Consider the following 72,089-nt stretch of genomic DNA (forward strand, 5'->3'; position numbering starts at 1 on the left):
GGAAGGGTTCGAAGGAACAAGTATAAAGGACATATGTACAATAACAAGGGAGGGGTGGAAATGAGAGGGAGGTTTGTTTGGCTGGATTGGGGGCAGCAGTGGGGAGAAAATGCAGACAACTGTAATTGAACAACAGTAAAGTAATTTTTAAAATAAATAAAAATAAATAAAGTAAAATTGAGTAGTGTGGGACCTGCCAAAAAAAAAGAAAGAAAGAAAGAGAAAAGAAAAGAAAAGAAGATTGCTGCAGACCAGTTCTGGAGCTCTGACGCAATAAATGAATAGCTCTTGTCTGGAACACCTTCTCATGGTTTCGTAGGCTACTTTCTGAAGAAAGGTGCTCCCCTGAGATCACTGCAGTTCTCCAGGGTTAGGAGTAGTGGGTGGAGGGTGAAGCTAGGCATTGGATGCTGGGCTTGCTAAAGATAATGGTGTAAGGTTATATTAAATCAGGTTAAAATAAGGTAATATATTTTCTCTCGTTTCCTCACTAACTGCCTCTGTTACAGCAGTAACATATACAACAAATACTTAAATACATCCAGAAAGGAACTCAAGCTTATTCCTCTAAGGCCATTGCAGAATCTGTCTTCCTGAGAGGTGCAGGGAGTACTCTGTCCTAAATTATGAGGTCAAAAACAAGAGGAGTCAAATTGGGTCTAGACTAATGATTTAGGAGACTCAGCTTCTCTTACAGATATAATTATGTTATTGCAGAAAACCTGTAAAGAAAAGATGGCTTCATAAATACATGGAGACAGCATATAGGGCCACATTTAAGTAGAATTGAGTTAAAACCAGTCATATAAAATTGACCTTTAGAATCCCAACCCATTAAAATAAAGAGATCTTAGAAGAATGTCAAACAGATGAGAGATTAAGAGACTGAGGCTTATGCCCTGGCCAGTGTGGCTCAAGTAGTTGGAGCATTGCCTTGTAGGTGAAAGGTTATGGGTTTGATTCCTGGTAAGAGCACATAAGTAGGTTGCAGGTTCGATCCCCAGTGTGGGTGCTTACAATCCCACACAGGAGACAACCAGATAATGTTTCTTGTTCACACTGAGTTTCTTTTTCTCTCTTCTCCTCTCTCTTCCTCTCTCTCTCTAAAAGCAATAAAAAATGTCCTTGGGTGAGTATTTAAAAAAAAAAGAAAGAAACTGAGGCTCATAAAATTAAGAGACCTTCCAAAGTTCATACCACTATCAGAGAAAAAGCAAAGTCAGGCCTCTGTATATATTTCATTTTTGTAATCATTTGCTTAATACTATTGTGAAACAGAAGTTCAATCCCTAAATTTAAGCATCAAAAGGTAAACTGCTTGAGTCTATGGGCTAGAGAGTTTTGAGACATGTCAAGGACACAGAGGGGCAATGGAAAAAGAGGTTACATATTTTCCTTTGTCATTATTCAACGAACTCTCCATTCCTCCATGGCCACTGCTTTTGGCAAGGCATGGCCTGTGGAAACATTTTTCCTGGATTCATCTATTCCCTGGAAAGGAAACTCAATCTGGCTTGAGAGAGAAATTTCCTCTCCAAGTAATGATAAATTGTCTAAATTGAAAGCTCACGCCATAAACAAATTTGAACAGTGTAGACATCTTACAAAATTACATTTTCATCTAGTGGATTTGAATGATGGTTTGAGAAAAAGAGAGGATAATATTTTAAACCCTGCTTCATATGACTTTCTTTCCACAGTACTGCTTTTAAGGTCCATACCCAGGGACTGACAACACAATCATAATGATTTTTTTCTTAATTTCTATATGCTCTATTTTTAGTGAAATACTGAATGTACTTTGAAGGTGACTACTGCTAGTATTGCATTTAAAAGGAAATAAAACAACCTGCAAATTTTGATGTTCATGTAGTTTTACTCAAACTAAATACAAACACACCTTTGAATGTGTTAAGAAACTGAACCACAGAAAATGTCCTTTGTGCCTTCCTATTTTTCTTTTGCACTTCACTGGAGCTAAATTTCTGACTTTCATAAAAACCACACAATCAGATCCCCTTAGTTTAAGATCACCAGAATATTATCTGTATAGTAGTCCTGTTGTATAGTTTAAAATAAGATGTAGTTGATTTAAACTGCTAGTCAAAAAACTCAAGAATCAATTTTTAATAAAAATATTCTTAATCTTTTACATAACTATAACTGGGCTCAAAACTATTTTTCTAGTATTGTCTCCCACTATCCCTCAACTGGCTTCCTCTATCACAGGAACTTCTAAAAGTTAAAAACCTTCCCTATCTATGGTCAGAGAAAGAGATATAACTGCAAATTAGTTAGACAAAACATTGCTGGATGTGAAGATGGAGAAAGGGGCCACAAGCCAAGGAATGCAGATGCCTCCTAGAAGCTAGAAAGGACAAGAAAATGGATTCTTCCTTAGATCTTAGCCTAGTGAGATTATTGTAGGACTTCTGCCTTTACTAAGATAATAAATTTCTGCTACTTTATGCTATAAACTTGTAGTCATTTGTTTAACTACAGCAAATAAGAAAGGTAATGCAAATATAAAATATGTTAAGTGACTCATGAGAGGGATCATACACAAGTATTCTCTAAATGTTTACTGAATATATGAGGTCTGTTCAGAAAAAGTCCAGCCATTATTAATTTAATGAGAACAGTTTGTATGACATAGATGTAACCTGGCAGCCAAGGAGAGTGAACTGGAATGTGCATGTGTGATCAATGATGACTTCACTGTAGTAGTCAGTGGGGGTGGTAGACACCATTGAGTGATGGTGTGTACTGTATGGCCCTCACATTCAAAACGTCCGAGTAAGTAGAGCAACAAATCTGCATTAAATTTTGCGTCAAGCTTGAACATTCCTCCACAAAAACTATTTGGATGGGTAACTGGTGACTGGCAGCTTCATCACGACAACATGCTCTCTTGTGGATCCCATCTCCTGAGGAGCTTTTCGCAAAACATCAAATCACCCAGGTGACTCACCCCCCCCCCCGGCCCCGCCCCGTACAGTCCTGATTTGGTGCCCTACAAATTCTGGCTTTTCCCAAAACTAAAATCACCTTGAAAAGGGAAGAGATTTCAGACTGTCAATGAGAGTCAGGAAAATACAACAGGGCACAGCTGATGGTGATTGGGAGAATTGTGTGAGGTCCCAAGGTGCCTACTTTTTATGGAACTGAGGCATCATTGTCCTATGTACAATGATTCTTCTTCAAATAATGTCCCTATGTTTCATATTATGTGGCTGGATACCCTGTGGACAGACCTTGTAGATGGTCATTCTATGGTGTAAGATATTAAAACTCATTGAGAGTTAAAAAATCTCTGGTTAAACACACCACCAATACAAAACTTAGCGTTTGACCACTTAGGGTGATCAAACACCAGGATTCCTGAACAGATGAAAGAAACTGGAACGGGGTTGGGGGGCGGGGATCTGGACATACCACTGCTGGCTTTGAAGATGAAGAAAGAGGGACACAAGGAATGCGGACAGCTTCCAGAAGCCAGGACCATCCTCTCAGCTGACAGCCTACAAGGAACTGAGGACATCAATGCAAGGAATGGAATTTGGTCAACCACTTGCATGAGCAAAACAACGACAAAAACCAGATTCTTCTCTAGATCCTTTAGAAGAAATACAGACATGAAGACATTTGGATTTCAGCCCATTGAGACCTGAGCTGGAATTCTGAGTGTTGGATAAACCACTGGTGTCGTTTTGAGCAGCTAACTTTGTGGTAAGTTGTTATAGCAGCAGTAGTAAACTAACGTAAGGCCTGTTTAACTTTTTCCTAAAAGACTCAAATATATTGATTTAAGAAGTATGTAATATGCTAAAGTAAATTTAGCTTTTTAAAGTCAGCAATTTTAAACAATGTTAGGGGCATAAATCAATGTCTCCTTTACATATGTACAATATTATTAAATTCCTAAAAACCTAAACGTCGCTGAAGGACTAAAAGAGGGTATAAGATGGCATTATATTTTTCATCTTTTTCATATTTAAAGGTAACTAAATATTCTAATTTCAATTTTTATTTTTGTTTCTCATCATTAATGCATGAATAAGTATAATTTGATTCTCTTTACTAATATTTTTAAGCCCACAGCCAAATCCTAAAGACTTTCTTTTTTCCATTTTATTTTTTCCATTACCATTTATGCCCCCATACCCTCTTCCACCCCCACCTCCACCCCTTCCCCCACCACAATCACCACTGTTGTCCTTGTCCCTGAGTTGTCTTTTCTGTTCTCTTTTGCTTGATTCCCTCCACCCCCTCGAGGGACTTTTTCTTAACATGTAGGCAGGAATATACAAATTCTAGATTTGCCCTGGCTGGCGTAGCTCAGTGGATTGAGCGCAGGCCTGCGAACCATACGATCCCCGTTCGATTCCCAGTCAGGGCACATGCCTGGGTTGCGGGCCAGTTCCCGGCAGGGGACTCACGAGAGGCAACCATACATTGATATTTCTCTCTCTCTCTCTCCTTCCTTTCCCCTCTAAAGATAAATAAATAAAATCTAGGAAAAAAAATAAAAAAAAAACAAATTCTAGGTTTAAAGCAATTAATGTGTTGAATTTACAGAGGTACAGCACTTAATCAAAGGCAAAATACACTATGCTCTGGTCATTATCTACTTTTGCACTGTCTCAGAATTGGTGTTCATTAGCTCTCAGAGAGTAAAGGCTATGTCTGCATAATTCACATTTCTATCAACACAGTCTAGCAGTATTGCTGGCCCCTAGCAGCTTTTATTAAATTAATGAGTGAAAAATATAGAGCAAATACAAAAAATGGAACACAAAGCTTCCTTGAAACCTCAGCTTCCTTGAAACCTCAGAAAGCCTGGACCTGGCCACCTGCTTTCCTGAACCAGCAGCGGTCAGCAAACCCCGACGCCTGGCCACACGCGTACCCCACCTACAGGGTGCCGCCCCACCCTAGGGACTCCTCCACCCGAAAATATCCTGCAGCACTCCCTCCACCCAAGGCGCGCGAAGGAGGAGCCTGGAGTGCGGAGGCTTCCGGACGCCACCCCGCGGCGCTTGTCCCTCCAACGCTGCAGAAGTCCGGGAAACCGCAGCCAGGAGAGATATGGCCTAACCATCGCCCTTTGACCCAAAGGCCTCCTCCCTCATGGCCCAGACCTGGGGCTGGCAAGTTCGCTACTCTCCTGCCAATCAGACACGGTTTTCCTCCTACAGGCCTAATGACCAATCACCGCACGCGGTACATTCTTCGGCTCTTCGGCCCTTCGGCTCTTCGGCCCTTCGGCCCTTCGGCTCGTCGGTGTTCGTTGATGTTGGGGCTTTAGGGCCTTTCCGGGCCTTCCTCTTGGAGCCAAAGCTTAGTTCTCGTTGGTTTAATTTTCCCTTTTTTTTCCCCAGGCACTTCCGGGTCCTGTGTCCTCCGGAAGCCCGCGAGTTCCGGAAGCCTGGGTAGCTCTGGTTCTGCTAGGAGAAGCCAAGCTTCCTAGAGAATGTTTCACAGAAAGTTCCTGGAGTAGGACGTGTAAGGTCAGTGTCCACCGGAGGAGTCGCAGTGCAACCCGAGGTTAGCCTTGCAGCTGGGAAGTCGTGTAATTTCACCGTCTTGTCTTGGTCGCCCTTAGCTTGATTCCCCCTGTCCTTTGGCTTCCTGACTTTCTGACTTCCTGGAGAAGGCAGATCAGAGTCGGAGTTTGGGAAAGGCAAGGAGCCAAACCTAAACTCCGGAAATTAGGCTTAGGGTCCCACCGATTAAAAAGAAAAAACGGGAAAAAAAAAACAAGACAAACCAGACTGAGCTCGGTGCATTGCACGAAGTGAGTTTCTAAAGATAAACTTAAATCTTTGCCCCGAGGTCGGCGGTTCCTGTAAGGTAACTAACTCTTTTGAAGGGCTTCATGATTATTTCACATCTTAGCACAGTGGTTCATGCATAGTGTTGTATTTGGTACAAAAAAAAAAATGCTGAAGTTTCTAACATATTTGGAAACCTATGTACTTGAAAGCAGTTTTAATTTACTTGTGGCGGAAGACTTACTGATAATTTTCCTAAAATTGCTTGCAATGAGTTCGTTATATTTATTGATTTCTGATAATAAATGTAAGAATCATTGCCATTTTTCCTCTGGGGACTGAAGTTAAAAGTTATTGTTTGTTCATTTCTTTAGGTACCATTTTCCAAAAATGAAACAATTTGTGGGAGAAAGGGCATTTCACAGAATGATACCAGTTGTTGAATGTTCAGATCTAACGTGTTCCATGATGGCCTTGGAAATAAATTTTTTGCCTTAACAGTTAAAATTGATTAAGGGGAGGTTGAGGCTTCATCCACACCACAGTGTAGTTTTAACACTTTCCCTTAATTTGTTACCATTAGTTAAATCTCAACAGTATAAGCTTGGGATAGCAAGTTTATAAACTTGACTTGACATTTTTCTCTTTCACTTGTATTCTCTCTGATCTGACCCATGTTATCAATTACTTTTATCCAGAAAGGTTAGAGTTGACCCATGTTATCAATTACTTTTATCCAGAAAGGTTAGAGTTGAATGCTCTTAAGCCAGAAGTAGATTTGAAAGAAGAGAGTGAATAGAATTATTTACAAAGTCAAAAAGAGAATTCTTCAGTTTTTTTTTTCTTTAAAGAAAAAACAGAAGCAAAATAAAAGTAACAGGACATTGTAGAGAGAATGTTACACTAAGTCAAGGACATTGACTTCCAGACCTGACTGGTGTTCCTCTGACCAACTCTACCCCTTGGCCTTATTCTCCTCATTTTCAGAAATTAGGGATAACACCGAACTTCTGGTTTTAAAACTGTTCTGTGGAACAGCTGTAGAAATTTCTTGGAACTTTGTAGGGGAAAGGTAAAGCAAACACACCCTCAATAACCATTTTATATATTTTGCTTGAAAAACAGGGTTTCTGTTAAGAAAATTAAGTTCATGTCTTAGACTAGATAACCTGTGTTTTCTTCTAGCATTTAAATTCTGTTTCTCAGTATAATTCATTTGTATTTAATATGTGTTTACTTATTAATATTTTGATAATTAAAGATAATGTTCACAGTTCATTACTAAAAACCATAAACATGTCCATATTCAATCTCATTTGTTTAATAGATACAGATTTTAAATTTAATTTTCTTTAGGATCAGAATCATAATTCTTTCTCCTCATACCCTTTTATTTTAGCCATACAATTTTTACTTATATTCAAAGGTTGCAATAACCTTTGAATGCAAAGATGGCAGGTATTTTCATTTGACATATATGGTAGGTGAACCTTACAGATGTTAGCAGTCTTGCCCAGCATCACCTTGCTAGTAAAGTTCTTAGTCCTGGCTGTATGTTTTCCTCACAGCATCACATGTACTTGGTTTCCATAGCACAAGGGAAATGTGTGCTATCCGCACTGTGTTTTTCTGGACAAAAGTTCTGCTCTGAATCACTTGCTCATTTTTTTCCCTCCCTTGATGATCTGGATTGGGGAATCTAAAAGCACACTGGGCATTCCTTGTATCTCTTTCTTGTGAAATGACAGCAGTTTCTAAATGTCTCGTACTCCTCTTCTGTTCCTTGAGACTGTGGAAGAACCCTCCAGGGAGCTTCTCTTGCTCCAGGTCTGTAATATTGGTGCTGCAAATGCTAGTGCTGTAATTCTTGTCCATGCAGCTGGAGGCTCAGAGAGGGAATATAAGCACCCTTTGTCCCTTCCATTGTGGAATGTTAATCACTTCTCCCCAGCCTTTCCCATCTACACAACTAAATGCCCTTCCTCTGTTTTTATTCTGTTCAATATTTTTTTTTTTATCAGAGCAACCCCTTCTTACCTGCCTGTCAGTAAGGTGAGATAAAACTTTACCCATGGGACTTTTCTGCTTACTTATTAAACATAAAAACCAAGAGATCTGGAGTAATTTTGTTTTGATGAGTTGGCATTGCCTCTGTGTTACATTTAGTATGCGTTCCTAATCATTAAATGAATGTTCACGCCTCATTTTTGCACCCACATATTTTCTTTGTACAGATTTGACAGTCTCAAAATGCTTCTCTAACCGCGTGCATAGAAGCAGTGAGAGGGAATGTGGATGACATGCGACATGGGCAACTTGACTGTGTTCCTGTCATCTCTTTCCTGGTCTGCAGTCTTGAGAGTGACTAGCAGTCTGGTCTTGAGGGGGAAAATCATGCTTTGAGCTCCGTAGTATTGAATTGGGTTCAAGCTTACCAAATATCTTTACTACTAACTTCCTTTTGTGTGTTCCACAATTTCTCTAGTGTTTACCAGAAATTTATTAATTGCCAGCTCAGTCTTAAACAGGTGAGTTACTGGTAATCTACTCAAGCCTTATTTTTGGTCTTCTTACATGGATGTGATAATACTTACTGTGTTATGCGAATTCAGTGAGATAAAGAATATGAAGCACATAATACTCGTCATACCATATTTGCTCCTCTTCCATTGCTAAGACCTCTGTTCTTGTGTAGATGTTTCTACATTCTCTCCATTGTCATAACATGTGCATTGAAATGCACGTTTCAGTAATTTTCACATTGTTTAGAAGTTTCTTCTTTGGCCATTAGATCCTAGAGCCTTTTTGTAAATGTATAAAGTACTTAAAGATGGTTGCTCATGGTTAACATGGCTCCTTTGTTCATCCTTGCATTGGCATTTTTGCTGTAGTTCATACCTATACTCTCAATCTCCTAGTACTCAGCCTCTCAAAACAGCCCCATCTGCATGTTCTGTGGTGTCATCCACAAGTGTCCATGTTCACCTTTCCTTTGTTGTTGATTTTGTTATGCCCATCACTACTTGGCAGTGTAATCCATTAGTTCACAATATGGCTCTGTTATTTCTACCTGTGTGATTTTACAGTAGTCAGCCTCAGTTTCCTTGTTTTGAAACAAATAATAAAAGAACCTTTTTCATCATATTGTACGGATGAAATGATTTACTATTTCATTTTGCAAAGGCACTTAGCTACAGCAGTCACTTGTTAGCACTCAATAACTGGTAAAGAAGTGGCGTGTGTTTACTGCAGCCATAAACTCATGAGCTGGTGGGGATTGTGTTCCATAAGCTTCACTGTTTTTCCATGAGGATTGTTTCTCTGTCTTCCATGTTCCATTCTGATTTCTCCACTTGCTCTAGTCTTTTCAGGCTCAAGTTCAACATTACCATATCTGCCTTTGGAAATGACTGTCTTTCATTCATTTTCTTCCTCTTCCAAGATTTCCAAAAATAATTTCTATAAGAATTTTAGATAAAAATTTTATAGTTGCTCACATTTTAAACTGCTGAAAAGTATAATGTAGTACGATGATGACTTGTCCAGAGTCACACAGCCTGTTGATGAACCTGGGCTGGAATATAGAACTGATCAGATTTGTCACCCCATATTCACTCATATCTGTGTTCTATTTCACAAGTTACTTTCTCTCTTCAAGACTCAGAAGTATCAGCTTTCTGAAAGAAAAGATTATGAACATCATACTCTTAAAAATGTCTTTTTGAAGATCACTCAAGATACTGGGAATTCTGTTTTAAGGTTTAGAAACTATTTTGCATTAGTTTTAAATACTTGAGTAAACATACTGAAAATGAAATAGGTTAGGTACTCAACTGTGTAATGGTAATTATTGAGATGGTAGTATTTGAGTTGAGTTCCCTCTTCTCTCCAAGTAAAATATGTCCCCTCTGCTAGGTCTGCTTACTTATCAGTATTCATCTTTTTGAGAAACTTAAGGTATTTTGAAGTTTTTCTTCAAATAAATTCTAGAAATATTCTGTTGTGTCCCCTCCCCCCAAAAGAAAAAAACTCTTGTTTGAAATTTGATAAAGATTGCATTTAGTAGCAATTTGAGATCTAGTGTCCATAACAGAATTTTTAAAATCCAGCTTGTCTTGTCTATGTCTAAAGGAGCACAATTGGGATAGTTATAAACTTGGTTTAGGTTTGATGAAAGAGAGCAACAAAGGAGTAGTGACAAGTCACTTAGCAAGTCTGTGGCAGAAGTGGGATTTGAACCTGCTGTCCTTGACTTGTAGGGCTGTTCGCAGTGTCAGAGGTCACAGTGTTCTAATGGTCTCAGCCATGGCTTTTACTCTCTCACTCACTTTGAGATGTGTTCTGGGAATCGGTATTCTGTTAAATCCCTCTTTGATGCATGTTCCATTTATTAGTATTGATTTCAATACAATGGACAGTAAATCTATGTGACCACATAGAAATAGTAGGTTGGAGTTTCAAAGCTTAAAATCTCCAGTTTGAGAACTTTATTCACATAAACTCATAATGTAAAATGTTAATTTAAAATTTTTTTTAACCTAAAAGGAAAAAATGATTAGGCGCACTCTCTATTTTGGTTACTGAAACCCTTAGGATGGTGTGGCAGCAACATTATCATACTAAAAATTAGTTGATTATTGTGAATCTTGAAGAGGATAGCCTGGAGTTGGTGGGTTGTGGCGGGTTAGGCATGGAGGGAATGGATGGGTTTGATACCTGAGAGGTTACTCAGGAATCCCACGGCACTGCTTGCAAAGTTTATAGAACTGTAAATTTCACTGTAGAATTTTTGTAGGCAGCATGCATCGACAAATATGCCTAATGGTAATACATCTAGTACTGAGTCTCAGAACAAGTCAATAATAATGTGTATATTGATAGCAGCAATGTAGGAGATGTTACTTGGTATTATAGCTAAAAATCCATGTCATCCCCTTAATCATAATTACATTAATATTGACAGGCCCTTGACAATACCCACATTATTATTGATAGATTTCTGTCAATAACGTGTCTTTAAATAAAATATATTCATTTATAATTTGTACGCAATAAAGGCACTGAAATACATCTTGAAACATTTCCCTCTTTAGTGAGATAGAACCATTTGTGTTGGTTTTAGAATGCAATAGAGATGATAAAGTTTTATTTTGAGGAATGAAGAGCGTAGAAGAAAAACATGAGTTATTTAAGGGATGAGGTCATTACGTATCACTGCTCTTAGTAAACAAATTTCAGGGGGGTGTTTTCTGTGAAGGAAAACAAGTCTGACATGTCTAGTGATAAAATGTCAGCAGAAGACTGTCGTAATAGTTTTTACTGCTAAATCATTTTGTCTTAAACATATTTATGTGACAAGTTCATCACGCTAACCCTAGTAGTTGGTGTACTTACCTGGTCTTGATTGGGCCTTAAGCATCATTTTCACATATCCTGTCCTTCACTAAACACTACTATAATTTAGTGCCAATTATACTTTTAATTATTTTTATAAAGCTTTTTGCTTTGTCATAAATGTTTTCCCCGGTGTTAGTCCTTTCAAATCTTAAGTTAGTATAGCTTGGGGAGGGTAGGGGTGATGGGATTCTGTATTAAAAGAAATGAAATTCCATGGCAAAAACGGGGCGGGGGGGGGAACATTGCTTGTTTTTGGCATTCTGGAGAATTCAATTTGGATTAAATCTGATGGTGTTTGTTTCGATCCAAAACAGTCCCGACTCTTAGAATAAAGATTAGTTTCTATTTTTTTTTAATATTTACGATGGAGCCTACTTTTGTGAGACTAGATACCAATCTACAAGAAACAGTGATGTGAGTAGTGTTAATGTTTACTTGAACTCTTGAAAGTAGACGTGGGCTGGCCAGGGGTGGGCGTGGACAGCAGTCAGTGCAGCAGCCTCGGGAAAGTATGGTTTACCAAACGACTTGGGGATCTTTGACTTGAAAATGTGTGCATACCACAATCTTCATGGTTCTTAATGAAGCAAGTTAAATTAATTGGACTTTTCCAGAAAGTTTTAAGTCCCTTGAATTGTCACAGGGGTTCTGTAACTGGTCTCCCTTTGTTCTGTCTTTTTTAACTACGCCATCAAATCGATCCTCTTGTTATGTCTCTTCCCCTTAATGATTATTCATGCCTACAGTGTCAATGCAATCTTTTTAAAACAGGTCTTTTTACACCAGGTTGACTGTTCATCCAGCCTCTCCTGCCAATCCGTTCTGCTGTGGTCACACAAGAAGGTCGTGTTGGATGCCATTTCCATGTCTCACAGACAGACCATGGCCAGGTCTCACGGCTTGCACGCTTCTGGGATTTGCACAGCCTGTTTCTTTGCTTTAAATACCATTTTTCTCTTTTCTGCTTGGGGAAGTTTTGTGTTTTCACATTTTGAGATTCATTCTTTGCTCAGACACCAATGACTAATCTTAATTACAGTGGCATCCTATTTCTTTAAAAATTTTTGAATGAAAATAAGTTAACCAAGAGAGAAATATTTGGGTCGAATCTCTGGTACCTAGGAGACTGTCTTGCATTTGGTAGGCACTCAGTAGCTCTTGGTTAAATTGAGTAGCCATTTGTCAGGTAATTAGAATTCATTAAAACACAACTGCTTAAATTATATGGAGGAGAACTTTATGTAATTTAAAGGCACTTACAACATTTTTTGTGTTCCACACCTTATGAACAAATATTGTACAGCCATGGAGGGTAGAAGTTTCATAATCGGATTAATTGAACTTGTAGTTATTTCACTTTCATCCATTTCTTCTGTGAGTATTCTCGAATATCTGCACCTGGCAGAGGGGGCGAGAGGAAAGGAGGAGGAATTCAATGTAGTGTGTTGGTAAAGAACAGAGGTTGGTTGTTCATCTTGTACCATACCCTGCGAAGCACCCTAGAGTCAGATATTGACAGTGTTCCATCCTGAGGTTTCTTTGCTTCCCTGTCACAGAAACAGCCATGTTGGTGGTCATTAACCTACCAGGAAGACTCATCCTCCATTGTCTCAGAATCCCCCAGTCTGGTCTCCTTCCAGACTAGATGATGTTTTAGAGTGTGATGAGACCACTGAGCTCTGCCTCCACCCCGTCCTGCCTGCCCACAAACATATGCACATACTGGAGCCATCGTGTTCACATCTGTCACAATTGTGTTTCGGTGGTGTTGTCTGTACTTCCTGGTTCAGTGAAGCATTTAGTATGGGTAATAATGAAGATTTCAGTCTTTTGAAATGAGATTTACCAAAACAAACTGAGTGTCTTTTTCTTATGCCTAGCCCCAGGCAAAGCAGAAATAATATAAAAAAAAACACTGTTTTCCCATTTCCTAACTGCTTTCATAACATTATTTGGTTTAATCTCAACAATTTTGTAAGGTGGCTGTTATTTCCAACCTTTTGAAGAATCTGAGGCTAATGACTTTTCTTAAGATCACATAGCAAGTAAATGACAAAGCTAGAACTTGAGCCCAGGTCTGATATGGTTTTAAATCTGCCTTTTTTATTTTGCCACAGACACCTAAATAGGCGTCGTTCTGCTTTCAACATGGGGTGTGCAATGCAGTGCCTGTTCTGTGCTTACAACGGAAGTAGGTCGCAAAAATAAGTATAGTGTTGCAAAATAAAACCTAAAACAAAAAAAATAGAGAAACAGATTATTCATCTGGAAGGGGGCTGAAGAGCAGTTTAATGATAGTCTGCTCGTCCAGTGAAGCGTCTGGGGGCCCAGCTGTTCTTAATCTGCAGGGAGGCCAGGCCTTCGAGTAAAGGGGGAAATGTTAAACTGTAACAGGAGGGATAAGAGAGAGTTTTGTAAAATATTGGGTTGGTTAGAGAGTGTGTTAGTCTCTATTTCTGACAGATATCAAAAATTCCTATCTTTACTAAATGTTCCTCAGTATGATTCCTCCAGAAGCAAGGGATTTCAAATAAATAACTCTTTTAGTAACCACTCCCTGTGACCAGTTTCTCACTAAACATAAGGAAGTTACCTGAGGGAGAGAGAGCTTTCCTCCCCATCCTGTTTCTATAGGTGTTCTCACGCTATTCAGCAGGCACATTGAGGAGCTACCAGATTATTCATTCCATTGCGTATTCATTCAACACATTTACTGAGCTGCTACTATGAGCCCATCTTCTGTGGTAAGGTAATAAGCTATTCATCGGCTACAATCCGAGCTGACTGTGCCTCTAGTTTTCAAAGATACATAAATTAGTAAAAATGGCTTCTGATGCAAGCCACATACTTTGTCCTCTGAAAAAAATCACCTGAAAAAAAAAAATAGCAGTCCTTCCAGTTTAACATGGGAATGGGGAAGAGGAAAGGGAACTGGACTTACTGTTGGTGTTCAGTATGGTCAGAGATTTTCAAGAGCACTTTGACAGTCAAAGAGTTTCCCTTACCTTGCTGATCAGAGAATATGAAATCTATATCGGACACTGTGTTACAGTAGACAAGTTACACTTGCCGTATCCCCACATATCATGAATGATTGTAGAATTTTGCATGGCAAAAACTGAGCTAGGTATCAGAGTCACTGTATCAGTGGCAGGTACTATGGGAAATAAATATAAGATAAGGCTTTTCCCTTAAGTAGTTTATAGTCAAGTTAGGAGATGATGTATTCATATGACTGAAATCATAGCGTAAGTGGTTGAGGGGTTAAGGGCTTGAGTGCCTGTCACACACCTGCTATCACATTTTAAAAATGGTGATAATGGGAGTTGGGGATAATTAAGAATTTTGTGGAGAATTTTGCAATAGAGTTGGAATGTGAAGGGCAGATAGTTCAGGGCATTGTGGGAAGTTGGTAGGTACATGGAAAAGACAGAGAGACAGGATTGAAATATGGTCTGCATGCAAGGCTCCACTGGGGAATGACAGTTACACAATTGTAGGGCAGGAGGAAGAACTGGGCCAGGGTGTTTCTGTACTTAAAGAAGTTTGTACTTTACCTGAGGGGTTAAATAAGAAAGCAATGATATGGTAAGTGTGGGGAACTAATTTTGTAGATTTTGGTTTGATTATGAGGTTTTTCAAATAATATTTTAGTTTTTTCTTAGTCACATAAATGATATAAGTTAGTTTGGGGAAATTTGTAAACTGTGGGAAAAGTGAAAAAAATCTTACTGGTGGTTTTGAAATTCTATGTATTGTCTCTGAGAACATGTGAAACCATCTACCTTTGTTGCTGTCCTATTTACTTGCTTCCTGCCTGCAGACTTGGTTGGGGGCCAGGATGAGTCTTTATCTGTGTATCCCAAGCACCTTGCAGGGCTAGGGTGTATTAATGTGCATAGAGTTCGTGGAAGCCATGAATGGTCTATAATTCCACAAGGATTACTTAATAGAAGAAAGGGAGCACCTGAGTCAGTGAAGTTTAAACAGTTTCTCTCTATATAAGGATGAGACCAAACCAGGAGTGAGTGGGTAGGCCAGCACACAACATTGAGCTGAATGGGTGCCAAATTCTTTATGCCAAAGTATTAGGTATTTATGAATTGTGGTTTGAAATGTACTAGCCCCATGATTGTCAATATCACCAGGGAACATGTTAGAGATGCAAATTCTTGGCTCCTAATTCCAGGCCTCCTGAATCAGAAACTCTGGAACTGAGGCACCACTATCAAACAAGTCCTCTTAATGAGTCTGATAAATGCTCAAATTTGAGAACTACTAGACCAGAAGAACAGGAGCCTACAGGACTCTGATGTTGAAGAGCACAGCGTAGAAAGATTGGAAGCCCAAAGATATGTGATATCAGTGAACATAATCAATGAAATGCCTTAGTAGCTGAAATAGGGAAACTATGAAAAGATTATATTGTTACCAAGAAACTTAAATGTGTTGTAAAATGGACAAGATCCATTTGTCTTGTGTGGATCACTGCTTTTCCAAGCTGAGCATTTAACTAGAATTAAAATAGTTTAGTCCAGTGAGAGGGACCCCGTGCTAAACCTCCCCATGCAGACTTTTTCTCCCATATATACAGAACTGCCTACTGAACTTATCCACTTAGCCATCTGTATCATAGAAGCCTCAGATCTCCAAAGCTACATGTATCTATTATCTTTCCTTTCAAACATATATCTGCATGTTTTTCATTTCAGAGAACTGGTACATTCTCTCAATTGCTGGTACGATCCACGCAATTACTCAAATCAGTGCTTCTTGGATTATTTCTCATGAGATCTTGTCAGTTCTACCACTTCCTAGCTTTCAGAGGTACCTATTTCCATCCTCACTGATACCTTTCCAATTTAGACCATCAGTAGTTACTCACTAGATCATTTTAACAATCATCTTTTTTTTAACAGACTTTTTTCATTTAATTATTTTTCAAGTACAGTTTTCTGTCTATTACTCCCATCCCATCCCACTCCCCCGGCATGTTCCCCACCTCCCTCCCATTTCCACCCTTCTTAGTTGTTGTCCGTGTATCCTTTATATTTGTTCCTCTAAATCCCTCCCCTATTTCCCCTGAAATTCCCTCACCTCTCCCCTCTGGTCACTGTCAGCCTGTTCTCTATTTCAGTGTCTTTGGTTATATTTTGCTTGCTTGTTTGTTTTGTTGTTTAGCTTCCTGTTAGAGGTGAGATCATATGGTATTTGTCCTTCAACACCTGGCTTATTTCACTCAGCATAATGCTTTCCAGTTCCATCCATGTTGTTGCAAAAGGTAGGAGCTCCTTTCTTTCTGCAGCATAAAATTCCATTGTGTATATGTACCATAGATTTTTGATCCATTCATTTACTGACGGGCACCTAGGTTGCTTCCAACTCTTGGCTATTGTAAATTGTGCTGCTATGAACATTGGGGTGCATATGTTCTTTGGGATTGGTGTTCTAGGGTTCTTAGGATACAGTCTCAGCAGTGGAATTGCTGGGTCAAAAGGCAGGTCCAGTTTTAGTTTTCTGAGAAAATTCCATACTGTTTTCCATAATGGTTGTATCAGTCTTCAGTCCCACCAACAGTGGACTAGAGTTCCCTTTTCCCACACCGTCTCCAACATTTGTTGTTTATTGCTTTGTTTATGATAGCCATTCTCACCAGTGTAAAGTGGTATCTCATTGTGGTTTTAATTTGCATCTCTCTGATAGCAAGCGATATTGAGTATCTCTTCATGTGCCTCTGGATCCTCTGTATGTCCACCTTGGAGAAGTGTCTGTTCAAGTCCTTTCCCCATATTTTAATTGGGTTAGTTGTCTTCTTAGAGCGAAATTGTGTGACTTCTTTGTATATTTTCAAGATTAAACCTTTGAGGTATCTTGGCAAATATGTTTTCTCATACACTTGGTTGTCTTTTTATTTTAATTGTTTTCTTTAGCCACACAGAAGCTTTTTATTTTGATGAGATCCCATTTGTTTATTCTTTCCTTTATAGTCCTTGCTCTAGGGGACATATCAGTAAAAATGTTGCTGCATGAAATATCTGAGATTTTTCTGCCAGTGTTCTTCTCTAGGACTTCAATGGTGTCACAGCTTATATTTAAGTCTTTTATCTACCTTCAATTTATTTTGGTGTATGGTGTAAGTCAGTGCTCAAGTTTAATTTTTTTGCACGTAGTTGTCCAGTTCTCCCAACACCATTTGTTGAAGAGGCTATCTTTACCCCATTTTATGTTACTGCCCCCTTTGTCGAATATTAATTGACTGTAGAGAGTTGGGTTTATTTCTGGGCTCTCTATTCTGTTCCATTGGTCTATGTGCCTGTTCTTATGCCAGTACCAGGCTGTTTTGATTACAGTGGCCTTGTAATACAGTTTAATATCAGGTATTGTGATCCCTCCTACTTTGTTCTGCTTTCTTAACATTGCAGCTGCTATTCGGGGTCTTTTATGGTTCCATATAAATTTTTGAAGTGTGTGTTCTATGTCTGTGAAATATGCTGTTGGTACTTTAATAGGTATTTCATTGAATCTGATTTGGGTAGTATGGACATTTTGATGATGTTAATTTTTCCAATCCATGAACACAGTATATGTTTCCATTTGTTTGTGTCTTCCTTGATTGCTTTCTTCAGTTTTGTGTAGTTTTCTGCATACAGGTCTTTTACCTCCTTGGTTAGGTTTATTCCCAGATATTTTATTTTTGTTTTTGCTATATCGAATGGGATTTTTTTCTTGATTTCTGCTTCTGCTGATTCATTGTTAGTATACAAAAATGCCTTTGATTTCTGGATATTGACTTTGTATCCCGCTGTTCTGCCAAATTCATTCATTAGTATGAGCAGTTTTTTGGTAAAGTCTATAGGATTTTCCATGTACACTATCATGTCATCTGCAAACAATGACAATTTTGTTTCCTCCTTTCCAGTTTGAATGCCTTTTATTTCCTTTTCTTGCCTAATCGCTGAGGCTAAAACTTCTAATACTATATTAAATAGAAGTGGTGAAAGTGGACAACCTTGCCTTGTGCCTGATCTTAGTGGAAAAGATTTTAGTTTTTGCCCATTGAGTATGATGTTGGCTGTAGGTCTTTCATATATGGCCTTTATTATATTGAGGAATGCTCCCTCTACTCCCACTTTGCTGAGTACCTTTATCATAAATGGGTGTTGAACCTTATCAAAAGCTTTTTCCGTATCTATTGATATGACCATGTGGTTTTTGTCTTTGCTTTTGTTTATGTGGTGTATTACATTTACTCATTTGCGGATATTGAACCGTCCTCACATCCCTGGGATGAATACCACTTGGTCGTGGTGTATGATCTTTTTGATGTATTGTTGGATGTGATTTGGCAATATTTTGTTGAGGATTTTAGCATCTATGTTCATCAGCGATATTGGCATGAAGTTTTCTATCTTTGTTATGTTATGTCTCTATTTGGTTTTGGAATTAGGATGATGCTGGCTTCATAAAAAGAGTTTGGGAGTTTCCCATCATTTTGGATTTTTTGGAATAGTCTGTGAAGAATAGGGGTTAGCTCTTCCTTAAATGCTTTGTAGAATTCTCCTGTGAAACCATATGATCCAGGGCTTTTGTGTGATGGGAGTTTTTTGATTACTGCTTCAATTTCATTTCCTGTTATTGGTCTGTTCAGGCTTTCTACTTCTTCTTCATTGAGTTTTGGAAGATTATATTTTTCTAGAAATTTGTCCATTTCACCTAGGTTTTCAAATTTCTTTGCATACAGTTCTACATAGTAATGCCCTACAATCCCTTCTATTTCTGTGGTATCAGTTGTAATCTCTTCTCTTTCATTTCTGATTGTGTTTATTTCAGTCCCCTCCCTTCTTTTCTTAATGAGCCTACTTAAAGGCTTGTCTATTTTGTTTATCTTTTCAAAAAAACAACTCTTGGATTCATTGATCCTTAGAATTGTGCTTTTAGTCTCTATATCATTTAATTCTGCTCTGATCTTGGTTATTTCCTTCCTTGTACTTGCTCTGGGCTGTCTTTGTTGTTGTTCTTCGAGTTCTTGCAGGCATCGGGTTAGGTTGTTTGTTTGAAATGTTTCTATTTTCCTTAGGTAAGCCTGTATTGCTATGAACTTCCCTCTCAGGACTGCCTTGGCCGTGTCCCATAAGTTTTGGGTTGTTGTAAGTTCATTTTCATTTGTTTCCAGAAACTTTTTGATTTCTTCCCTAATTTCATTCTTGACCCATTCGTTGTTTAATAGCAAACCAGTCAGTCTCCATGATTTTGGGTGTTTTGGGGTTTTTTCTTTGGGGTTAGTTTCTAATTTCAGTCCCTTGTGGTCAAAGAAAATGCTTGGTATGATTTCAGTTTTCTTGAATTTGTTGAGGCTCGGTTTGTGTCCTATCATGTGGTCTATCTTTGAAAATGTTCCATGTGCATTTGAAAAGAATGTGTATTAAGCTTCTTTGGGATGAAGGGCTCTATGCATATCAATCTAGTCCATTTCATCTAGGATGTTGTTTAGTGCCACTGTATCTTTGTTGATATTTTGTTTGGGAGATCTGTCCATTTTTGACAGTGGGGTGTTTAAAATCCCCTACTATAATGTTGTTGCTGTCAATATCGTTCTTGAAGTCCTCTAACATTTCTCTTATATTTTTGGGTACTCCTATGTTGGGTGCATATATATTTATGATGTTAATGTCTTCTTGGTGCATTCTTCCCTTGAGTATTATGAAGTAACCTTCTGGGTCTCTCTTTATGGACCTTTTTTTGAAGTTTATTTTGTCTGATATTAGAATTTCTACCTCGGCTTTTTTTTTCTTGACCATTTACTTGGAAAATTTGTTTCTAGCCCCTCACTTTCAGTCTGTGATGGTCTTTTGACCTGAGGTGGGTCTCCTGTAGGCAGCATATGCGTGAGTCATGCTTTCTTATCCATTCAGCTATTCTATGTCTTTTGATTGGAGCATTCAATCCATTTACATTTAAGGTTTTTATTGATAGGTACTTACTCATTGCCATTTTTGTACCACGGTTCCTCTCTGTCTCTCTCTTTTCCTTCCTTTTCTTAAAGCGGCCCTTTTAGCATTTCTTGTAGAGGTGGTTTGGTGGAGGCATATTCTTTTAGACTTCTTTTGTCTTGGAAGCTCTTTATTTGGCCTTCTATCTTGATTGAGAGCACTGCTGGGTAAAGTAGCCTTGGCTGTAGGCCTCTGGTTCTCATTACTTGAAATATTTCTTGTCATTCTCTTCTTGCTTGGAGTATTTCCATTGAGAAGTCAGTAGCTAACCTTATTGGGGCTCCCTTGTATGTTAATTCCTTTTTCTCCCATGTTGCCTTTAAGATTCTCTCTTTGTCTTGGAATTTTGCCATTTTAATGATGATGTGTCTTGAAGTGGCCCTCTTTGGGTTCCTCTTGAATGGGACTCTGTGATTCCTGGATTCGTGTAACTTTTCCCCTCATCACATTAGGAAAATTTTCCATCATTACTCTTTCAAATAGGTTTTCTATCCCTTGTTCTTCTTCTTCTCCTTCTGGTATTCCTATTATTCGGATATTATTATGTTTCATATTATCTTGCATTTCTCTTAGTCCATCTTCATTCTTTCTGAGCCTCTTTTCCCTTTCTTGCTCTTTCTGGATGATTCTTTCTACTGTGTCTTCCCACTCGCTGATCTGATCTTCTGCCTCATCAATCCTGCTTTTCATTCCTTCTACTGTGTTCTTCAGTTCAGAAATTGTATTCTTCATTTCCTCTTGTCCTTTGCTGATAGTTTCTATTTCCTTTTTCATTTTGATATAGTTTGCAGAGAGTTCATTGTAGCTCCCCTCTAGTTTCTGGTAGCTCGTTGTGAGCTCTTTGAATTTCTTGATAACTGGTGCTTTGAATTCAATATCTGATAGTTGACCTGCCTCTCTTTAACATTCTTTCTGAGACTTCCACCTTTTCTTTCATTTGGGCATTGTTTCTTTGTCTTCCCATTGTTTGTGAGACTCTTCTTGTTAGCCTCAGACTCTTAAATTAATCTGTTCTGACTCTCTGGGTTTATGGTGTGAACTTCTGTGGTAGAATACCTGTGAGATTCAGTGGTGCAGTCTCTTGCAGATATCTTGATGTTCTCTGCTTCCACCTACTCCTTTCTTTGTGTGTGTGTGATCAGTTGGAGGGGGAGGCAAAATGGTTTATGACAGCAGGAGAGTACTTTATGATATTTACAGTCACAGTTGATAGAGAAGAGATAGTATAACTTTAGGCTATATATAATGTTAACCGTAATGTTCAACCCAACTTGCCACTTTTAAGAAAGGATGGACCAAAGATAAGTCTCTTGTTGGGGAGGGAAGGCTTGTGAGTTGGATCTAGAAAGCAGTGAGGTTGCGGGTGGTTAGATTTTGAGGTAAGGTGAGAGTAAAGAATAGTAAATAGATGTAGCGTGTGAGCAAGTAGAGTTAATCACTACAGTAATAGAATTCAGGAACCTGTAAAGTAGGCTAAGATCCAAGAGATGTGTTGTGAAGTATTTACAGTGGTATTGAAAGCAACAAACAAACAAACAAACATTAAAAAAAGGCAGGAGAAGGGAGGAAAAGGCGATAAGTTTGGGATGAAAGGAAGGAGGACTAAAACAGGGAAAAAGAAAGGAGAGGAACCAAGTATTGAAAGAAATAATAAAATTTAAAAAATATCTGATTACTGAAAAAAAGTTATAAAAAGTTAAAAAAAAAACCACACCCTTCCTTGTTGGTTTCAAACTGTCCGAACCAGTTTTTCTGGTTTCAGCAGGACCCCTTTGTGGGCTGGGTTGCAGGTGCAGGTACACACCCAAGTGCCAGCCTTGCTACCAGACTGAAGTGCAGGCGCCCGCCCACCCACCCACCAGGCTGCCTGGGTCCCACGGGATCTGGTACTGGTCCTTCCCCTTCCTGTGGCTGAATGAGAAGCAAGGCAAGCTGCCTTCACAGGAGAACACCTCAGTCCACCTTCCAATAAAAACTTCTCTAGAATGACTTCCTCTCATCCCAGCCCAATCCCCAACCCAACTGGTAACAACAATTCTCCTCTCAAATCTCCCAGGCTGGCGGGCTGGTTACCACAGAGATCACAACTGAACACGGCCCCCTGTCCTTGCCACCCTCCCTGCAAACCTAAGCAGACAGGTCTCTGCCCCGTGCCGCCCAGCCCCACCCAGATGGTGAGGGAGGGAGCCAGCTCTCTTCCAAGGACCCCTCAGCCAGCCCAAGGCTCTGCTGAGTGCCAGGCTCCTGATGAGTCCTCCGCGGCAGATGCCCCCGATGCTGGCCCCAGGTGGAAGCCTCTGGGCCCTGACTGCTGTGGCAGCTGCGGGTCAGAGGCCGTTATGCCGTTAAGCACCGGCGGAGGGCTGTCGGCCCAGCCACCTCCATCCTTACTCACGTCCCTGAGACCCCACTGACCTGTAGCTCTCTGGTCTTTCGCTATCTCTGGTCTCTTATTTTCATAAATGCTGGGGAATTGTTGGTGGGGAATTGATTGCACTGTTCCTTAGTAGATCTGCCAGGATTTTCTCCCAGGGGTACGAGAACTGGAGTCGCTCTGTCTTACTCTGCCGCCGTTTTCCTATATCAACAATCATCTTAACTGGTCTCTGTGCCTCCAGTCTTTCAGCCTCAATTCCATTCTCAGTGTGGCCAGCACATGCTGCATAAAATAAAAATAATGTTATTTTCTTACAAACTATTCAATGGTTGTCCATGACTCTCTCGATAAAATAAAACCTCAACTTGGCTTTTAGGGTCTTGAAGATGGGTTTCACACTTTCCTTCCCAGCCTTATCTTTTGTCCTTACAGCCCTAGTCCTTGTCACCTGCTCTTCCGTCTGTGTGGACTAGTGTCCTAACCTTCCTTTACCAGCCTCATACCACATACCTTTTAGTGGCTGCTTAGGTATTGCCTCTCCATGAAGCCTTTTTCGATTGTAAGCATGATTCCCTGAATTTCCCCTTGCATATCACTTACCACACTTGCTTGTAATTGTCTGACATTTTACATAGCTCATTCTTACCCGACTCTTCATCCCATTACATTATAGGCTCCACAGGGGTTGAGACGGTCCGATCTACTATTCTTTCACGTATTAACTGCTAAGTAGCAGGTACACAAGAAACAGATGTTGAAACAAGTAATACATAACAGTATTGATGTGGGCATCTGAAATAGTTTGAATGCATGAGAATTTGTATTTTCTATCTTTTACCCATCTCAGACTTTTTTCTGTCCATTGATTTGTCTATCTAACATTGTACAATATATCCTATGTGCCAGGTGCTATACTGGTTGTAAGATTCAACTGTGAAGACTCAAATTATCTTTGCAACAGGGCTTATGTTCTATTGGAGGAAATCAATTGTAAAGAATAGTGTATATGCAGTTCAGCAGGGTCTAGAGGAAGAATGGAGTGCCAGGGAGCACCTAGAGGAGGCAGCTAACCAAATGTGGAGAGTCCAGAGGAAGTGATGCCTACCCAGGTGCTTAAGAACTAGGGGTGAGTTATCAGTTAAAGAATGGGAATGGACTATTCCCAACAAAGGGCACAGGGAGTAAAATATCCCTTAGCAAGAGAGAGGGCACTTTATGATGAGCTCAAAGTATTAGGGAAGTGGGTGGGGGTGATTTGGGGAGGGTTGTTTTTGATGGATTGCAGGGTAGGCAATGCACTGAAAGAACTAGAAAGTAGGATACACCTGTTAGATAAAATCCAGGGGAGAGGAGAACAGTGGAATTTAGGAGAAGACTTCTGGGGATAGAGTAAGTAATGGATTAGGAAAAATATTTTGGAGAAAGAAAAAGCCTTGGGTATTAATTAGATTTGCAAAAGGAGCAAAGAAAACTGCCCTAACCCCCTTTTTTTCTCTTCTGTAGTTCCTGACCAGTATGGAACAAGGATTTCACCGAACGTATAGTCAAAATCCCTGCTGCTATAGGCTTGGAAGTCTTGACAGAACTACAGGAACGGGGAAGAGGTAAGGTCACCCAGAATGGGTGAGAAGCATTCCTGTCATATACCTGGTTTGGGAGGAAAAGAGCACTAAACAACCTATTATTTAGCAGTCTTTTTTGTTTCCTGTACTTGAACTTCCTGCCCCTACGTCATCTGGGATCCATGGGTAATTAAAATCTTTCTAGAAAAATTCCCTCATTGTAAAGGTATGACACTTTTTAAATGAACAATTTTATTTTAGGATAAACGTTGCAGTCATTTTAACTTCTAAGAAGTTAACTTAACATCTTAACATCTTTTTAATAAAACTCATAAAGTAATAGCATTTGATAGGACTTGGAGGTCAAGTCTTCAGTCCTTACTCAGTAAGTGAGGAAACCAAGGCAGAGATAGGCAAAAATGACTGGTTTGAGATCACATGACCACTGGTGGCAGTGAACTTCAGCAGGATCCCCACCTCCCTGTAATTCAGTGGTGTTTCTGTTAGTGTGTCAGGCCTTTCGAAGGCCTAGAGGTGATCAAGTGCTCTTGTTGGGGGTCCATTTTAGAAACCAAATTTAAACAGGTTTTGTATCATTGTCTGAATTTACAAGTTCATTGATAAAAGTGTGCAATGTCAAGGCACCATGTGGCACTGGCTTGTATGTGGTAGGTATGTAATAAATACATTTGGAATCAGTAAGTCATACCTAGCAAACCATTAACTAACTTTCTCTGTTTCATTATAAAAACTTTGTGACCCTCTAGTGCTGATTTGTTTCCTCAATGTGTTTGTGAAATATCTTAGACTATATTTTGACATCATAGTTTTCTTTTATTAGAAAGTGTGTGATGTGTACTTTTTTAGTGCCTTAATAATGACATTTCTGCATTCGTATTGCTGTGTGCTAGTATTTATTTTTCTGCAATTGTGTGACAGAATAATGAACACTTATTGTTCATTATCTTTTTCCTCCTACCTGCCTTTGTGAATAAGTAGGGGTTAAGTGACTTGTTGAAAAGCATACCTTTGGAGTCAGTAGAAGTGCTGGGTATTAAACTGAGGTCTTGACTTACTATTCATTGCAGTGTTCTATATGGTTCATTGTATTTATTAAGTGTATATATTTCTCCATCAGCCATGTTATTATTCAGCCTCAGAACTGTTATTATCTCCCTATTAAACTGTCTGAGCAAGGAAGATTACATAGAGGTGCATTTATAGCATTAGGGTGCAACTTGCTAAAACCTTTAATTCCTTTGGTGAGGAGGGCCAAATGAAAAAATAAAAACATGAAAGAAAGGAGGGAGGGAGGACAAGTGAGAAGAAAGAGAAGTGAGTTCAAAGTAAGAAGTGACAGTTCAGTGCACTCTTTTTACACCATGCAAAGGCCCGTCCTGTATGCGTCCTGTCTCACAGTTTTCTAAGTGTGAGTTGTGGAGATGATACAAATGCTCTGCTGTCTGACGGTGTTTCCTAATTGTGCTTTTTCCTAAAGCTCTTTGGAGAAAGCATGGCTTCCAGAGAAGAGACTGTGAAGAGCACACACAGGGTGCTAAGAATAAGTCAGTTGGATGCACTTGAATTGAACAAGGCCCTGGAGCAGCTGGTGTGGTCCCAGGTTACTCAGTGCTTCCATGGGTTTCAGCCAGGGCTGTTAGCCCAGTTTGAACCTGAGCTAAAAGCCCTTTTGTGGCTTTTTCTATGGCGATTCACCATTTACTCTAAAAATGCCACTGTGGGACAGTCTGTTTTAAATATTCAATACAAAAATGATTTTTCTCCGACCCTGAGATACCAGCCACTGAGTAAAAACCAAAAGCTCTGGTATGCTGTCTGTACAATCGGTGGGAAGTGGTTAGAAGAACGATGCTACGATTTGTTTCGAAACCATCACTTAGCATCATTCGGGAAAGCCAAACAGTGTGTGAACTTTGTGGTTGGACTTTTGAAATTAGGGGGATTGATTAACTTCTTGGTTTTCCTCCAAAAGGGCAAGTTTGCAACTTTGACAGAACGTCTCCTAGGAATGCGGTCTGTATTTTGCAAGCCCCAGAACATGCGTGAGGTTGGCTTTGAGTATATGAATAGAGAACTTCTCTGGCATGGTTTTGCAGAGTTTCTCATTTTTCTCTTACCACTCATCAACATCCAAAAATTGAAAGCCAAGTTATCTATGTGGTGCATCCCTCTCACTGGTGCTCCTGATGGTGACAACTCATTAGCCAGCAGTGGAAAACAGTGTGCTCTGTGTGGGGAGTGGCCCACCATGCCCCACACCATAGGCTGTGAGCACATCTTCTGCTATTACTGTGTTAAGAGCAGTTTCTTGTTTGACATGTACTTTACTTGTCCTAAGTGTGGCACCGAAGTACACAGTGTGCAGCCACTGAAATCAGGAATTGAGATGTTAGAAGTGAATGCTCTTTAGAAATTAAAATTGTTTACTTTGAGGAAAACTGTATTATGTTTAAATCCATGGTATTATTCACCCTGAATATACCAATTAGGTGTGTTTTATGAGAGCATGTGCTTCTTAGCCACTGTTCTGTCCTTGCCAGGCATGACTAAAATCTAATCACTGGAATTCACAGGATTCTAAATATATTCTGTAGATGGTAATGTAGTATTTTCTTTAATGATTGCATTCAATTTTTAATGTCAAGAGTAATGGACAGTTTTTGTCAGATGACTACTAACAGTGTTCCTTCACTTTGCTACTTCCTAGACAAAGGTTAGATTCTAAAAATAAAAAAGGTTTTGGAGACCTTGGGATGAGCATGAATTTATTTTCAGAGATGGTATTATAACATCATAATCTGACAGTGGTAAGACCCCGTTGTTTTAAATCTTTTGATCTGATGGCCCAGTTGTAATTTTAAGCTTTTCTCTGAAGCCAGTTTTTAAAGGGTTCAGTTGACTCCCTTCTCAGGCAGAATGATGATGGCCACTAGAAGCTGAAGATTTACATCCTATATGCTTTCTGATCCCGCTAGAATAAGAGCTTCTTGCCTCAAAGCTCAGCAAAATCCAGAAGTTTGCTGTCATTTGTCTGCCTGGGATTGTGTGCACATTCCTGAGCCAGGAAGGAAGATGTCTGCTCCTGATGATTCAAATATGGGTGACATGCCCTCACATGAACCATGTGAACCTGAAGTAGGAGAGGAGGCAAAGCACAGGGAGCTGAGGTGCTGGTCCGAGAATGGTGGGTTATGGGCTGGTAGACACGGTAGGTCCCTCCTCGAGTCACTGTTACCCTTCTTAATACCAAAAGTCTATGTGCATTCTCAATATTTTATCAATGATCTATTCTGATAAAGACGTGAATGAGTGACCGAATGGTGGTCTTCCATTGCAGATATGAAAGGATTAAATAAAGTCAACGAGATTTTGTTACACCAACAATTTTGTTAGTGTTATTTTGATAGTAGAGTGAATTCTGAGATGGTGCCCATATTGTCATACTTTTAACATGAAAATACTGTACGTTACATGTATGCTAACAGTTGTTGATGGGAGCTTTTTTCCTACAGATCCTAATGGTGCAATGTATACTTTTTTACTTTTTTAAATTTTTATTTAACTACTGCCACCCTACCAGGTAATAACCCCCATGATAGGGACCGCCTTTTGCTCATCACTGGAAAGCCAGAGCTTATCCTCAGTTCCAGGGTACCAGCACAGGCACTTCATTAGCCAAATGATTAACCCCGGTGTTGCAGACCGGGTTCTGTGGGAGCGGGTGTAATAGTGTTTGAAGTGCAAGACAGCCATTAGGGATTCTCACCTGTGAAAGGAGAAGGCAAAGAAGCAGGAGTAGGTAGAAAGGAAAGAACCGTGATGCAAGCTGATGGCCTTGGTGAACCCGGAGAAGAGCTGTCTGTCCTGCATTGTCCTAGATTGATTATCCTGGTTTGGGCCTGACTTGTGAGGCCTCTTTACCTATACCTCTCAGGCACCAGGTGTGGGCGTGACCCCTCCCCACAGGGAGGGCGGGGTCACCATCCATCTGTGAAGGGCGAGGTGGGTGCGTATCTTCACATGTATCACATTACTACTGTCTCTTACAGTTTTTCTTTTTTGTTTGTCTTTTTATAAGTATACCTGGCAAAGAACAAACTGGTGGTAAGTAGTGTTCAACTTAGAATGGATGGTTATGCCTGGTGTTGTTTATTTGAGTGCTGCCTCCAGAAGCTCCACCTTACTACAAGAGACCCAGGCCTGCAGGCCAACTTGCCGTGACAGCCTCGACTTCTTCATCCCCGCCTCCCTGTGCACTTCCTGGAGATTTGCTTCTGTTTCCACTCCTCAGTGGTCTTGGTGCTCACGGTTCAGGATAACTGGGTCATATTTAGCTACATGATCTGTTTTCACTTTAGCCTCAAGAACCTCATCGTCAACTATGCACACTTCCCTTGGGAAAGTAAGAAGTACACTAACGTCTATCTTTTGTCTGTCTTATTAGCTTGTTCTCAAGTTCAGGTTTGCCACTTGTGTCTTTTGTGGATCCAAGTGGCTTCAGTGATCATATCTAAAATACTAGTCTATCCATCAAAGCTAACACAGGCCTCTCCAGTTCCCAATTCTCCCACTTTCAGTACTTCGTGACAATGGGTTTCAGACAAGTTTCTGATAACTTCTCAGAAATTCAGTTTGAACAGCCTATGAAGTGGGTATTCCACAGCCGTGTTAGGACTGTAGTGGGAATTAAGTAACTTTTAAAGTTCAAAAATTAGTTTTCATTCTTTCAAAAATTACTTATTTAGCCCATAGAGGCATATTCTGTACTCAGAGATGCATTCATGAAAAAAACAAAACCCCTGCTCTCATGGAATTTACGTTCTTGGAGAGGTAATAGACAATAAACTAACATTAAGATTATTTCAGATGGAAGTACTCTGAAGACGTTCTGAAGAAAATATAACTGGCTAGGGGATTGGAAAGCGACAAGGGATTCTGTATTGAATTTGCAGCATGCCCTTTGAAGGCCTCTGAGGGCTCAAAATTTGAAGAGAGTTACGAATGCACCCTGGCCTCTGTGGCTCTGTTGGATCATTGTCCAATAACCAGAGGGTTGTGGGTTCAGTTCCCATTCAGTGCATGTGCCTAGGTTGTAGGTTTGATCCCCAGTCTGGTCACATACGGGAGGTAACCAGTCAATGCTTCTGTTTCACATCAATGTTTCTTCCCCCTTTCTCTCTCTAAAAGCAATGAAGAAATGTCCTCAGATGAGGACGAAAGAAAAGAGATCTGAAAGCAACAAGGGAGAAAGCCAAGTAGGGAAGAGGGCCAGGATGAGAAAATGGCAGGTGCCCAAGCACTGAGATGAGCCCGTTGCCTGTTAGAGGAACAGCAAGAAATCAAGAGTGAACAAAAGGGGGTGGGGAGGAGGGGGGAGGGAGGAAATGAAGGGATAAGGAGAGGGGCCTGGGCCCGGCCCTGCAGGCCAGGCTGAGATAATACCTGGATTTATTCTAAGTGTGAGGAAGCCATTAGAAGATTTAAACAGAAATGATATATTTTCATTTTTAAATAGTGACTATGGATGATAGTGGAGAGAACTGAGTAAGAGCAGTAAAATCAGGTCAAAAGCTACAGCAAATAATTAGTTGGTTTGAGCTGTGACTGTTACTGCTATTAGGATTGTGGTACATTAATAGCATCACTCTCTGACATGGTCAGAAACCTGGAAGTCACCCAAACATTGAGAAACCAAAATAGTTTTGCTTAGATTCCATACACCAAAGCTCTACTCACGATGTTGTTCCTCAAGTTCTCACTTAGAGGAGTCTTCACTTTGAACAGAATTCTAGTGAACTTTCACCAAGAGGTTAAAAGATGGGAGAGAAAACTAGTAAAAGCCGGTATGTTTACAATAAAAACTTAGAAAACCTGGTATCAACTAAAAAAGAGAACTTTTAAAAACCTATAATCTGGTAACATTTAATGACACATGCGATCTGAGTGCTAACGGAGTAGTAATTGTGGCTTAAAAAAATGACCTTCCATCACCAATAAAAGTGACCTTATATTCTATCATTTGAATAAGAAGGCAGGAATATGAGTAGTGCTGTATTTAAGGAAGCTTTCAAAATGTGTTGGCAAAAATGTGACTCATCTGGGACATTTGCTTTTAACAAAAAGCTATTTGTCTTAAAAGCACTCAATGCGTGAAGTGTTGCTGCTATAGGAAGAAAATACATTTTCAGCAACAGAACAATTCAAACATATTTTTTAGGCAAACCAATCAACCATCTTGTCTATAGAACTGATGTTCAATGGCTTTTTGAAGCTGAAGCTAATGTGTAGAGTATGTTCATATTCACCACAAGTAAGTGACTATAAACAAATATTTTACTTGTTCATCTGTTTTTTTTTTTCCTTGAAAGAGTACATAAATAGTGAAACAAGAGAAAATATGCCTACAGGTTTCCAGGTTGTCTCATTTCAAAATTCTCAAGAAAAAGTTTATTATGATTTAAAACTGTCATTTTAAAAAAGCAGTATTTTGTACAGTGGTCTTCATGGGATCTTGCCTTGAGTTGTTATTCTGCCAGTTAAAACAAGTCAAACAAATCCCTCCCAAGGCAAGAAATCCAAAATACAGTACCCAGTAGGTAGGTGTTAATGAATCACTCTCTTTAACAGTAGAGTAACTGTCATCAACAGAATTCAACTGTTCCTTCGCTGAAAGGAACCTTAATTAATTTATGTAGTTAAGCTGATTTTAAAGTTAGATGTGTGTGGACATGTTTATATCCATGGACCTTAAGAATTTACCTCAAGAAATTACCTCAATTTACCATGCTGAAATGGTGTTCAGCCTGGTGCCATTCATAATAAATTCGTAACAATAATAATAAAGATGAGACACAATACAAATGCTCAACCACAAGGGAATGAATAAAATAGTATAGTTATTTAATTAACTCAAAAATGTCAAAATACTATGGAAAAGAATGTTAAATAAAAATATATACGAATACTTTCAATAAGATGGGAAAGTACAGTATATCAAAATGAGAAGTGGGATATTAAGTGCTCTATGATCTCAGCTATGAGATATACAGGCACATATGTTTATAATGTCTTGATTTTTTTCTTTACATTTTCTATATTTCCCAAATTTTCTGCAATAAGCATGCCATACTTTTTAATTACACCAAAAAAGTTATTTATTTCTTTAAAATCTGAGGGTCAATTTTGTTTCAGCTGAAAGAAAAATCTGCATAGCTTACAAACAAGTTTTCTAAATATGCGAATTTAGGACACAAAATCCTAAAAACTTTAATTCCTACTTGTATTACAACAAATAGAGCCTGCCTTTATGGCCCCCCATAAGTTGAAAATTCTGAATTATCTCATACAAGTTACATACCAAGTTTGATTCCATATGGTATATACATTCTTAACCGCTTAAGTATTTAGGCAATGAAAAGGTAAAAAGTTCCCACTCCATCTTCCGAAAGTATTTGTGAAGTATTTATAAATAAATGCACAGTATTTCTAAGTATGATTTGGTTACTTTAAAATATCTAGAACTAGTATACCACACTAAAACAATTGACATGAATACTTTATATTATCAATTTGCCTAAGCCGATAAAATTACAGTATTTCCTCAACAAAGAATCAAGACAGGGTTTGGTTTGACCCAGGATTTTGTATGCCTGCCAAATTTGGACACAAGAATGCTGAGATTTCTGAGGCATTTTTATGGTTCAGTTGTACCAATAAGACATAATGCAAACTTGAACTTCAGCTGAGACTTTATCTAAATAGTCATAAATCTGAATTAGTGGAGCCAGGCCCTTTACTGTTCTGAGAGGTGTCTAGGATGGTTCCCTGTTAAACGGGTCTCACTAAACATTCAGAAATGTTTAACATCCTCTCCTAAAAGCCTCTATTTAAATTCACATTAATTTGTAAGAGTGTCTTTTTCAACAAAAAATATAAAATATTGCAGTATGGTTAATTGCTTTAAAAAAGTTTAGCTCCAGACCAAATACAAAGGGCAAATAAATTTGAAAGCAAGAACTCCCACCCAATATTGCATGCATTATTTCTTAACGCCTTCTAGGATCTATAAGAATATGCCTTGGTTTCAACCAGAACAGATTGTGAGCTCATGGAGGGCAGAGGTTGTATCTCTTACCTTCTTTCTGGGGTGTGTGAGTGCCTACAGCCCAAAACTGACTGTCACAAGTCAGATGTTCAGTAAAGGCTGAAGACAAGGGAGTTTGGGGTTTGATCAGGATGGCCCTCCCTGACTGAACAGAGCAACCGACAGTATTGTGGGAACGCTTCCATGTGCATTTCTGTAACAGCATAGAGAGACCAACAGTCCCATTTTGTCTTTGTTGTGTATCTTAGGAGTGCCATTTTTAATTTAAAACATTCTGTGGCCTTCTTGCTTTGAGGGAAAACACAGTTGGAATTCAGGAGCACAATAAGAGAATTAATAACTTTTCTTTGAAAATACATGCAATTTTGGAGCTGTCAATTTCAGCTATGTCTCTTTAAATACTTTTTCTTCTAGAATCCAACTGGGTAGATGAGATTTTTTTTTAAATTCCATTATAGAAGTAATAGCCCTGTTTTGGTGTTTTGTAAGCAGATAATATTCCGCTAGTGACTGTCTTTACAGTAATGCATTGCTCTGAACTCTGAATTCTATTATTTTACATCTACGGCAGCTTAAAGTGTATTTTTTATAAACAGCAAGCTTCACCTCATAAAAATTCATTACATAAGGGTATAAACAAGTGCTTTTCTTTCTAGTCATTGGTGGTAAGTGATTCATCAGTTTTCCACAGAAAACCAATTTCATTGCAGATGTTCTATAATTTCCAATCTCCCAGAATTGTGAAACCATATCACACAATCCTAGCACGTGGAATGGAAGGATTTTTTTTTTCTTTTTAAGATCTGTGTTTAGTTCCTTTAATAGGATTGACTATCATTTGCTGTCTCATTAGTTTTATTTTTAAAAATTAGATAATCAGTCTCCTTTTTTGTACATGTTGTTTCCACACATGGACGAGTAGCTGGAAGAAAATTCAAAACCCCAGGTCACTTGATGTCTGAAAACAGTAACATTCACTTCTTTTCTCCAAATCAAACTAAAAACATTAAGAGAAAAATTTTCCCAAATTGAAATCCTTTCTTTTCACTGTTTCCTTTTCCTCATTTCTTCCCGGCGAAGGAGGAGTATACGGGCTGTGGAAAACAACATGTTCACCTTTTTGTCAACAAGGGAACCCCTGAGAGTGACCCCTGGGAAAATTATTTCCACCAACACTAGAGCTTAGTTTTCTCCTGGGTTTCAAAGTTGACTGATGGAATGAGTATTCCGGTATAAAATATGAAGTTAAGAGAAAAGAAATGCATGCAGATACAGTAATGGTCTAAGGCTATCTATGATAAATGAAACTCTCAGAAATGCCAACAAGGAAAAGGTTAAATATCTCCTAAAAGCCTTAGGAGATTTAAGTCCAGTCTTTTCCAAAACACCTCGATTTTTGGATTGAGAGGTTGAATCAAAAGCCTGATAATTAAATTTAATAACAAAGTTACGAGGTATTGCAAGGGTGATGTGACAGAATTTCATGAAAACAATTAGAATATGAAGCTGATCCTTATCCGCCCCTCTGCCAGCCCCTGCTCTGGTTACCCACTCATTTCCTCTAATGAGTTACATAAGAGGTCTGTGAACTTGTCTCATCAGGACTCCTCTCAGGTAGAGGCCCCAGGTGTGTTTTGAGAAGTAGTAGTATCTGCCTGTGAGTCTGCCATGGTACCTAGAATTCCATCCTCAATGAAGAGTAGTATGTCTCTAAAGGTTCAGCCTTATCTGTACTATGTGAAATTACATGGACTGTGGGGTCACCTCCAGTGGGTTTCCTGCTGGCACTAGGCAGAGACTAGAAGCAGCGAGAGAAAGAGAGTTGGCTCCTAGAAATACACACATGAACTGTGGAACCGCCGGTTAAAGCCTATTCCATCTACCCATCCTCTGTACACCCCAATTATTGCACATTGCCTAGTTGTACTAAAAAGTAGTCCTTCAAATACTTTTTAAACTGGCTTCTCCTTATGCAAACTGAATTTTAAAGTCATGGGAATGATAAAATGTAGCATCCCTCCCACTCCAGGTAAGCAACTACTGAACACTTTTTTTAGTATGTGGATTACAAGGAATCAAAAATAAATGAGATCAGACTCTACCAAAGAAGATGGTGAGAGCAAATAGACAAATGCTTGGAGAACAACTAGAAGTGAGTAGAGTATTCCATCAGTGATATGTAGAAACCCTCCTCGGGAAGGTGATGTTTGGGCTCAGTCTTGGTAGCTATGTAGGAAATCTTATGGGTAAAAGAAAAGAATATAATGAGAAAAAATACCTTTAAAATTTCACACATGAGCCCTCAACATCCAAGTTCAGGTGAATAGTTATTCAATGAATAATCATTAAGGGCCTGCAGAGTACCATACAGTGTAGGTAAGCACGTCCGTAAGGAGCTCACAGTTTTCCAGAAAACTAGATATCACTTGGAAAATAGGGTCCAGTCAGAACAATGGTTTGTGCATAAGCAGGGCAAATGCAGTGTCAGAATACAAGCCATCATTTATAGGAGAAATTGTGGTTAGTCATGTCAAGTGGAGATCCATGCCTTCTTGGGCCAGCAGGGAAGGCTAAAGATGCCTGGGAAGAAACTGAACCGCAAAACCAGGCATAAGACGGGGGAAAGGTGAGAGACCCAGTAACAAAGCTGTCAGTAGCTGATACTCTTCTAGAATTTTTTATTCAGTGAGAAAAATGTTACATAAACCACACTTCACAAAAAGAGTCAACTGAGTAATCAGCCTACGGTTACATTGCAGATGTGAGAACTAACATCTTTCTGGCTCAAAATTCCCCTTTTTACAATACCTAGCAGCCTGTCAACTTTATTTCACATTTTCTCCCAGTCTCATTGTTCAACTGGCTTTTCTATAACCTTTGCATTGCATTGATCTCAACATAAATCAGAAATTTATCAAGGAAAGTTAGACAACTACCAAGTAGAATATTAGCCATAATAGAACAGAATGGTTAGAATGTCCTATTTGAGTAGTTACTGTGTATGTAAAATAATTGAATAACTACTGTATATGTAAAACAATTGAGAAATAGGGGAGGTACCATGTATTTTGCATATACTTGAATGCTTAAGAGGAAAAGTTAATGTCAAGAATTTCTTTGACCCAAACATGTAGATAGTTACTACTGTTTTCTGAGAACTCCACATTGTGCCTGGTCTGAGATGGTACTCAATAATTACTAGTTGAATGAATAAAAAATTGAATGTCAAGGAAAAGGTAAAATCTCAGAGGTGGTCATTTTAACCTACATATTGTCAAAGTTATTTTCTGGTGGTGCTGTTTTAATAAGCATGATAAAGATTGTTGGGAGTAGAGGATAATGAGCATCTTCTGGTATGACTATAAAAGTAGAAATTGTTTTGGAGAACAAATTTGTTATATTAGAAGTTTAAAAATATTACTTCTTTTTCACAAGAAAGTGCAGATCTATAATTTAATACTGCTGATACGTAAACAAATTTATTTACCAGGGTGTTCATCCATATTTACTATAGTAAAAATTGGCAACAACCAAAGCTCTTCAACAGGAAGTAGGTTAAATAAATCATGTTGTGAAAGAATATTTAATAGCATGATAAGATTCATTACATTAGGGTAAAAATTGAGAATGTTATTGGCAGAATATGTAGTGTTATATTTTCCTAAAAACAAAATATTTATGTTTATATACAGTAATGCTGCCTTATCCATGATCTTGCTTCCTGTGGTTTCAGTTACCCACAGTCACCAGTGGTCTGAAAATATTAAGTGGAAAATTATAGAAATAAAGTTAAAAGTCTTAAACTGCACACCATTCTGAGTAGCATGATGAAATCTCACAGTGTCCTGCTCCATCCCACCTGGTCATTCCACCTTTGTCCAGTATCTCCATGCTGTGGAGACTCCCCACTTGTTAGTCAACAAATAGCCATCTAGGTTATCAGATCAGTTGTCCCAGTATGGCAAGGCTTGTGTTTAAATAACCTTTATTTTACTTCAGATGGTCCCAAAGCACAAGAGTAGTGATGCTAGCAACTTATATATGCTGAAGAGGAGCTGTAAATGGGTTCCTTTAAGTGAAAGGGTGAAGACAGTACATAAGATATTTTGAGAGAGAGAGAGACTACATTTAAAAAACATGTTATTGCTTATTGTTAATTTTTCACAATGCTTGTTTCATAACTTAAACTTTATTATAGGTATGTATGGATAGAAAAAACACCACATATAGGGTTTAATTTTCTCTGGTTTCAGGGATCCACTGGGGGTCTAGGAACATGGCCCTGTAAGGGACACTACTGTATTCATATATATTAACAACAAAGGATTAGGGAAATTTGTGGCAAAATATTGGTAATAAAAGAAAAATGACCCAAATTTCCTGTATGGATTTTTTATATTTCTACATCTTTCAAATTTTCTACAATAAATATTTCTTTAATAACAAAACTCAAAAATGTAAATGCAAGCAACAAAATTAGGAAAATATTTTTCTATTATATGAAAGATAAATGGTTAAGTCATGGCTGATATAGCTCAATGGATTGAATGTCAGCTTGAAAACTGAAAAGTTGCCAGTTCGATTCCCAGTAAGAGCACATGCCTAGCTTGCAGGCCAGGTCCCCATCTGGAAGAATGGGATGGTATGGGGCAAGAGGCAACCAATCCCCCTCTTCAGTGTTTCTCTCCCTCTCTTTGTCCCTCCCTTCCCCTCTCTCTAAAAATATTATTAAAAAATAAAACCTTAAAAAAAGAAAGATAAATGGTTAATATCCTCTTTTGTTATGTAAATATCTTTATTTGAACTAATATATCACTATCAGGTTACATCATTCTGAGAGTAACATTATGATCTTGAAAGCTATAGCAAACAGCTTGACAAAGCAGGAGTACATAAGTTCCACATGTGAATTTTTATTTTTTAGTGGCCATATTTCCTTGTCTTCAGCGTAAAATTAGAAAGTCTACTGTACACTTAGCATACTTGATCTACTGCATCCTACCTGAGTTCTGAATATAGTCTCCTCAAAAGTTTTGTATTCAACAGCACTTTAATGAGAGTTTGATGATACAGGTTTTAAAACTAATCAGCAAATATTGAACCAAGTGTTGTAAGACAAAATATGTCAACTGTTTGCAGCTTAGTTGTTAGAGGGAAGATACAAATTTAAGGTTCATTTTTCTTTAGCTGTAGTGTATATTTTTTACTTACTGAAGACCCATTTTTAAAAAGTAGCAATCAGAGTTTTATAGATAAGATAGGTAGACACACTGTGCCTCCTCACACAACCAAAAGGACAAAAACAAATTTAAAAACAACCAGAACTGAGAGAAAATTGAACTGTATGGAAGTATGACAACCAAGGTGTTAAAAAGAAACATTCATCCAGACTGGTAGGAGGGGTGGAGAAAGGTAGCTGGGTGGGGAGGGCTTGTAGCAAGATCATGACTGACAGACAGGGCAAGGCAGCAGCTGATGTACCAGGCGGTCCCACATTTGAGTGCAGATGAACCAGGAGAAACAACAGGGGACCGAGACAGACCACACAACCCAGGGTTCCAGGGTAGGGAAATAAAGCCTCAAAACATTCTGACTGAAAAAACCTGTGGGGAATTGAGGCAGGGGGAGAAACTTCCAGTCTCACAGGAGAGTTCATTGGAGAGACCCACAGGGTCCTAAAATGTACACAAAACCACCTACCATGGAATCAGCACCAGAAGGGCCCAATTTGCTTGTGTGTAGTGGAGAAAGTGACTGAAATCAGACCAAGATCTGAGCAAGTGGAACTATTCCTTCTTGGACCCCTCCTCCACATACAGCACAGAAACACAGAAACATGGGTTGTTGTGCCCTGGCTAATACCTAAGGCTCTGCCCCTTACTATGTAACTGGCATGACAAAACAAAAAAAGTGACCCAAATGAAAGAAAAGATCAAAGCTCCAGAAAAAAATGCAACTAAGCAACAAAAAGATAGCCAACCTATTAGATGCACAGTTCAGAACACTGGTAATTGGGATGCTCATGAAAATGATTGAGTATGGTCACAAAACAGGAAAAAGTGAAGGCTATGAAAAGTGAAATAAAGGAAAACATACAGGGAACCAACAGTGAAGGGAGGGAATGTGGGACTCAAATCAATAGTTTGGTGCAGAAGGAAGAAATAAACGTTCAACCAGAACAGAATGAGTAAACAGGAATTTAGAAAAATTAGGAGAAGCTTAGGAACCTCTGGGACAACTTTAAACATTCTAAAACCTGAGTCATAGGGATGCCAGAAGGAGAAGAAGAAGAGCGAGAAATTGAAAACTTATTTGAAAACATAATGAAGAACTTCCCCAATCTGGCAAAGGAAATGGATTTCCAGGAAGTCCAGGAAGCCCAGAGAGTCCCAAAGAAGTTGGACCCAAGGAAGCACACACCTAGGCACATCATAATCACATTACCTGAGATTAAAGATAAGGAGAGAATCTTAAAAGCAGCAAGAGAAAAGAAGGCAGTTACCTAAAAGGAGTTCCCATAAGATGGTCAGCTGATTTCTCAAAAGAAATCTTGCAGGCAAGAAGGGGCTTTAAAGAAGCATTCAAAGTCATGAGGGGCAAGTGCCTACACCCAAGATTACTCTATCCAGCAAAATATCATTCAGAATGGAAGGGCAGATAAAGAGCTTCCCAGATAATGTCAAGTTCAAGGAGTTCATCATCACTAACTCCTGATTCTATGAAATGTTAAAGGGACTTATCTAAGAAAAAAGAATATCCAAAATGCAAACAGTAAAATGACAACAAACTCACAACTATCAACAGCCAAACCTAAAAAAAAAACAAAAACAAAAAAATGAACTAAGCAAACAATAGAACAGAAACAGATTCACAGAAATAGAGATTACATGGAGGATTATCAGTGGGGAGAGGGAGGGGTAGAATGGGGGAAAAGTTACAGGGAACAAGAAGCATAAATAGTACGTATAAAACAGATGGGGAGGTTAAGAGAAGTATGGGAAATGGACAAGCCAAAGAACGTATATGTATGACCCTTGGACATGAACTGAAGTGGGGAATAGCAGTGGGAGTGGGGGTACAGGGTGGAGGAGAATAAAGGGAGAAAAATGGAACAACTCTAACAGCATAATCAATAAAATATATTTTTAGAAAGTATCAAAATCAGCAGTCTTGATAATGTAATCAGAATATTCTTGGATGTACAAAAAAGGATCATGTAGAAAGAATACTATAAAAAGAACAAAGAGATATGAAAAGCTTCTATTATATTTTGTACAGCAAGTTACTTCCACAAATTTTCAGTACTATAAACGAAGGATACTCATAACCAAATACCCTCTGAACACAGTTCTCAAAAACTAACATACTTAATGGAAAGTAAAATTATTTTCTAGACTATTTATATTCAATCATCTTGGCAAGTTTTAAGAGGTTTTAAAAGGGGAAAAAACAGAGAGAGAAGTAACATATAGCAGTGGGAAATGTGACAGGCAGCAATCTAGAATAAGAAAAAATGATTTGGCTGTGAGCACATTTTAGGTGTGCCTGATAAGTCCAACTATGACTATGAGAAAAAGGAGTTGTTAAAAAAAAAAAAAAGAAAAAGGAGTTGTTTTTATAAAAAACTTTTCCCCCTAAGGGCTTTCATGAGGAGCTAGTCGTGTTAATCAATCAAAACTAAAAGTCTTTTAAATGACCAACAGTTTCTTAAGCCATGAGCATTTCACCAGCAAAAAGTTGACCTGCTAATGGTTAATATTTTTAATCTCCATCCTTTCTCCCCCCACCCCAAATGAGTAAAAACACATGAAAATACAATTCTCAGAAAAGAAAATAATCATGACTAATAAATTTATTAAAAATATGTTTTACTCAACCAGCAATCACAGAAATGCTAATTAAAAAGACAATGCATGCCCTGGCTGGCATGGCTCAGTGGATTGAGCACTGGTGTTCTAACCAAAGGGTCACTGGTTTGATTCCCCATCAGGGCACATACCTGGGTTGCATGCCAGGTCCCCAGTAGGTGGCATGCAAGACACAACCACACATTGATGTTTCTCTCCCTCTCTTTCTCCATCCTTTCCCTTCTGAAATAAGTAAATGAAATATTTTTAAACCCCTAAAAAAATAAATAAATAACATAGAAATACAATGCACTATTGTGTACATGAATATTCATTATTGATGAGGCCAAATAATGAAATATTACAGGAAAGAATTTTCCAGAATTAGTGAAGAGCTGTAGAGAACTTATAGCTTTGACCCAGGAATTTCACCACTCAGAATCTTTTCTAGGAAAGCAGTCCAAAATGGGAACAGTGATTTTTGTACAAGTATGTATATCACCAGGTTATATGCAGTCCTAGGGATTCACATATGTATATAGTAGATAAATTTATGGAATTAACTTTTTAAAAATATATATTTTATTGATTATATCATTACAATTGTTCTGTTCCCAACCTTCATTCCCCTCCACCCTGCACACCCCCTACCCCACCCCTTTAGTTTATGACCACATGTCTCAAGTTCTTTAGATTCTATATTTCCCTTACTATTCTTGTCCTCCCCCCATCTATTTTTTACCTACCATCTATACTACTTATTTTCTGTATCTTCTCCCACCTTCTCCTCCTCCCACTCCCCTGTTGCTAACCCTCCATGTGTTCTTCATTTCTATGCTTCTGCTCCTGATCTAGCTGTCTTCTTGGTTTGCTTTTGTTTTAGGTGTGGTTAATAACTGTGAGTTTCCTGTCCTTTCACTGTTCATATTTTTTTATCTTCCTCTTCTTAGATAAGTCCCTTTAACGTTTCATATAATAAGGGCTTGGTGATGATGAACTCCTTGAATTTTTGATTTTATCTGAGAAGCACTTTATCTGTTCTTCCATTCTAAATGAAAGCTTTGCTGGATAGAGCAATCTTGGCTGTAGGTCTTTGGATTTCATGACTTGGAATACTTCTTTCCAGCTCTTTCTTGCCTGTAAGGTCTCTTTTGAGAAATCCACTGACAGTCTGATGGGAACTCCTTTGTAGGTAACTGTCCCCTTATCTCTTGCTGCTTCTAGAATTCTCTCCTTCATTTTAATCTTGGCTAATGTAATTATGATGTGGCTTGGTGTGTTCCTTCTTGGGTCCAACTTCTTTGGGATTCTCTGAGCTTCCTGGACTTCCTGGAAGTCTATTTCCTTTGCCAGACTGGGGAAGTTCTCCTTTATTATTTGTTCAAATAAGTTTTCCACTTGTGGCTGTTTCTTTTCTCCTTCTGGTACCCCTATAATTCAGATGTTGGAACATTTAAAGATGTCCTGGAGGTTCTTAAGCCTCTACTCATTTTTTTGAATTCTTGTTACTTCACATTTTTTCTGTTTGGTCATTTTTTCCTTCCTTCTGGCCCATTCCATTGATTTGAGTCCCAGTTTCCTTTTCATCGCGGTTGGTTTCCTGTGCATTTCCCTTCATTTCAATTAGTTTAGCCTTCATCTGTTCCTCTAATTTGTGACTAAAATCAACCAGTTCTGTGAGCATCCTGATCACCAGTATTTTGAACTGTGCATCTGAGAGATTCACTATTTCTTTTTTGATTAGAATTATCACCTCTGGGCTTTGAGTTCTTCTTGAGCCATATTTTGGACTCTTCATGCCTGTTATGTATGAGGAGCGGAGCCCTAGGTTTTCACCAGGGCAGTGCAACTCAGTCGGTGGGTTGTGACGCTGTATGTGGGGGCGGGGTCAAAGGGGGGGCAATGGTTGTCCCCTCTGCTGTCTCCCGCTGCCGGGGCACATGTGGTCCGTCCCACTGTGTGCGAATGTGCAACCCCGGTCAGCCCGCTGCTTTGCGCCCTCACTAGGTTCACCGCTGGGGCCTGCACAGTCCATCTCACTGCTCATTCCTCTGCTGGTTTATCTGTGTATGACTGTGTGATCTTGGTCAGCCTGCTGCCCTGCGCGCTCACTGGGTCCGCCCGATGCTACCCCAGCTGCTTGGGCACCTGGGGTCAGGGGATCTTTCTTGCCCAACCGTGCTCTGCTGCTGGCTCTGCCCCTCTTACTGGTCCAGTTGAACATTCGTTGTTGTCGGACTTTTGTATAGTTCAATTTTCTGTTCTTTGGCTACGTCTTTGTTTACTAAACCTTTGTTGTATTCAAACTTGGTTGTGGGAGAAGGTACAGTGTTTCTACCTACGCCTCCATCTTGGTGGAAGTCCAAATTTATGGAATTAACTTTAGGGACGTGTATGTTGACTCACTTGAGGGTTTTGACTAAAGCTAAAAGACGATTTATGTCCTGAAGCAAAGATAGGGGTGATGGAGAGAATGGCATAGTGTCTTTCCATGTGTCTGCTGGAGACCCAGGAGAGCTGATGCTTCCATTCCAGTCTGAGAGCCAGCAGGCTGAAGAATTCCTTCTTACTTGGGGGAGACTGGTCTTTTTCTCCTATTGAGGCCTTCAACTGATCATATGAGACTCACCTACACTAAGGGCAATTTGCTTTACTCAAAGCCCACCAGTTTTGTTGCTGATCTCATCTAAAACATAGTCACAGAAGCACTAGAATGCTGGACCCGATATCTGGTTGCCCCATGGTGCCAGTCAAGTTGACACATAAAATTAACCAACGCACCTATGATAGAGGGGATGCCAGAAGAAGACAAAGGAAATATTCTCAGGACACCCCTGTTAGACATTCGCATATGCAATGTTGTCCTGGGACCTGAGGGACAAAACCTGGCTGGAGTGGAGAGAGAGGTTTTCTTCTCATCTTTAAGAGAAACATAGTTAGAGTTGATGCCGTGAGTACTTAATGAGTCAACACTATTTTGATACCTCAAGCATTTGCAGCTCTGGAAATTGGCAAACAAGAACCCATATTAAGTGGTAATTTGTTATGCAGCAATAGGTAACTCATACAATAATATCTTATGATATTGAAGCTGATTTTAGTCTATACTCATGCCAAGTAGCAATTAACTATGAAACAGATAAGACAGAAAAAACATTATTTTGGTTTTTCTTCTGCATGTCAACCTAAAGTATTTTTAATGAAGTAGAGTCTCCTAGGTTTAATAAATAGCTGGTATAACAGAAAATGCCCATTTCTAGTCAATTAGTAAAGCTGTTTGAATGGAAATATGGTTTTAGTTAGTTATGTAGTTACATCAAGCCAACAACGATTAATGGAAAAGTAGGCATTGAGGCTTGTTAGTACTGGTCTTATTTTCATTTTAAGTTCCTGATCACATAATAGGCCATCTATGAATGGATACTGATGAATGGGTTTCCCATAAATTAAATTAAAATGCATTTGTTTTAACTAACAAAGTCTAAGTTTCACTGAGTGTATGGGTTTAATGCACCCCTGATCTTCCTAATGTTTATTTTCCTCTATTTCTTATAATTCTGATGACATTGCTCTCATTAAAAGTGAGTATTGGTATACATGATTGCTTGACCCAATGTACTACCTTGCTAAGAACATTAACTTTTAGACAGTCTGATCTGTTAAAACCTGTATCTACTCTCCAGTGAGGTTCATGAGTTGGAAGATGGAATATGTTCCAAGATGTTCAGCAGCCTTCTGAACCAGAAAACTAGATTTTTATCTTCCTGACCTTCTATGTATCCTTTGAAGAGACAGAAGCAACATTGCTATGTGACTAATCTGCTGGCTCAGGTTCCTCTTTGTTCTTCTTAGTAAGCTGTTTTCTTTTTCCTTTTGCATTTTTTTCTATAGTCTCCCCTGCTTTTACAGTATTTGGACAAAACTTGATTTTTAATCAACTTACTTTTATCAAAAAATGTATTTTCCTTAAATTAGTTAACTAATGAATTTAACATTAAATGAAGATAAGATCTTTGATATTTATTCTTACTTCAGTTAAATGTAAATACTCCTACCTGTATACTTATTCATGGTTAAGTCATAGTGAAGACTTCCATTTTGAAACAAAATTGATATCCTAGTTGTAAAGTATACTAAATCAAAGTTGTTGAAATCAGAAACACAAATACTAGCTATCTAATTATGTCTACTAGAAAATCTGAGGAAAGCAGACTCATAATCTAGCCATCAGGCTCTCATCCATAACCACTACTAGAATAATCCAGCAACTCAAGTATAACTTTTAGGCCAAACCTGATCTGGTATCTTTAATAAAGTCACACTCAACTTAGCAAATGTTATACAATTACATAATTAAAAGTTGAGTGGGTGGAGGGAGGAGGGAGGCTTTTCTATGTTCCCTCAAATCTTGGTATTTGAGGAAATATCACTGTTATAATAACCAAACCAAGTTTTTCCTCCTTCGTGTCAGTCATAGCCATCTCTTCTCTGTCGTCGTAGATTTACTGGCCATACCACTTATTGGGCAAGTAATCATCAAATCACAGAGTTGAAAGAATCATCCTTATCAATTAGATGTCCAGACTGCATTTTATTACTCTCAGTGACTGAATTCACTATCTCCCAAGAAAGTCAGTCATGCCTTTGAGCAGTTTTATTTATTTAAGACATTTACCTGCCATTTCAAAATAGTTCTCTGATGGTCATAATTCTGCCCTGTAAATCCCTTAGAAAAAGTCTGAATTTCCTTCCTCAAGAGAATCCTTTATCTTCTTAAAGTGATAACAAAACTTGCCTCTTTTCCTTTCCTCTTATCTAGTCAAAGGCTTCCAGGACTGTCTACTCTCCCTGGGGTACCCACAAGGTGGAGTCAGAGGGATGAGTGAGGGCAGGATTAGGCCCTACACCACACCTTGGAGGAGGTGTCCTTTATCCGTTTTATCCTTTTTCACAAAGGCACCTCCTATTAGGTCCACTCACCAAGCTTCCCACCTGCAAGACTTAGATTATCTGGAAAAGTCACATAATCACATACACACACACATATGTATTATATAGAAATAGTCACATATACAGCTATATATACATTATATAGGTTTGGGGATCTGTTTTCCTTACATAGCATAGTGTGAAATCTCCCCCTGTAGTCCTTTCCTGAATTTTTCTGTTGCTCTCACCATGCTTGTATCACTAACTGCTCAAAGATGAATTTTTTTAAATTTTTTTATTTAATTATTTTTCAAGTACAGTTTTCTGTCTATTACTCCCATCCCATCCCACCCCCCATCCTCCCCCCTCCCTCCCATTTCCACCCTTCTCAGTTGTTGTCCATGTATCCTTTATACAGGTTCCTCTAAATCCCTCCCTTATTTCCCCTGAAATTCCCTCCCCTCTCCGCTCTGGTCATTGTCAGCCTGTTCTCTATTTCAGTGTCCTTGGTTATATTTTGCTTGCTTGTTTGTTTTGTTGTCTAGCTTCCTGTTAGAGGTGAGATCATATGGTATTTGTCCTTCAACACCTGGCTTATTTCACTCAGCATAATGCTTTCCAGTTCCATCCATGTTGTTGCAAAAGGTAGGAGCTCCTTCTTTCTTTCTGCAGCATAAAATTCCATTGTGTATATGTACCATAGATTTTTGATCCATTCATTTACTGACGGGCACCTAGGTTGCTTCCAGCTCTTGGCTATTGTAAATTGTGCTGCTATGAACATTGGGGTGCATAGGTTCTTTGGGATTGGTGTTTTAGGGTTCTTAGGATACAATCCCAGCAGTGGAATTGTTGGGTCAAAAGGCAAGTAGGGACAGGACAGCTGGAGGGGAAGTGAGAGCCAAGAGGCTGCATCCGTGTTCTCTGGCTGCGGCACCCCAATGCCTGGGGGCCCTCTAGGCCGGGTCAGGGCTGTGTCCTGTGTGGGGGAGGGGCAGAACAAACACTTCAAAAATTTATATGGAACCATAAAAGACCCCGAATAGCAGCTGCAATGTTAAGAAAGAAGAACAAAGTAGGAGGGATCACAATACCTGATATCAAACTGTATTACAAGGCCACTGTAATCAAAACAGCCTGGTACTGGCATAAAAACAGGCACATAGACCAATGGAACAGAATAGAGAACCCAGAAATAAACCCAAATCTCTACAGTCAATCAAAGATGAATTTTTTAATCTAATTTTTCTCTTAAAATTATATATGGGTATGATATAAATTATACTTTAACACCATCTTTATGATTCCAGAATTTAGATCTTTAATAGATCTTGTCTAATATCTGCATCAAAGTTGAACTCTTTGACCTTGTTTTTAAAGACCATCATAAATTGGGTATAAAACTGAATATTTAATTCAACAGATTAAAACTGAACTGATTATCATTTGTTCCCAATGCACTTCTTTTCTCTTCATTATGTTACCATGATGCAATAACTCGGGATCATTTCTTGATCCCCACCTCTCCCTTTCTCGTGTTCAGCTGGTTGTCCCTGACTGAGCCCTGGTTCCTCTGTATGTACATTGTGTCACGTCCTTTCTACCCACTGTTCTCCATTTCAACTTCCCTGCCTGAATTTAGACTGTCATCTCTGACTTCTTTGCTTCCAGACCAGCCCTCCAATCCATCTTTTACAATGAGGATTGCTAACTAAATTTTAAAGTATGCAGCCACTATAGAAAACAATATAGAGTTTCTTCAAAAATTAAAAATAGATCTGCCTTTTGACCCAGAAATCCTACATCTGGGAATATACTCTAAGGATCTCGAAACACCAATCAGGAAGAATATACACACCCCTATATTCATAGCAGCATTATTTACAATAGCCAAGATCTGGAAATAGTCCAAGTGCCTATTAGTAGATGAATACATAAAAAAGCTGTGGTACATCTACACAACAGATACAGCATGACCATAAAAAATAAGGTACTCTTACCCATTGCAACATCATGAATGGACCTGGAAAATATTATGCTAAATGAAATAAGCCGCTTGGTGAAAGACAAGTACCATATAATTTCACTTATATGTGGAATCTGATAAATAGAATAAACTGACAAACAAAATAGAAACTGAGACCTGGACACATGGAACAGACTAACAGATCTCAGAGAAAAGGAGGGACAGGAAAGGGACTGCTTGAAAGAAGGGAGAGGCACTAGCCAAAAAACATACACGTATAACCCACTGACATAGACAACAGTGCAGTGATGGCCAGACGAATGCAGGATGAAGACTGGGTGGAGGCGGGCAAAGGGGGAGGTGGAAATGGGGATATCTGAAATAATGTCGATAAAAAAAAAGAAAAAATAACAAAAAATTTTCTACTGCAGTAAATCCTCTATGATGGCTTTCCATTTATGTGTAAAAGGAAAATTATCTAATTCATTAGTACAGCATTCAAGAGTCTTGGATTCTGTTCCCCCTTTTGCTCTCCACAGTGGAAACACCATTGAGTTCCATGGCTATGCGTGTCAAATGACCCCCACGCCTTTATAACTCGTGATTCCTGCTTCTTCCTAAATGTCAGCAGGCGTCATTAACACAGTAATGTAATTATCTCTGTTTCTAGTCTGAGGCAGTTATCAGTGGCCGTAAGCAATAATCACACTTCACAATCAAGGTGGGAAATAAGAGTTGAAATTAAGTTATTGTGACTAGAACGAATTCCCTCAGAATGATACTTTAAAATTTCCCATGATTTCTGTCTGTATTTTTTAATGTCTTACAGAACTGTATCACTCTACTCTCAATATACTCTGCCTTATAAATAGCACTGACATTGCTGTCTCAGTTGTTTGTACCTCTGTTTGTCCTCTAGCACTTTGGTGATGTTTACATGCTCTCTTACTGCAAGGACATTCCTCTTCCCGGGCTGAAAGTCCACAGGATACAGAATCTTCACACAAGGACTTTTAACTATGTTGGCAAAAATATTAACGAGTCATTTTTCCCTGGAACTAAGTAACATTAGAGTATTTTAACCTGCAAAGAAGTTAGGTCTGAATCTGTTTTAAATTTGCTCCTAATATGTTATGTCGAAATATGACAATGGTTTAATGAAAAAAATTAACAATAAAAATTCTTATCAGCAGAAAGCTTACTTGGCTCCTTGTCATCACACCTCCTAATAGTTCAAGCAGAGAAAGGGAAAACAAAAAAATCTCCCTATGGTTTCCTGTGATTTGAAACCCACAGATCGGAGGGTGTGCTGAGTCAGATCCAAACCTAGAATGAGCGAGGGTATCCAGACTTCCTGCATGTTTCAGGAGTGATGTAGATCTGCATTCTCTAAGCTCCGCACCTTCTCTTGACCAGTATGCTCCTGAAGGAGAAGAAAAAGGATTGAAAACAATGAAACGTGGATGAGGCTACTACACTGACAATATTCTTCCTGAGAACAGTTTCAGTGTTTCATGAAACAGTTCCATGCCTGGGTACCAGGATCCTCGGATGGAAAGGATTAGCTACACAGTAACACACGCCTAGGGAGTGAATAAATGTTCTTATGGAGAGCTTAAGTAGTAATTAAAAAGGCATAACCTAACTAGTTTCCTGTATATCCTTGAGGATTCCAGCCTCACAGAGGAAGAGCAACAGGACAGGCCGTATCTCGTGAGGATGTGCCACAGCCAGACAGCTCCGGGAAGCCATGGATGTGAAGTGATAAGCTGGGAACCCTGGAATGAGGAAGACTGCATGAAAATGAAACCCAGTCAGGCAGTGTGGGCCATCATCTATCAAGAAGAAAAGAAACACAATAATTTCAAAATTGGTATCTCATTGCTTTTTTGTCCTTTTATGGAGTTTGTCATTTAAATAATTGTGTTGTTTTAGTAGTATTTGCCTCATTTTGTCTAGACACAAGTCACCAGAATTGGTTCCCATTGTTACCAGTGATGGGAAGACTGGTAGGATTTTAGCTACCTAAGAAGACAGTGGAACCACCTAGCTGTGATGAGTCTGCACCAGAGCTCAAGATCTTTAAGAATGTGATTCAATCCATCTGTTTTAATGGCAAGCATCCTATTACCTTATCCGATTTCTCACATTGTTTGAAAGGGTGTTTTTCAAACAATGGATCAGAACCCATTAAGGGTCATTAGATCAGTTTAATAGGTTAGGACCAGCATTTTAGAAAACTGAAGTAAAATAGAATTAAGCAGAACAGAAAACAAATTTCCTCACACATGGAAAGGTGTCAGGATGAACTAACCTATTATTGTTATCTAAGTGGCTTTAACACAATATAAAAAAATCCCCTCACACTCACGCAGAGCCAGTTAATGTTAGGTAAGCATCCTCTTTCTTACAACTTCAGAAAGCACAGCTTGTGGTCTCTAAGTCAGGGTGCTGCCTGCAGCAATGGAGAGAGAGTTTGAGAGCCACCTAAGGCATATTTAAGGGCCCAGCCATGACGTGACTTATATCACCTCTGCCCACATCCCATGGGCAGCTCTGGTCATGTGGTCCCAGTAAAAGGAAGGATGCGCAATGCAGTCCTCTTGTTTAAACAGAAGATGAAATGAAAATGAAATCTGTATCACAGCACTCTGTTTATACCCACTCTTCACTGAGCTCAATGTGTGTGACTTCTGCAGAACATGTCATTTAGTTAGATATTTCAACTAACTCCTTGCCTTCCCTGGAATCTTAAGCAGAAATTTTCCTTTCTTTTTTTTTTATCTGAAAAGAAGGTACTTTCTGTCACCACTGGACCAAAAACACAAGTTTGTTGTTATGTATGTAGATTTTCCAGTGAAGTTAACTAAGTCGCCATCTGCTGAACATCCTGTAGTGTATCAGACCCCTTGGAAGAATCAGAAACAACTGAGATAGTGGTTCTCTCCATTTCTCCATCATCTGTTTCCATTCTACATCATTTCTTCAGCTACTACTGAGCTATACCATTTCTTCTCCCACTGAGCTATATAACAAGGCCTCAGGTAACTCCACTTAGAGACTGCTTTTTCTCTAAAAACTGGAAATATTCAAAATGTCCTAGTCTGAGAAAAATTGTTATCTTATTGTGAAAAATTTCAATCTACTGAGGAATTGCTGGTGGACTAGACTACTTCTCTAAGCTTCTGATTCCTTCTGAGCCTTCTCTGTGGATTCTGTATCCATTCTCCCATACTCCTGTAGTCTCAGCAACTGCCTGTAACTAGATGCTGATGTGTACTGTATGTGTCAATCCCCCTAATTCATAGTTGGAGTCTTACCATGCCTAGTTATTATATTTGGAGATGGGGAGTTTAGGGAGTAATTATGGTTAAATGTATGGATGGGGCCCTAATCTGATAGGACTGGAGGCCTTAAAGAAGAAGAAGAGACACCAGAGAGTTCTCTCTCTCTGAGCACGCACACACATGCACACACACACACACAGAGAAGACTGTGTGAACACACCGGGAGAAGGCAGCAATCTGCAAGCCAGGGAGAGAGCTGTCACCAGGACCAGACCATCCTGGCTGGCATCCTGATCTCAAACTTCTAGCATCTAGAACTGTAAGAAAATACAATTCTGTTGTTTCAGTCACCAGCCCATCATATTTTGTTATGACAGCCCAAGTGGGCTAAGACAGGTGCACCTACTTGGATAATCAATAACGGTTCATAAGTGTTAAATGATCCCTTCTCTGCACAGGTCCCCTTCATCGTCCAAACTGAGTTCATGACTCCAATTTTTCTGCCACTAGAGGACCTTGCCCAAACATGCTGAGTATATCACACTTTATTTTCATTATTTGTGTACAAATTCTCCACCCACTAAAATGCAATTTCCTGTAGAGAAACAGTCAGTGCAAAGATGCTCAGAGGTGGATGCACATGAAATAACCGTAAGTGACAAGCATTATCTCCATTTGAAAATGAAAAAAATGGCTTTTATATGGCCCTACGGTCATGCTGTAAGTAATTAGTGCAACTAAAATTTGAACCTATGTATGTAGATCACCAAGGAATATTTTCTTTTAAGTTAAAAACTTCCTCTCTTCCCTCTCCCCCTGTCTTGCCAGACATTTGGTCTTGGTTCCAGAAGATTGACTCAGTCTTCACTACTGAATCATATCTTCATTACTTACTTCTCTTTCTACCATTCCTGCCCCTTAAATCCCTTCAGCGTTCTTTGTCCCAGATCCTTAACCCTCATCGACATTATTGGAGCTGACACCTTGATTAAAACAATGCAATATTGTGATATTGAGTGCCTCTATATTTAATTATTTAACAATATTTTTCTTAGTGTTCTAGTTATAAAACAGCTAATGGATCAATTGAATTAGTTATAAATAAGTTTGCTTTATTTTCTTTTTAAAAAACTATAATCTGACTCTCTTCATTGTATTTATTGCTATAAAATAATAAGCTAAATTCTTTGCTACATCACTTAGATCCACTGAGCTTATGTTTTCAAATATATAAATGTTTGTCATCACAACTCTTTAATTACTTCTTTGAGTCACAGGAGGTGGTCACAAATCATATGTGCTATGAATTTCTTAAACTATTGCAAAAAAAGAGCAAAACAGCATGCTCCTTAGTCTGATCATCATCATATTTTTTGATTCAGATAATGAGAAGCAAATAAATTAATAAAATTAGGAGTGATTCATATGTATTCCCTGTGTAACTGCTTAGAAGAAGCCCTTGTAGCTGAAGGCTTAAATATGCCATTTTAAAATAATTGCTTTATTTAAATTTGATTAACTGTCCTCGAAGCATGTGGCCTTAAATATTTATGAGTCATTTTGGTTGAATGCAAGCCATAGAAAGCCATAGTGGTTGTAAAAAGTACATTAAAACTAATACTAGTAATACCTATAATGCTATTTTCAAGATTAAGTCTTCTCCTGATCATTGGTAACATTGTCTTAGTTCTTTGAGTTACCACCTATATTTCTTAAAATATCTCCATGTTTTAGCCCAAAGATGTTCCCAGTACAGGGGTCCCAATAAGTTAATAGCTTGTTATAAGAACCTGGGAATTAGACAGTATAAATTGGAGCCAACGTTCCAATCAATCTTTGCTCAATTCTAGCTTTTAACTTTTTCCTGACTCTGGGATCAGCGGCTTCAGGAGACAAAAAAGATCAAAACTTTAAAATTGCCAAACTGTTCTACCAAATATACATACTGTGTTTGAATGTACCAAAAGAAGAGTTTCATGATATAAGATAACCTCCTAATGGCAATATAATATTAAATGATGGTAGCCTAGATCCATTGATTCCAGAGGGATTGGGGTGGGGAATGAATATAAAAGGACTAGCATTATTATTGGCTTCTATTTATTTTGATAAGGGTTGTTAATCCCAGGCCATTTGCCCTCTAATTGCTCAGCAATGTTTTGGGTGGCTTTCTACTCAACTTGTGTCTTCCTAAGGAACTCAATCTAATTGTAAATATTGCTGTCCATGAATTGTGTGAATCTCATTCCCTGGAAAACCACACATAAACTACCCGCACTAGGAATACATTCATTCCATGACATTATTCTAGATTACTCACACTGCTCCCCTTGTTCAGTCATTCAGTGTATATCATTTGCATGTCTGCCAGATGGCTACTCTGTTTAACATGGAAAAAACAAAGTGAGAAGAGTTCCCACCCTCAACAGGCATACAGTTTCTCAAACTGTTGTTCAGTGTGCCAGGGGTTATTGTGTTTTATTCCTTTCCACATCTGCCTTGTAGGGTACGTATCACCATCCCCTTTTGTAGATGGACAAAACAGATAAAATAAACTTGAGTCCCAAAAAGGTTAAGTATCAAGTCCAGGGTTCAAGAGCTAATACGTTACAGAATTTGTATTCACATCAAGGAGTTCTATCTAGTCACCAGATCTATGGTCCATTTACTAATATTTTCTGCTCCTTTTTGTCAGATTAAATGTACAAAGATTTACTGAATTTATTTTGTTTGTAAGTATTTCTCAAACCATTATTTTATTGATGTGAATTATTTAAGTATTTTTATTTATTAACAAATTATAATATACAGATATATTTCTATTTCTCTCGTCACTTACATTTCAATGTTTAATATGTCTGTTTCTCTCTTAAGTGTTTTAATTGACAATGACATTACCATAGTTTTTCTATTAGAAAAAAATGTTATGTAAATGTAAGATTACCAGAGTATGTTTCAGCTAAGTACTCTACATGAAAAAAGAGAAATAATGTTAAGCAATATATGTTCAACATTGTGCATGTGCAAATATCTATCATATAGTTATACCTGAGACAGACAAATGATGGCCTGCCCACAACCTACTTTTGTAGATAAAGTTTTATTGGAACACAGACATACTTCTCAAACAATTCTTATTCATTATTCCTAAAAATTGACATTTTATGGCCTAGTGTGGTAAAGCTTTGATATATTTGATTCTCTAACAGAAATAATACTATTTTATTTTATTTTTTATTTTATTTTAATTGTTCATGTACAGTTCTCTGTACATGAACAGAAAACTAGTATTAGAAATAATACTATTTTAAAACATTGTAGGCACTAAAATACCATACTAAATCTTATGTCATAAATATGTTTTTACTTTTCTAACACGAGAGAGACTATGTTTGCAGGACCAGCCCAAAGTGAACCCCACTCTTCAGGCCAGGCACAGGGTGAAACAGCTGGGATTAGAAAGTATGCTCATGAAGCTCTGGCTTGTGTTGCTCAGTGGATTGAGCTCAAGCATCCTACCCATGCATTTGCCCTGACCAGTTCAATTCCCGGTCAGGGCCCATTCATGGGCAGCTGGCCAGGTCCCCAGTTGTGGGTGTGTGAGAGGCAACCAATTAATTTTTCTCTCCCTCTCTTCCTCTCTCCCTTCCTCCCTTCTCTCTAAAAATAAACAAATAAAATCTTTGAAAGAAAGTGTTCTCATGAAGAAGAGTGGCCTGCAGAAGAGCCAAAAAAGACTCTTAGTCACTCTAGACTTGAAGAGTGATTTTCAACATATCAGGAAGAAGTGAGTCAATAAGGAAGTATGTAAATCAAAAGGATATGGGTAAAAGGAAAAACACAGTCACTTTTATGTAAATTGAAAGATCTACTTTTGCCAGAAGAAAATTCTGGGAAAGATCTTGACTGCATATAGCAAAATGCAGGCATGTTCCCACTTATTTTCATCCCTGTCAGGAGCAGTTTCCCCAGTCCAGTAGGGCATGTAGGGTTAGAATGGAAGCAAGATTAATTGAAACTCATCTCTGCCATGAAATCAAGAAAGATTCAGAGGCAGTGTTGCAGGTAGAGTTGGTTTCCTTCCTTTTTCTGGAGCAATTTTTATATGAACTGGACTACGGTCCAAGCCTAAAATTATCATTTCTAGACTCTTTATAGAATTAAGTAGTGGAAGCCAAGAGGTCAATCATTTTTTGTTTGTCAATCTCCTATAACAATGGGAATTCATCCTATTATAGCGATTCTTCTTATTGATTTGGGCAAAGTCAATTGAAAATCTTCTGGAAAGGATTCATCTTTCTAGATATTATTAAGGATATCCATCATTAATGGGAAGAGGTCAAAATATCTATATTAACAGGATTTTAGCCATTGCTTAAATTCTCATGGATGACTTTGAGGGTTTCAAGACTGCAGTGGAGGAAGTAACTGCAGGTGTGGTGGAAGCGAGGAGAACTATGACAGAGTTAGACGTGGAGCGGCATGATGGGACCAAATTGCTGCACTCTCATGATAAAACTTTAATGGATGAGAAGTTGCTTCTTTTTGATGAGAAAAGGAAAAGGTTTCTTGAGTTGGAAGCTACTCTTGATGAAGGTACTGTGAAGATCGTTGAAATGACAACACAGATTTAGAATATTACATAAACTTTGTTGATGAAACAGCAAAGCAACAGGATTTGAGGGGATTGACTGCTGTGTTGAAAGAAGTTCTGTGCACAAAATGCTACCAAACAGCAGTGAGTACTAGACAGAAATTTGTCGTGAAAGGAGGAGTCAATCAATACAGCACACTTTTTTTTTATTTTAAGAAATTACCACAGCCACTCCAGCCTTTAGGAACCACCCCTGGTTAGTCAGGAGCCACCAGCATCGAGGCAGGACCCCCATCAGCAAAGAGCTGATGACTTGCTGAAGGCTCAGTTGATGGTTAGAATTTTTTAGTAATAATAATATACATATATATTTCTTTTTATTGTCACCAAAGGATATGTTTACCAATTTTACAGAAAGAAGAAAGGGGTGGTGGGGAGAAAGAGAGAGAAGGAGAGAGAGATCGGAACATCAATGTAAAAGAGAACATCAATCAGTTGCCTCCTTTTTGCATCTCGACCAGGGATCAAACCCAGAACCTGTGGCCCACAGACCACATGGATCCCAGGATGGCTATGAATGCAGCCCATCGCAAAATTGTAAATTTACTTAAAACATGAGGTTGTTTTGTAATGACATATTGCAATGTATTTAATGTGTGGCCTAAGACAACTATTCTTCTAGTGTGGCCCAGAAATGCCAAAAGTTTGGACACCCCTTAGCTCCAACCAACTGAGTGATCCAGACAGAGCAGGAATAAAATATTTTTAACTAAGGTATGCACATAATTTAGGCATAATGCTATTGTACACTTAATGGGTTACAGTATAGTGTAAACTTAACTTTTATATGCACTGGGAAATAAAAAATAAAATTTATGTGACTCACTTTATTGCAATATTTGCTCTATTACTGTAGTGTAAAATGAAACCCACAGTAACCCTGAGGTATACCTGTGCATCACAGAATAAATGAGGATCACAGATACAAGCTCTCTCACCTTCTATCACTTATTTCCTTTTAACCTTTCTCATAATGGCAGTCCCTATGTTTTTGGCAAACTCCGCCACCCACTTTAACCCACTTTAAGGACACTGCTGTTTCCCAAGTGTCTTTATATATTTTTCATCAATTACCTATTCTCTCCTGAAACTTTCATGTTTTTTACACCATTGGCTACAAGTCTGATTGTTTCCTAATTCTAATTTTAAAACTTTGCCATTCATTTCTTTTATCTCCATCACTACTAAATTTTTTTTCAGGAAAATATTCATTACTTACAAACTTTATTTTCTCATATCTCATTTCATTCTTAATTCCTTAAAATCATATGACTGACTGCCCATAAAACATCATTGCAGTAATAATTTAAAAGGTCATTTAGACTCTATTGGTTACATCTCAATTCTCATGTAGCTTAACCTCTCTGTAAAAGGATACTACTAATAATTTGGCAGAAAGCAAAGTCTGAATGATATGAGACTGTCTGTTATGATAAGGAGCATGCAGATTTTGTCTTTATTTAAAGAGACATGGAATACCTCTGATGAGTTTTAAGTAGGCTAGATGACATAGTTTCATAAAGGACTTTCTGGTTATAGTATAGGAAATTAGCTGAGGATAAGAAAAGTAGATGCACATTAACTAGTAATTAAGACCATTACAGTAGTTCAGGTGTAAATTGGTGGATTGGGTTATGGCAGTGTCAGTGGTGGTAAAGAGAAGTGCACAGATTTGAGAAATACTTAGATCATAAGTCATCTGGACATAGTTGTGATCTGATACGCTGTCAGTGTTCCAGGACCGTGCGTCATAAGTGGTGGCACCATACGACAGAGACAGCAAACATTAAAAGTAGATCAGGTCTGGGGAAGAAGATTCTTTTGGTTTTGGGAAACTCGTGTTTGAGGTTTATGTGGGGATGGCTGGGATTGGGGATAGTGGTGGGGGGAAATGGACACAGCTGTACTTGAACAACAATAAAACATGTAAAGATAAACAAACAAACAAATAAAATAATTTTTTAAAGGTTTATGTAAGATCAAAGGAAAAGTCTGTGAATGATGTAAATGTAAGACTTGTTGGCCTAAAGATTGTGTAGGGAATACCCAGCATAAGAGCCAAGAGCCCATCATTGAAGTATATCAACATAGAAGAGTCTTTAAGATGTGAGTTTGTGTAGGCAGGGGAGGGGACTGGCATGCAGGGGATGCACCTGCAAATGAGCCTGGGAAATTTTTATGCTTTCATTTGTACTTCTTTATGTCTCCCCATGGAAAGTTCCTTGAAGATAGAGAGCATATCTTACTTATAATCTCTCAGTATTGGGGGTACTGTGTTTATGATAGGTTGTTAGGTTTGAATGTTGGTGACTCTTTGACAGCCATTATTTTCTTCATGTGGAAAAATGTTTTCAAATTTGAAATTATTTGTATTCACTTAATGTTTTTCACCTTAATTCAAAAATTCTTGGGCTACAGTATAGAATAATTACTTCCCAAAATAAAAGTTATACTTTTTATTCTATTCATAAGACAATAAAGATAAGGTCATATCTTATGGTCATATCTTTATAGCTTAAAGATATGACCTTATTTTTATCCTCTTCCTCATAAAGTAATATCTTTCCTTTTGTTTTTTCCACAAGCAAAAAGCTGTTTTCTGTACTGATTTTTAATGTGGCTTTTGCCAATTTTGAACCATCATAAATGAAAAACATGGTGAAAATCTACAAAGATTAATTTTCTAAAAGTCATAAACTTCATTCTAGGTCAATTCTAGTCCAAAATAACTCTGAAAGGCAATCATTTTAAACATTTTCAGTAACAAAGTTGTTCTAAGCTTAAATAGGTTAGTTTGTGCACTTGCATTGTGTCATTTTTTCAAATAAATAGAAATTGTCTAGGTGTGGGGACACTACCTGCACATTATGATAAATCCAGGAAAATATGCTTTGAAATTAATAATATGTACTTAAAATATTCTCTTGTCACCTTAGTGTCATTTCGCAATTTTCAAATACTAACCTTAATATGGTTTCTTTCTTATTTCTAATTCTATTTTTTTCTTACTCCTTCCTCCACTAGCAAAATTATAAGCAAGGGGAGGTGCCTATTTGAAATCTCTGAAGCAGAATGACATTAGTAATACTTTGCAAAATATTCTCTTGATGCCAAAGATTGAGAGTAACTTTATATGTTTTTTGAGTGGGGCTGAAATTTTCCTTTCTTCAGTAATTTTTTATCAGCTGCAAAGAAAAATGTAAATTGTGTATATTTGCTTTCAAATTTAATAGTTCTCTGTCCCCAAATTATATCATTAACAAATGAACTCAGCATTTGTTATTATATCCCCAGAAGAAATTGATAATCACCTGTGTCTAGTGAGTAAGTGCCTATTTGCAAAAACAGTTGGATTTTAAAAATTCAATCTCTGAGAATTGGTCTCTGTGTTCTTTATCCCATTGACACATACTTCTTGTATTTTTAGGTCGCTAAAGGTAGGCCAGTGTTCTCATGGCATGCACATTTTTATGTTTTGGCTAGAAATTCACTGTGTGAGTGTTAGAATATCATTTAATTACAATAATTTTTAAAGTAAACAGTCCAGAAACTACTCTAGTTGTACTTTCTGTGGTGCATCTTCTGCCGAAAACAGAGATTTTAATAGTGAATGTTGACCTTAAGTCACTGGCAACAAATTAGACAATAATTAAAGGTTTCCACTCGTATTTTGGTTATATTTCATTTTATAAGACTCGAATGGCTCATTGGGTTTTTTTTCCTACATTAAATAGTAAACATTTTGACAAGATTATTATCCCAAGCTGTTTTGGTTTAGAAATGAACAATCTTGCTCTTCCTGACAATCTTTGACTGTCTCTATCAGTTCAGTCCTCAGGATGTGAATCTCATTAGAGAGATTAAAGGGAAATTTGACCAAAGCAAAAGATAAGCAAACAAACAAATAAATAAATAAATAAAATATTGCATAAGATAATTACACATACTAATAAAAGAGTACTTTTCCACAACACTTGTGTTCAAGTCGTGAGCTCTCAGGGACAGCAGAGCAAGTCTTGGGACTCAGAGACATTGGGACCCAAATCTTTTCTCTGCTTTTTAGCAGATTCTTTATCTTGAACAAATCACTTCACCTTTTAGCCTCAGTTCCCCATCTGCAAAATGGTGACAAGAGTATTCCTGGCATCTTATAACAAAATCTATGATTGTTTCAAGGATTTAAGTTAGCAAAAAAAAGCATAGACAAATATATTAGTAACCAGTGTATAATACTAACAAAAAATAAAAACAAAAGAGAAAACAATATCAGTAACAACATAGATTTCAAGACAACTAATAATGCTTAGGACAAAGAAGGGTTATAATCTCATTTTTGCTTTAAAATAGAAAGTGTTATGGTGACAATAGGGCAATGGTGGTAAGTTCATTTTTCTCTCATTTGACAAAATCACAGAGATGAGTATCAAAGGTTGGTTTGTGGATCTCAGAAGATATCTGAGACCCAAGTTTCTTCTGTTATCCAAAGTGACTCAATGTTTTTGAACTTCCACTAACATGTGTATAATATTTCGCCAAAAATATGAGATTTTCATTTGTTCCTATCCATAAACAGTCTCTTTCATTTTCACCTTTCTAGTGGATATGCTGTTATTTTATTGTAGATTTAACTTGCATTTTCCTAATGACCAGATCGTCGAATATCTTTTTATGTACTCACTGATTGTTTGAATATCTTTTTTTTTGAAGTGCTTAAATTTTTTGTCCTTTTCTTTGTTTTCTTAATATCAAATGTAAGAGTACTTTAGAATTCCTGGATACAAGCCTTTGGCTACATGTGTGATTTGCAAATAATTTCACTCAGTTTGTAACTTGGTTTTTCATGCATTTTCTTAATTATATCTTTTGATGAACAAAGATCAAATTTTGATAAATGTAATATAATTTATCATTTTTAAAAATTCTATTATTTAGGGTATTTTGTCTGAAGATTTTTTTGTATTCTCTTTTAGCACATGGTTTCTAGCTCTTATGTTTTTAGCTTTTTTGTGTAGCTTTATGATCCATTTTGAATTAATATTTTTGTAGAGTATAAGAGTCAGTATTTTGTTTTTCCCTAACATACTGAAACAAGTTACATTTAAACTTGGCTAAATTATTGCAAAGGTCATCTGGAACATGAAACATAAGAATAGGCAGCACCATTCTGAAGAAGAACAAGAAGGGAAATCTCCTCTAACTGAAATAAAAAGACAGTATATTGTTATAGTCATTAACTCAGGTAAAAAAAAGTCAGTACAATAGAACATAAAACTCAGAACCAAATATATGTAACAATATAGAATATAATAAAGTGGTAATTCAAATGGAATAGCCACAATCTATTCAATAAGTGATATTGGAACAACTGGCTTATAATTAAAAAAATATTTTTGATAGATTTTAAGTGAAAAAATATGGATAAAGAATGATATAATCTTAAAAGGTGAGGAAAGCCTGTCTAATCTAACCATTTATTCACTTAACAAATATTTATCAAAAAACTCCCATGTGCCCAGGTACAGTTTTATGTACGTGTCCAGGCACTGGTGGTAGGTAGGGTAAGCTTTTATGAAGCTTTCACGTTCTATAGTGGGGAACCAAGAATAAACATGCTCACATATAAAGGAACAAAGTCAAATGATAGAATACTAAGAATATTAACAATAGTGACTAAGTTCACAAAACTAGAAGGGGATAGAGCTAGAATTCAAAATGGGTCTGATGACTCCAGACACTATAATTGTATGTATAGATATAAGTATTATGCTGAATAATATGTACTACATATAAATAATTATCCCAGGATTGTAGGATTGTATCAAGTTTTCTTCTTTTCATACAGATGCACTTTCTTTCCCTCCTCCACACTGTGTGTGTGTGTGTACACATATATAGCTTGTGTTTTTCAAAATAAATAAATACCTGGAGGTTCCTAAGCCTCTCCTCATTTTTTTGAATTCTTGTAACTTCATTTTTTTCTGTTTGGTCATTTCTTCTTTCCTTCTGGTCCACCCCCTTGATTTGAGTCCCAGTTTCCTTTCCATCACTATTGGTTTCCTGTGCATATCCCTTCATTTCAATTAGTTTAGCCTTCATATATTCCTCTAATTTGTGGCTAAAATCAACCAGTTCTGTGAGCATCCTGATCACCAGTATTTTGAACTGTGCATCTGAAAGGTCCTCTATTTCTTTTTCACTTAGAGTTATTGGCTCTGGGGCTTTGAGTTCTTCTTGAGCCACATTTTAAACTGTTCGTGCCTGTTACGTATGAGGAGCAGAGCCCTAGGTGTTCACCAGGGTGGGGCAACTCAGTTGCTGGGTTGTGATGCTGTATGTGGGGGCGGGGTCAAATAATAAAGGAGAACTTCCCCAGTCTGGCAAAGGAAATAGACTTCCAGGAAATCCAGGAAGCTCAGAGAGTCCCAAAGAAGTTGGACCCAAGAAGGAACACACCAAGGCACATCATCATTACATTAGCCAAGACTAAAATGAAGGAGAGAATCCTAGAAGCAGCAAGAGATAAGGGGACAGTCACCTACAAAGGAGTGCCCATCAGACTGTCAGCTGATTTCTCAAAAGAGACCTTACAGGCAAGAGGGGATGGAAAGAAGTATTCCAAGTCATGAAATCCAAAGACCTACATCCAAGACTGCTCTATCCAGCAAAGCTTTCGTTTAGAATGGAAGGACAGATAAAGTGCTTCTCAGATAAAATCAAATTCAAGGAGTTCATCATCACCAAGCCCTTATTATATGAAATGTTAAAGGGACTTATCTAAGAAAAAGAAGACAACAAATACGAACAGTGAAAGGACAGCAAACTCACAGTGATTAATAACCACACCTAAAACAAAAGCAAACCAAGAGGACAGCTAGATCAGGAGTGGAACCATAGAAATGAAGAACACATGGAGGCTTAGCAACGGGAGAGTGGGAGGGGAAGAAGGGGGGAGAAGGTACAGAAAATAAGTAGTATAGATGGTAGGTAGAAAATAAATAGGGGGGGCAAGAATAGTAGGGGAAATATAGAATCTAAAGAACTTGAGACACGTGGTCATAAACTAAAGGTGGGGGAATGGTGGGGTAGGGGGTGTGCAGGGTGGAGGGGAATGAAGGGGAAGAATAGAACAACTGTAATGGTATAGTCAATAAAATATATTAAAAATAAATGTTCCCATATTGTATCTTAGTACAATAAAGTGATGTTTTAGCCAATAAATAAATAAATAAATACCTATATAATATTCATGTCATAGTGTGTCAGACATTTGCCTAAATATTTGCTGCATAATAATTCATTTAACCCTTATGTAATAATCCTCATTGCACAGATGAGAAAACTAAAGCACAAAGAATTTAAATGACTTGTTCAAAGTCATACAAACGCTTTTCAATGACTGGCTACTTTTTAAAGTACATTGAATGTCATTTAATTCTTCTCTGGTCTTCATTATTTCCTTCCTTCTACTTGTTCTTGGCTTTATTTGTTTTCATTTCTTCAGTTCTTGTAGGTGTAGAATTAGGTTGGTTATTTGAAGTGTTTCTACCATTTTTAGGGAGTCCTCTATCACTATGAACTTCCCTCTCGGGATTGCCTTCACTGTGTCCCATAGGTTTTGGACTGTTGTGTTTCATTCATTTCCAAACTTTTTGATTTCTTCCTTGATCTAATTATTAACCATTCGTTGTTTAATAGTATGCTATTTACTCTCCATCAATTTGAGTGTTTTGAGTTTTCTCCTTGAGGTTGGTTATTAGTTTCAGTCCCTTGTAGTCAAGAAAATGCTTGATATGATTTCAATTTCTTTGAATTTGTTGAGGCTTGTTTTGTGTCTATCATGTGGTCTATCTTTGAAAATGTTCCATGTACATTTGAAAAGAATGTGCATTTTGCTTCTTTGGGATCAAAGGTTCTCTACACATCAGTTAAGTCCATCTGATCTAGGACATTTTTCAATGCAGCAATATGTTTGTTGATATTTTGTTTGGAAAATCAATACATTTTTGACAGTAGGGTATTGAAATTACCTACTATAATTATGTTGCTGTCTATATCTTGAAGCCCTCAAAGATTTTTCATGTATATTTGGGTGCTCTTATTTTGGGTACATATATGTGTACAATATTTATGCCTTCTTGTTGGATGGATTTTTTCCTTGAGTATTATGAAGTGTCCCTATGAGTCTCCCTTTATGGCCTTTGTTTTGAAGTCTATTATGTCTGATATAAGTATTGCTACTTCAGCTTTTTTTCCCATCCATTTACTTGGAATATTTTTTTCCATCTCTTCACTTTCAGCCTGTGTATATCTTTTTTTCTGAGGTAGGTCTCTTGTAGGCAACATATGTGTAGGTCATGTTTTCTTATTCATTCGGCGATTCTGTGTCTGTTGATTGAAACATTTAATCCATTCATATTTAAGGTTATTATTGATAGGTACTTATTCATTGCCATTTTACTTCCTTCATCCCTGTGTTCCTCTCTCTCACTCTTTTTCTTCCTTTCTCAAAGCAGTTCCTTCAGCATCTTTTGCAGTGCTGGTTTAGTGGAGGTGTAGTCTTTGAGCCTTCTTTTGTCCAGAAACTTATTTTATTTTATTTTATTTTTAGAGAGAGGGGACAGGAAGGAAAAAGAGTGGGAGAGAACTATCAATATGTTGTTACCTCTCATGTGTCCCCTGCTGGGGACCTGGCCTGCAACCCAGGCATGTGCCCTGACTGGGAATTGAACTGGTGACCCTTTGCTTCACAGGCCTGTGCTCAATCCACTGAGTTACATCAACCTGGGCTGGAAACTCCTTATTGTGCCTTCTATCTTAATTGAGAGCCTTGCTGGAGAGAGTAGTCTTGGTTGCAGGCCTCTGGTTTTTATTACTTGGAATATTTCTTGCCATTCTCTTCTGGCTTGTAGTGATTTTATTTAGAAGTCAGCTGCTAGCCTTATTGGGGCTCCCTTTTAGGTTTCTTCCTATTTCTCACTTGCTGCCTTTAAGATTTTCTGTTTGTCTTTGAATTGCACCACTTTAATTAGGATGTGTCTTGAAGTGGGCCTCTTTGGGTGCCTCTTGATTGGGACCCTCTGTGCTTCCTGGACTTGCATGACTTTTTCTCTCATCAAATTAAGAAAGTTTTCCATTATTACTTTTTCAAGCAGGTTTTCTATCCCTTGCTCTTCTTCTACTTCTGGTATCCCTATTATAGGGATATTGTTATTTTTCATGTTGTCCTGCAGTTACCTTAATTCCTCTTCATTCTTTTTGAGTTTTTTCTTTTCTTACTCTTTCTGTGAGTTTTTTTCTACCTTGTCTTGCACTTGCTAATTCAATCCTCTGCTTCATCTAGCCTTCTTTTGATTTCTTTTACTGTGTCCTTCAGTTTAAAATTTGTATTCTTCATTTTTTCTTGGCTCTTGTTGATAGTTTCTATTTCTTTTTTCATGTTGATATACTTTGCAGTGAGTTCATTGTAGTTTCCCTGTAGTCTTTGCAATTCTCTGTGAGCTCATTGAGCTTCTTTATAATTATTGTTTTGAACTCAATATCCGATAATTCACTTATCTCTATTTCATTTAGCACTTTCTGGGGATTCCTTCTTTCCTTTCAATTGGGGGTTGTTTCTTTGTCTTCCCATTCTTTGTGAGACTCTTCTTGTTTGCTTATGCTTCCTAAACTGATCTGTTTTGACCCCCTGACTTTGTAATGTGAACTTCTATGGTAGAAGACCTGTGAGATTCAGTGGTGCTGTCTCCTAGATCACCTCAACTTGATACTCTTGGGATGCTTTTTATGCTTTTTGCATTGGTTCCCTGGATATAATAGAGTTTTGATTGTTGTTGGGTCAGTCTTTGGTGGGTCCTTCCTTCCAGCTGGTTGGCTGAGGGTCACTCTGAACACTGTGTCTTATATGCAGTTACTCAGGTGATGCCAGAAGAAAACCACAAAGCCTAGGAAACAAACCCACATCTGCAAAAATATCTCTCCTGCATGCAATTTCAGTATCAACAGAAAATGTACCAGTATTAATAAGGGTGTAAAGAGATTAATATTTTATAAGAAAGGAGAGAAATAAACTACTGTATAAAATCTAGTGACTAAATATGCATAAACTTGATGGCCAAGAAATGAATGTTAAAAACTGTGCAAGAAAGAAAATATCACAAATCCTGGAGAAGGCCACAATGGACTTCATCTTGGTAGACTCTAGTATTTACCACAATTTTTTCTTTCTGGATCTGCCACTGGTGCTATCAGATGTTGACCCCATGTGACCTTAAGCATCCAGTTTAATACTTTGAGGGATTTACTGTCTGTTGCTGTCTCCTTCAGTTGTTAATGTAGTCATTCTGCACTCAGCAGTCATGCTTAAGCACCATAGGGCAGAGCAGAATTCCTCCTGAGATTGTGGCTATTGTTTCCCCTCAGGTTGCTGCTGCTTTGAGGAATGTGGTCTGCCTGACCAGCATGGCTGATACCTTATAAGGAATGACTCAGCACTGGGGTCCTGGTGGCTACTGTCTCAGTTCTCTCCCCAAAAACCTCTGCCCCAGTGTCTTGTCCGGCATCTCTAGTCCATTCTGTCCTCCTCACCCTGACTTTTGCCAGGGATCTACTGCCTGTGGCTGACTCCTTCAGTTGTTAATCTAGTCACTCTGCACTCAGCAGTCAGGCTTACACACCACAGAGCCAGGGCAGAGTCCCTCCTGGGGGCAGGGCTATTGTTTTCCCTCAGGCTGCTGCTGCTTGAAGGGGAGTGGTCTGCCTAAGTAGGATGGCTGCTGTCTTATGGGGGATGACTTAGCACCAGGATCCCTGTGGCTACTCTCTCTGCTGTCTCCCCAAAGCTTTTATTTCTAGTCTCTCTTCAGGTGTCTCTAGCCTTCTCTGCTCCCACATTTGCTGGATCCAGGGTAAGTGGCTTCAAATGAAAATTTTCATGTTGGCCCTTTAAACAGCTCTGTATCTCCAGCTAACTCTCTCTGGTAGAGAGTAGCCTTGCTGCTTCTCACTGCTGGTAGTTATCTATGCACTTTTGGAGATCTGGTGCTTTAGGCTGGGAATCCCAGCTAGACCCCACTTTTCTCAGTGGGATCCAACTGGCTGCTTAATTATTCCCCCAGTGCTGCTACCTTTGGGTGCCCAGCCAGCCTTCGAGAGTCTTCACCATACCTCTTACCAGTCAGGTTGGGCTGAAGCTTAATCTTCTTTCTGTCCAAGGTTATAAGACTTCTCTCTCACTATTGTTCAGTTGTTTGTTTGGGTGATTTCTCCACAACTTAGTCATAATTCAAGATGGTCCTTTGGGGAGGTTAGTGTGACTTCCATTCACTCATCCACCATCTTGCCAATTCTGTGTTTCATTTTCTATATGTAGGACATTCTATAGGATCATGTAATGCTAATAGTGTTGTAACCAAGTATTTTTCCCAATATTATTTTTATTTTATATTATTATTTTATATTTTATTATTTTCATAATATTTTCCCAATGTTGACAAGACCTTATATAAGTCTAGGGTTTAGACTTAAGTTTTTTCAGGCATTGTGTGTTTACTTTTAAAGTCTACTCTATTGGTCTGAATTCTTCTTTCTTTCAAATACTAGTTAGCAAATGATATTTTAAAACTAAATTATCTAACTTTCTTAAAATATACCCCAATTTAAAGGTAAACATTATGCATGCATATTGCTAGAAATTTCTAGCCCTGCATAAGTTAGAAATGGGAACAAGAGGGAAAATATTCATCAAGTGAAGATATTAGCTAATCTGTCTTCTCTTCCAAGATTCTAAATCTTAAGTACTTTAGGGTTGGACTTTAGAACTATTTATATTGATTTATAGACAGAAAACGGGCCCAAACTAGAGATTAGAAAAGTTTATACATTATTAGGAAAGTCCTTTTTAAGAAAAATCTCGCTATTAGTCTGCTGCTGAGAAATTTGGGTTCTGTTCAAAGACTCTCTTAATTATCTCTCCTACTGCTGAAGCTGCAGTTAACATATAGAAAAGAATGTTCTTTCCTTTAATAAATTCCCAAATGCTGTGGCATTTATTAAGGAAATATTTAAGCAGAGCTATTGTTCAGAAGATATTTTATTCTTTTCTTTCTACCTACCACTTCCTCTGCTTCAGCTTATTAGTTTCCTAGTGGGAGGTTAAAAAAATCCTGAGAATATATTATATTCCTGTCTGTCCTTATTCCTCACTTAACTTTGTACTTAACTAGTACAAAAATAAAAAAACAGAATCAGAATCTAGTGAATAGTGATTAAGAAAACTCTTAAGCAATATACAAATAGTTTAGCTACACTAAGATTCTGTTTTCTTAAGCCTTTCACTTAATCATTAGTATGAGACAAATTAAAGATCATGAGTGTTCTTTTTTTTTCAGTGTGTATTTAAAGAGTAGTCAATATATGTAAGGCTTGGTATTCAGTTCTGAGATACAAAGATGAATAATACAGACTTGGATCCTGGCCACACAAACTTACAGTCTAGTTAGAGGGGAAGACAAATATATGCTTATTCAATGTAATAAGCACCCTGTTAGGAAGAACACACCTGGTTAGCATTTATCTAGGCTTGGGAGACCAGCATGCTTCCAGCAGGCAGTATGCATCTGCCTTTGGGGAAAGACTGGGTGAATATACGTAACAGAAGAAGAGTAAACATTTGGATGCAGCTGGACCTTAATTACCTGTGGGGAGTAAGAGAAAGTGAGAGGCTAAACAACATATTTTGGGGGGATGCTGCTAGAATAAAAGTAGGTAGTTAAATGAACTCAGGTTAGAATAGCATATGCAAAAGACATACTGAGCAAGTTAAGAATATTGGTAAGAATGTGGTCTACATAGAGTCCAACTGGATCCCTGATCCCTTGTAAAAGAACTCTTGGTCTTAAGAGTTATATTTTCACCCACTCTGAAACTAATCTGATGACTATCAGTGCCCCCAAAGAGGTGCTACTTGCCTGTTTTTCTCACTCTCATGATGCCTACCTGGTTTAATATCATGCAAAATTAGCAAGACCCTATGTCTTGCTATATTTATAACTGAACTTGGGACATTTATTATTAGAACATTATAGAATGAGCAAAATGAGCCCTGATAGGTGTGGTTCAATTGGTTGGGTGTCACCTGCAAAGTGAAAAAGATTGCTGGTTTAGTTCCTGGCCAGGGCACATACCTAGGCTGTGGGTTTGGACCCCAGGCAGGGCCTGTATGAGAGGAAAATGACCAATGTTTCTCTCTCACACAGATGTTTCTTTCCCTCTATTTCTCCTTCTCTTACCTTTGCTTTAAAAATAAATAAATAAAACCTTTTTAAAAAGTGCAAAAAATGTGTTTTAATATGTGGAAGCAAAATCATATACAAATAAACTATAATGACAAGATTTAGTTCTAATAATGACTTCATATTCTTCCTCACTAAAAAAACCCTTTATCCAGAGAAGTTAAAAATAGAAGGATTTCCTCTTTCTATATTTTGATGTTTAGATAACAGGGTGACTGTAAAATGGTGGTAATGTAGGTGAGAGCAGAGTCCAATTCTCCCTGTGCTCAGTTGGAACACCTAGCCGATCTTCTGAGGAACAGAGTGAACAGCCAAACAGAATCCCAGCTTATATGAAGTTTGGAGGCAAAAAAAATGCAGAGGACATTGGAAAACCTACAGTGAGGAGATTACCCTGGGATGGTAAGGTCCCTGGGATCTGCACAGGACCAAAGCTGCTGTGGCCCTTGGCCTGGAGCCTGCTGCAGGATACAGGGAGGAGAATTAGATCACCAGCTCCCTCCACTACCAGAGCAGGGATGGCAGCCTGGCACCAGGAGGGATCCAGAGGCTTGAAGTCACTGCGGGGATGGAGTGGGAGGGATAGAAGAAGAGTAAACATTTGGATGCAGAAGAAGAGTAAACATTTGGATGCAGCTGGACCTTAATTACCTGTGGGGAGAATATTGGTAAGAATGTGGTCTACATAGAGTCCAACTGGATCCCTGATCCCTTGTAAAAGAACTCTTGGTCTTAAGAGTTATATTTTCACCCACTCTGAAACTAATCTGATGACTATCAGTCAGATAGTCATCTGACTATCAGTCACAAAGTGGGAAACACACAGAGTGGGAGGTACACATCTGCTGGAACTGTGGATGCTGGCACCAGAGAAATTGGAGTGCCAGGCAACACCTGGAGAAGGGAGGAGTTGGGCTGTGTCTGTCCCTAACTCTGATAAGTCTCTGGACTGGTTGGAAAGTGGGGCTGTGTGAAAAGCCATGCACTTGTTGGGAACTGCAGGCAGCTGCTTTGTAAGGAACTCTCTGGCAGCAGCTGGTGCACCCCGAGGGTGATTTCAGCTGTAGGAGCCCACAGTGAGTGGCTGAGGGATACGGTGCAACCTGCCTGTCTCACTCTGTACACTCAGAGTGAAGGGCTGGGCGGTACCACGTGGTGCCCTGCTTGTCTCAGGCTGGAGATTGACTCATGCTGTGAGCAGCTGAGTGACTGATTTGAGCCTGGCAGCTCACAGAAGAGCTGCAGGAAACTGTGAATATTGTGACCCAGACCTGGTCCCCATCCTCTCAGAACCAATAGAAGGAAGAAAAGCGAAGCCCAGCCCCCACTTCCTGTGGCATCCAGGAAGACCAGCAGAACTTGCTGAACAGGTTTAAAGTCAGCAGGAGGCTTATTATTATCTTTTTCTTTTTGGATCCTCTTTCTTTTTTATTCCTTTTCTTTCCCCCCAAGTGAGACAATAAGGTGCAGAGCTACAAAGGGTCCAGAGACAGATCGAAAGGGGGAGCACAAGGCTAACCCCCAAAACTGAGAAACTGAGACAAATGTCACTTTGCTATCCCACAGAGCTGTCATTTTATTGTGTATGTGTATTGTTATTATCTTGTAATTATTTTTTACCACTTTTATTTTATTAGTATTTTTATTTCTCTTCCTTATGTTTAGTTTTCCTTATTTTATTTCCCTGTTAAACTGCAGTGTTTGACTGGTTTTCTTTATTCTCTCTTTATTATATTTTAATTTTCCTTCTTTCACTTCTCAGTAACACACAACTCTTAATTGGGTACTTTCTATTCTGGTTATCCAAATCATATATTCCTTGTCATATTATTGTTGTTACAGTACTATTGTAAGTAACTGTTGTTCCATACAATTGTACATACTACACAGCAACCCTCCATGATCTTAGCCCACTTCACTTCAATCCTGAGCATTATTGCTGTTGTGGTTAACTCTATTCTCTCGCACACTATGCCTACTTTCTATCCTTTACTCTCACTGTATCTAATCATCTAGCCCTGCACAAGTGCTCTGTTTTCTGGATTCAGCTCACAATCATTCTCCCCTCTAAGAATCTTAACTCTCTTTTAACATTTATAAAAAGTGGCTAGTTGGGTGAAATATCACAATTAACACTATACTTATACAAAGAATCTCCTATCTCTTCTCTATTTCCTGGTACTTTATGTCTCATAAACTACTCTCTTGCTGTCTTAATCCATTTGCCTATGCTCTGCCACTGATCACACACAAAAATAGGTGGGAGCTGTGAACATCAGTACACCTGCTGCAGGAGAGAAACCACCAACAAAGGAACCACAAAAAGGTAAAAACCCAAATACAAGAGAGCCCACACAAACAGAACAAAGGGCAAAGCCAGAGTGTCCAGACAAGAAGTTCAGAGAGACCACACCACTGAACTTCATAGAATTCCTACCACAAAAGTTCACTCTACAAAGACAGCTAACAAGGAAACCATCAGGAAGCACAGAAACAAAAAAGAAAGAGTCCCCTAAAATGGGGAGACAAAAAAAGGAATATGCAATCAAAAGGAATGGAAGACATCCCAGTAAAAGAGCTAAACGAAATGGAAGTAACCGAACGATTAGATATAGAATTTAAATTAGTGCTCGCTTTGGCAGCACATATACTAAAATTGGAATGATACAGAGAAGATTAGCATGGTCCCTGCCCAAGGATGACATGCAAATTGGTAAAGCATTCCATATTTTTAATAAAGAGCTTCTGAGACAAAAGAAGTCTAAAAGAATACACCTCTATCAAACCAGCTCTGCAAGAGATGCTAAAGGGAATGCTTTAAGGAAAGGAAGAAAAACAGAGAGACAGAGAGGAACACAGGTAAACAAATGGCAATGAATAAGTATCTGTCGATAGTAACCTTAAATGTAAATGGATTAAATGCTCCAATGAAAATACATAGAATATCTGAATGGATAAGAAAGCATGACCCACACATATGCTGCCTACAGGAGACCCACCTCAGGTCAAAAGACCTACACAGACTGAAAGTGAGGGGCTAGAAACAAATATTCCAAGCAAACAGACAGACAAAAAAAGCCAGGGTAGCAATACTCATGTCAGATAAAATAGACTTCAAAAAAGAGCCATAAAAAGAGACCCAGAAGGTAACTTTATAATACTCAAAGGAAGAATTCATCAAGAAGACATGAAAATTGTAAATATATATGCACCCAACATAGGAGCACCCAAATATATAAAGAAGATCTTGTAGGGCTTCAAGAAAGATATAGACAGCAACACAATTATAGTAGGAAATTTCAGCACCCCATTATCAAAAATGGATAGATCTTCCAAACAAAATATCAACAAAGATATTGCTGCATTGAACAATTTCCTAGATAAATGGGCTTAACTGATTATATATATATATATATATATATATATATATATATATCTTCAATTCCAAAGAAGCAAAATATACATTCTTTTCAAGTGCACATGGAACATTTTCAAAGATAGGCCATATGATAGACACAAAAAACAAGCCTAAACAAATCTGAGAAAATTGAAATTGTATCAAACATTTTCTGTGACTACAACAGACTGAAACTACAAACAAACCTCAAGGAAAAAACTCAAAAACACTCAAACTCATGGATATTGAATAGCATGCTATTAACCAGTCAATAGGTCAAGAAGGAGAGCAAGGAAGAAATCAAAAAGTCTCTGGAAATGAATGAAAGTGAACTCTCAACAACCCTAAACCTACGGGACACTGTGAAGGTAGTCCTGAGAGGGATGTTCATAGTGATACAGGCCAATGTGAAAAAAAATAGAAGCATTTCAAATAAACAACCGAACCCTACACCTACAAAAACTTCAAGCGCAGCAACAAAGATAGCCCCAGAGC

At 38.3% G+C, this 72,089-nt stretch overlaps 1 protein-coding gene and 1 non-coding gene across 8 annotated transcripts; both read left to right on the forward strand.

Annotated features, from left to right (window-relative positions):
* Window positions 1-5,276: 5,276 nt before the first annotated feature.
* On the forward strand, window positions 5,277-27,502 carry PEX2 (peroxisomal biogenesis factor 2). 7 transcript variants are annotated; one of them, XM_037068941.1, is made up of 4 exons: window positions 5,285-5,510; window positions 23,445-23,664; window positions 24,042-24,142; window positions 25,597-27,502. In XM_037068941.1, exon 4 carries the CDS (start codon window positions 25,614-25,616, stop codon window positions 26,529-26,531), a length of 918 nt encoding a protein of 305 aa, XP_036924836.1. In that variant the 5' UTR covers window positions 5,285-5,510; window positions 23,445-23,664; window positions 24,042-24,142; window positions 25,597-25,613; the 3' UTR covers window positions 26,532-27,502. The 7 variants fall into 7 exon arrangements, with proteins under 7 accessions (XP_036924843.1, XP_036924836.1, XP_036924837.1 ...); XM_037068942.1 differs by having other exon boundaries at window positions 23,500-23,664; XM_037068948.1 differs by lacking the exon at window positions 23,445-23,664 and having other exon boundaries at window positions 5,277-5,510; window positions 25,599-27,502.
* A 43,321-nt stretch (window positions 27,503-70,823) lies between these two features.
* On the forward strand, window positions 70,824-70,930 carry LOC119002863 (U6 spliceosomal RNA). The gene has a single exon (XR_005069827.1). It is a non-coding gene; the product is annotated as a U6 spliceosomal RNA (small nuclear RNA).
* Window positions 70,931-72,089: the final 1,159 nt, after the last annotated feature.

The sequence above is a fragment of the Sturnira hondurensis genome, unplaced genomic scaffold (assembly GCF_014824575.4).
Source record: "Sturnira hondurensis isolate 20B ecotype Veracruz unplaced genomic scaffold, ASM1482457v3 Scaffold0018292, whole genome shotgun sequence".
Lineage (NCBI taxonomy): Eukaryota > Metazoa > Chordata > Mammalia > Chiroptera > Phyllostomidae > Sturnira > Sturnira hondurensis.

Coding starts and splice junctions, on each gene's coding strand:
- PEX2 (XM_037068948.1), top strand. CDS start 25,614: ATGGCTTCCAGAGAAGAGACTGTGAAGAGCACACACAGGGTGCTAAGA.